The sequence below is a fragment of the Oncorhynchus keta genome, chromosome 17 (assembly GCF_023373465.1).
Source record: "Oncorhynchus keta strain PuntledgeMale-10-30-2019 chromosome 17, Oket_V2, whole genome shotgun sequence".
NCBI lineage: Eukaryota > Metazoa > Chordata > Actinopteri > Salmoniformes > Salmonidae > Oncorhynchus > Oncorhynchus keta.
In genome coordinates this window covers 44,088,546-44,160,634 of record NC_068437.1, presented here as the reverse complement: position 1 = coordinate 44,160,634, position 72,089 = coordinate 44,088,546, and the positions used below count along the sequence as shown (strand labels likewise).

General features: G+C 43.4%; 1 protein-coding gene across 16 annotated transcripts; it reads right to left on the bottom strand.

Annotated features, from left to right (window-relative positions):
- Positions 1–27,685: 27,685 nt before the first annotated feature.
- Positions 27,686–47,908, bottom strand: LOC118395897 (paired box protein Pax-6-like). Of its 16 annotated transcripts, XM_035789966.2 has the most exons (15): positions 47,748–47,908; positions 43,592–43,740; positions 41,042–41,119; positions 40,742–40,795; positions 39,929–39,949; positions 37,436–37,566; positions 37,068–37,109; positions 36,748–36,978; positions 36,303–36,468; positions 32,847–33,005; positions 32,462–32,544; positions 32,182–32,338; positions 31,818–31,930; positions 29,705–29,852; positions 27,686–28,452 (listed from the first exon to the last, which is right to left on the bottom strand). In XM_035789966.2, the coding sequence occupies exons 4-15, from the start codon at positions 40,752–40,754 to the stop codon at positions 28,367–28,369; spliced, it is 1,350 nt and encodes a 449-aa protein (XP_035645859.1). In that variant the 5' UTR covers positions 40,755–40,795; positions 41,042–41,119; positions 43,592–43,740; positions 47,748–47,908; the 3' UTR covers positions 27,686–28,366. The 16 variants fall into 16 exon arrangements, with proteins under 16 accessions (XP_035645859.1, XP_035645862.1, XP_035645849.1 ...); XM_035789969.2 differs by lacking the exon at positions 39,929–39,949; XM_035789956.2 differs by lacking the exon at positions 41,042–41,119.
- Positions 47,909–72,089: the final 24,181 nt, after the last annotated feature.

Below are 72,089 nucleotides of genomic sequence, written 5' to 3'. Positions count from 1 at the left end.
CCTAGAGCACTTGGAGCTGACAGGGCTGGCCCCAGGGCCACTCTCTCTCCCCTCCACTCTCCTCACACACACAGAGATGAGAGGAGAAGTGGGGATTCTCAGGGTTAAATATAAAGTCACATTGGTTTATCTGAAGTGCAGGAGAAGTATCTGTGGTGTTTTCATACAGTCATGATGAGACATTGATAACGACTGGTAGATTTTATAGTGTTTTCTTACAGTGGTTTGTGTGTTTTACAATCTTTATTATTCAGAATGTATAGCCTGTGTGTCCTTTGTTTTCTGTTTTTAGATAAGTCAAAAGTAATACTTATATTTGATGATTCTATGGTTTTCTATGGTTAATTGCTGTTTCTGCTGAATTATTTTATGTTCACACTTCAAACTTTTGCTGTAGAGTAACATAAAGTAAAATCTTCATCTCAATCATTATTTTCCCATCAACATACCCAAATATCTTGTGCTGTTTTGATATGATACATGGAAGAGGAGGTTTCTTTCTCTCTGGAATACCGTGTGCAGTATGTGGATCCACAGTGGCTTTTCCCCCTCCGTCTACACCCCTCCCCAGCCCCTCAGAGCTGCTGTTGACTAACAAGTTGTGGCTCTTTTCTCTTTCGGCGGAGGGTGCAAGACAACTACTTGAGACGAGAGAGGGAGATTTATCCTGCAGACCTCTTGGAGCTACTCAAGCAGAAAGATGCTGTGTGGAGAGAGATGCTCTCTCACCCCCCTCTCTCTGTCCCTCTCTCTGTCTCCCTCTTACTCACTCCCCCCGCCCCTCCCTCCCTCACTCTCTCTCCCCCTCCCCCCTCTCTCCCTCTCCCTCTCCCCTTTCTCCCTCACTCCCCTCTCCCCCTCTCCCCTCTCTCTACCCTCCTCTCTCTCTCCCGCCCCTCTCCCTCCCTCCCTCCCTCCCCCCCCCCTCTCTCTCTCTCTCTCTCTCTCTCTCTCTCTCTCTCTCTCTCGCTCTCGCTCTCGCTCTCGCTCTCTCTCTCTGCAGCATTTTGTATTTTTAATGAGCTTCCTTACAAACACTGTGGGCTTGCCTATTCTCTCTTCTCTCCTCAGAGTAGGCTCAAAGGAGACTTGTCCTAATTAAGTAGGCTAGGGCTGTATGTGATAGCCTACAGTGCAGCTCACATGACTTTTTAATCATTTTTTGGGAGCTTCACTTCACAAGATCAAACTTGACAACTTATGTTGCATTATTAGCACATTTTTTTGTTTAAAAGTTTCCTTCCTTGTATAGTTACAACAAAATAGTTGCATTTTGTATCACTTGGAATTTAGATTTTTGTTTGTTAGTGAGACAGATCTCAATTCTATGTGGTTTGAGGAGTTTATGTGAAGATGTTATGCAGCATTGTACAGTGTTATAAGACTGATATTCAAGCCTGGATAAAACGGTCACTCTTTGTGGATGAAGCACCCACTTTTCTGAACTGGGGTCAGTTATTTTCTTCTTTGATCTTCTCTTCCTTTTGAAGGAAACAGTGAATGAAAAGCTCCAGCTCCTCCGCTGTGTCCTTCTCTCCCTGCAATTACCCAACAGTACTTTTATATGCATGCCAATGGTTTTAAAATGGTCTTTTCTTCCCTTTCAAGCTATATTTCATTGTTGGTGCCAGTGGGCTGTGTCTATTTATTTAGGGGTAATTGGTGAGAGAAACAAGGAACTAGTGAAGTACATCCACTTATCTCACTTCCCTTCAGAGCAAGCTGGAGCATCTTGGTTGGCAGGACAATATGCCCATAATGTCTATTTTATACCTAGATAGACAAACACAATCAAGGCCGGGTTCCTCATTGTCCCAGTGCCGTTTGAAATGGTCTCCGACTACACGGTTTGTAGCAGAGCTGGCTGTAGGCCCTCGAAGACAACCTTTGAAAAGCCTCCCTCCCCCCCAACCGGCATTATCTAATGATTTCACTTACACCTCCCTTATTTAACACTGTCATGGAAAGCAAGGAATCCGCCATTCATAATTTACATGTCATTTGCTGCCTCATATTGTGTGAAATTTAATTACAGCGTTCAGATTGTGGCCAGTGCTCGTTTGTCTCAGGCAGAGCTCACAATGCCGCATTGATGTGAGCTGAGCGGCGCTCTCAGTCTCCTTTTTATCACATCACCTTCTGCTGCAGCCATCAAGTCCGCTCAGTCCCCTCTTTCACTCCTTTGTCAGGAAAATGAGAGAAGTTGACCCCCATTTTCATTTAAAAATCCAGGCCATCATATAAAAGATTCCGTTTGAAAAGATTTAATTCAGTGCTCCGTCACAATAGAATATACGGATATATTTTTGGGGGAGGAAAGTGATTACTCCTCTTAACAACTCTCAAAGAGGTTTTTATAACTTCCACTGAGTTGGAAAGATAAATTAAAATGGTTGCTCAACTCCCAGGTGTTTAGCCTAGTCGGTGGATAAATGAATACAAATAGAAATAAAACATTGTTAGATTTTCATGTTGTTTCCAGCCGGTAGCTAATTGTATGGCGGTCTTTGCAACAAACAGTTTGGAGTGTATACTAAAAGAGGGGGACTCTTTTCTGTACTGGACTGGGAGTCGCTAATGGCATATTATTCAACGTTTTAGCCATTTTCTGAAAGTTTCCTCTAAATCAAAGGCGCCGCGCAGGGCTGGGTAATTGCGGGCTGCTCGGCCTCCTGCTGAGTGCTGCGTATGACTGTAATCCTCCTGACAACTCTAACTCTGCCCCAGCCTGGCAGACAGCCCAGTCAGCCCAGTCCACAGCCAAACACACTGAAGACTGAATTAAGAGGATGAAGAGGATAATTATTAGATTCAGAAACAGTTTCCCAGAAAGAGGACTGTTGGTATTCGGGGCTGTGAAGAAGTGTTTATGGTGCTGGCGATGCTGGGCTTGAACAATGAAGCATCAGAGGCATCAGAGTTGGTGGATCAGTTCAGTAAGAAGATGAAGGGTGGTGTTGGAGAGAGAAATGGACTGGTGCAACTGACCTCACTGTTCAGTGATGGTCTTGTAAAGAAAAAATCATGATTTTGTAGGTTGACTCCTGATTTCTTGTACTGCTAAATGTAGAATATCAAGTTGAGTCATATTCATGTATTTGCAGCACATTCAGTAGATGTTAGGGAATTATCTACAAGTATTTATTACTTATCTTTAACTCCTTGGTTGATCTAGCTGTGGTCTTTTTTAAAGCTTTTAGTTGAAGACGGGGTGAAGCCAGAGGGGTTTTAATGAGGCTAGACAGAGCAGACAGACAGAGGAGAGGTGTATTTGTGTGTGAGACTGGTCACAGAACCGACACAGGGAGGTGAATGAGATAACTTTCTGTCTGCTGAAAGCTGCACTGATGATCACCTCTCTCCTTTATACATGGTTACATTTCCCTTTGGATCAGCATCTATCTATATGTACTTACTATGTATTAAAGGGGACACTACACTACATAATTGGTACCCCTATGTGAGGGAAACCCTCAACATTACCGTTAGCCGGTAATTGGCAGCTTTTGGCAGATAAAAAAAATGAAAAGCCGATAAATGAAATTGTTGCAGGCTAAATTAACCGGGAGAAAAAAAACATTGCCAAACAATACTTTCTGTTAGTCGATGGAAATACATTTGACCGTCATGCTTATCAGTCTATAGGTTCATTTGCACATTTTCACAGAATTGAATTGGTGCGTGTGTATTCTCTTTAGTCATCATGTGTCTTATTTATCACACTCACACTGCATACAGGGCCTGTATTGAGCGGAATATCAGTGCTCGAGATACTGAAGATCCTCTGCTTGTTGCGGCTGGAGTGAAACGTGCACTTTTATGCAGTAAACCCATTCATTGTGAAACAATTCTAGATGCAGTCGCGTGTTAAAAACTGTTATGATGGCCACGATTTAAAAGAGCAACTTTCTCAACTGGTAATTGAAGAGCGCCTCCATTTTACAATGTCAGCTGGAGGCAGTATGCATTTTGAAAACATGTACTTAATTGTTTGAAACCTGAACATTTGACTTCATATTATGAGGCATGTCTTAACTTCCTTCAAAGGAACCTAGCCAAAATCCCACCATTGAAACGTGGAGAAAAGTATTTTATAAAGACTTTCATGTATGCCACTGAAACCAGCATTTCTCTCCTGTTCTAATGGTTTTCATATCAACTTTGTGGTGGTATCAGAGGAAGGCCTTAAGAATTGTCAGAATGGACTTCCTCTGACACCGCCTGGTGTAGAGGTCCTGGATGGCAGGCAGCTTTGCCCCAGTGATGTACTGGGCCGTACGCACTACCCTCTGTAGTGTCTTGCGGTCTGAGGCTGAGCAATTGCCGTACCAGGTAGTGATGCAACCATGCTCTCGATGTTGCAGGTGAAGAACCTTTTGAGGATCTCAGGACCCATGCCAAATCTTTTTAGTTTCCTGAGGGGGAATAGGCTTTGACGTGCCCTCTTCATGACTGTCATGGTGTGTTTGGACCATTCTAGTTTGTTGTTGATGTGGACACCAAGGAACTTGAAGCTCTCAACCTGCTCCACTACAGCCCCGTCGATGAGAATGGGGACAAGCTCGGTGCTCCTTTCCTGGAGTCCACAATCATCTCCTTCATCTTGGTTACGTTGAGGGATAGGTTGTTATTCTGACACCACCAGGCCAGGTCTCTGACCTCCTCCCTATAGGCTGTCTCGTCGTTGTCGGTGATCAGGCCTGCCACTGTTGTGTCGTCTGGAAACTTAATGGTGGTGTTGGAGTCGTGCCTGGCCATGCAGTCGTGGGTGAACAAGGAGTACAGGAGGGGACTGAGCACACACCCCTGAGGAGCCGAGCACACACCCCTCAGCATGACGGATGTGTTGCTACCCAGCCTCACCATCTGGGGCGGCCTGTCAGGAAGTCCAGGATCCAATTGCAGAGAGAGGTGTTTAGTCCCAGGTTCCTTAGCTTAGTGATGAGCTTTGAGGGTACAATGGTGTTGAACGCTGAGCTGTAGTCAATGAATAACATTCTCACATAGGTGTTCCTTTTGTCCAGGTGGGAATTGGCAGTGTGGAGTGCAATAGAGATTGCATCATCTGTTGAACTGTTTGGGCGGTATGCAAGTGGGTCTAGGGTTTCTGGGATAATGGTGTTGATGTGAGCCATTACCAACCTTTCAAAGCACTTCATGGCTACGGACGTGAGTGCTACAGGTCTGTAGTCATGTAGGCAGGTTGCCTTTGTGTTCTTGGGCACAGGGACTATGGTGGTCTGCTTGAAACATGTTGGTATTACAGACTCAATCAGGGACATGTTGAAAATGTCAGTGAAGACACCTGCCAGTTGGTCAGCACATGCCCGGAGCACACGTCCTGGTAATCCGTCTGGCCCCGCAGCCTTGTGTATGTTGACCTGTTTAAAGGTCTTACTCATGTCGGCTATGGAGAGCGTGATCACACAGTCGTCCGGAACAGCTGATGCTCTCATGCATGCCTCAGTGTTGCTTGCCTCGAAGCGAGCATAGAAGTGATTTAGCTCGTCTGGTAGGCTCGTGTCACTAGGCAGCTCGCGGCTATGCTTCCCTTAGAAGTCTGTAATAGTTTGCAAGCCCTGCCACATCCGACGAGCGTCGGAGCCGGTGTAGTATGATTCAATCTTAGCCCTGTATTGACTCTTTGCCTGTTTGATGGTTCGTCGCAGGGCATAGTGGGATTTCTTGTAAGCTTCCGGGTTAGAGTGGGTCTAGGGTTTTGATACACACAGGAAACTGTTGCGCATGAAAAACCCAGCAGAGTTGCAGTTCTTGACACACTCAAACAGGTGCGCCTGGCTCCTACTACCATACCACGTTCAAAGGCACTTAAATATTTTGTCTTGACAATTCACCCTATGAATGGCACACATAAACAGTCCATGTCTGAAATGTCGCAAGGCTTAAAAAGCATTCTTTAACCTGTCTCCTCACCTTCATCTACACTGATTGAAGTGGATTTAACAAGTGACATCAATAAGGGATGATAGCTTTCACCTGGATTCACCTGGTCAGCCTATGTCATGGAGAGAGCTAGTGTTCCTAATGTTTTGTACACTCATGGTATGTACATATTTACCTCAATTACCTCTTACCCCTGTACATAAGTAAGCATTTCTACACCTGTGACAAATATTTGATTTGAATTGTGTTTTCCTGTAAATTGTATTTTGGCAAATTATGTTTTGTTGGCTGTTTCATTACAGGAGTTGCATGTTCTGTTAAGTTGAATTTCCATACGTCTGTCATTCTGAGCACCGTGGGTGGACAACCTAATGGATTACTCACCCAATGAATATGGGTCCGGTACATTTCTCAAATTAAAATCTTCCTGATCACATTGTCCATTTTCTGAATGGAAACCCTGACATACACACAAGCACACACACCCCCTTACAAACATTTGTTTTCTGTGTGGACCCCAGGAAGAGTTGCCTTGGCAACAGCTGATGGGGATCCTAATAAAACTCTAAATACAGAGCAATGTTTTCTGTCCAGTGAAATGACCACGATTCTGTCATTTTGACTAAATAGACTGGGCATTGTCGTCCTCATCAGCAGTGTCCCGCTCTAGCAGTCCTTACCCAGAGTGAGATCCCATCTGACAGGCACAGTGCATCGGAACAGTGCCCTTCTCTCCAGCACCACCACACCATACCGACACCAGGGACCACTCCACTGACTCATAGTGCGTCACACTACATACATGTCCAATGTACCTAAAGTCTGTCAGAGGCCTGGCTTGGGGTCTCAGGGCAACTACTGTAATACTCCCAGGACTAATGATAGGCAGCAGTTCTCCCTCACCATTAACACCCAGTACTCCATACGTAGAATAAGGATTTAATCTAGCATTATGGGGCAATCAAGTCTGAGTTTAATTTTATTGAGACAGAGAGTCAACCTGTTTAACACACATAATATAAGAAAATGCATCAAACTCAACAGATTCCAAACAACAACAGCATGGCAAAAGACCATGCAACAGGCAACTGCATGAGGAGAGACCTTGGGAATGTGAAAAAAGAGCAGGCTGTGAATTTTTGACAGGCTGGTTGGGTTGATGTCTTGTTTGCTGTGACACCCTGTAAACCCTAAAGGTGTCTGAATGAATGGACCCAGGACTCACCTACTGGTGGATAAACAGAAGAGCTAGCCCACAGGGACAGCAACACAGGGAGGACTAACTCAGGCTAAACAGAAGAGCTAGCCCACAGGGACAGCAACACAGGGAGGACTAACTCAGGCTAAACAGAAGAGCTAGCCCACAGGGACAGCAACACAGGGAGGATTAACTCAGGCTAAACAGAAGAGCTAGCCCACAGGGACAGCAACACAGGGAGGACTAACTCAGGCTAAACAGAAGAGCTAGCCCACAGGGACAGCAACACAGGGAGGATTAACTCAGGCTAAACAGAAGAGCTAGCCCACAGGGACAGCAACACAGGGAGGATTAACTCAGGCTAAACAGAAGAGCTAGCCCACAGGGACAGAAACACAGGGAGGATTAACTCAGGCTAAACAGAAGAGCTAGCCCACAGGGACAGCAACACAGGGAGGATTAACTCAGGCTAAACAGAAGAGCTAGCCCACAGGGACAGCAACACAGGGAGGATTAACTCAGGCTAAACAGAAGAGCTAGCCCACAGGGACAGCAACACAGGGAGGATTAACTCAGGCTAAACAGAAGAGCTAGCCCACAGGGACAGAAACACAGGGAGGATTAACTCAGGCTAAACAGAAGAGCTAGCCCACAGGGACAGCAACACAGGGAGGATTAACTCAGGCTAAACAGAGGAGCTAGCCCACAGGGACAGCAACACAGGGAGGATTAACTCAGGCTAAACAGAAGAGCTAGCCCACAGGGACAGCAACACAGGGAGGATTAACTCAGGCTCAACAGAGGAGCTAGCCCACAGGGACAGCAACACAGGGAGGACTAACTCAGACTAAACAGAAGAGCTAGCCCACAGGGACAGCAACACAGGGAGGACTAACTCAGGCTAAACATAAGAGCTAGCCCACAGGGCCAGCAACACAGGGAGGACTAACTCAGCCTAAACAGAAGAGCTAGCCCACAGGGACAGAAACACAGGGAGGACTAACTCAGACTAAACAGAAGAGCTAGCCCACAGGGGCAGCAACACAGGGGGGACTAACTCAGGCTAAACATAAGAGCTAGCCCACAGGGCCAGCAACACAGGGAGGACTAACTCAGCCTAAACAGAAGAGCTAGCCCACAGGGACAGAAACACAGAGAGGACTAACTCAGCCTAAACAGAAGAGCTAGCCCACAGGGCCAGAAACACAGGGAGGACTAACTCAGCCTAAACAGAAGAGCGAGCCCACAGGGCCAGAAACACAGGGAGGACTAACTCAGCCTAAACAGAAGAGCGAGCCCACAGGGACAGAGACACAGGGAGGACTAACTCAGCCTAAACAGAAGAGCGAGCCCACAGGGCCAGAAACACAGGGAGGACTAACTCAGCCTAAACAGAAGAGCGAGCCCACAGGGCCAGAAACACAGGGAGGACTAACTCAGCCTAAACAGAAGAGCGAGCCCACAGGGACAGAGACACAGGGAGGACTAACTCAGCCTAAACAGAAGAGCGAGCCCACAGGGCCAGAAACACAGGGAGGACTAACTCAGCCAAAACAGAACAGCGAGCCCACAGGGCCAGAAACACAGGGAGGACTAACTCAGCCTAAACAGAAGAGCGAGCCCACAGGGCCAGAAACACAGGGAGGACTAACTCAGCCTAAACAGAAGAGCGAGCCCACAGGGCCAGAAACACAGGGAGGACTATAACTCAGACTGAGGCAAAAGCCTAATTCTTCCCACCATTGATTTGTCAGTTCAGTCTGACTATAGCAATGGGAAAGTAATAGATTGCAACGTACTCAATGAATTTCAGTACTGGAAAGTGTAAAGTTTTCCAAGAGGAAACCATTTGAGTCCTGAGAGAAAAACATAAACACTTCTAAATGACAGAGTAGATGAGTAGGATTTTTTGAAACCAGAGTCATGAAGGTGCTGTGTGCTAATGTGAGGCCCAGACCAGGATGGTTAAATTGGGGGGGGACAATAGGCACAAGTGTCCAGCATGCCTGCTATAGTATGGAAGGTTACTATAGGCAACACCTTTTCAGTGCAGGCCTGCAAAATCCCTAGTGTGGTGGGGTTTTCTCTCAGGAGTGATGTCATCTTGGAACAAGCTTTCTTTTGAAAGGTCACCAGTGGCTTATGATGGGTTATTCCCAGTGGTCCTCTCTCCTGGACCCCACACCCTCCCTAGCCCAGTGGTCCTCTCTCCTGGACCCCACACCCTCCCTATCCCAGTGGTCCTCTCTCCTGGACCCCACACCCTCCCTAGCCCAGTGGTCCTCTCTCCTGGACCCCACACCCTCCCTATCCCAGTGGTCCTCTCTCCTGGACCCCACTCCCTCCCTATCCCAGTGGTCCTCTCTCCTGGACCCCACACCCTCCCTAGCCCAGTGGTCCTCTCTCCTGGACCCCACACCCTCCCTAGCCCAGTGGTCCTCTCTCCTGGACCCCACACCCTCCCTATCCCAGTGGTCCTCTCTCCTGGATTCCACTCCCTCCCTATCCCAGTGGTCCTCTCTCCTGGACCCCACACCCTCCCTAGCCCAGTGGTCCTCTCTCCTGGACCCCACACCCTCCCTATCCCAGTGGTCCTCTCTCCTGGACCCCACACCCTCCCTAGCCCAGTGGTCGTCTCTCCTGGACCCACACCCTCCCTATCCCAGTGGTCCTCTCTCCTGGACCCCACACCCTCCCTAGCCCAGTGGTCCTCTCTCCTGGACCCCACACCCTCCCTATCCCAGTGGTCCTCTCTCCTGGACCCCACACCCTCCCTAGCCCAGTGGTCGTCTCTCCTGGACCCACACCCTCCCTATCCCAGTGGTCCTCTCTCCTGGACCCCACACCCTCCCTATCCCAGTGGTCCTCTCTCCTGGACCCCACACCCTCCCTTTCCCAGTGGTCCTCTCTCCTGGATTCCACACCCTCCCTATCCCAGTGGTCCTCTCTCCTGGACCCCACACCCTCCCTATCCCAGTGGTCCTCTCTCCTGGACCCCACACCCTCCCTATCCCAGTGGTCCTCTCTCCTGGACCCCACACCCTCCCTATCCCAGTGGTCCTCTCTCCTGGACCCCACACCCTCCCTATCCCAGTGGTCCTCTCTCCTGGATTCCACTCCCTCCCTATCCCAGTGGTCCTCTCTCCTGGACCCCACACCCTCCCTATCCCAGTGGTCCTCTCTCCTGGACCCCACACCATCCCTATCCCAGTGGTCCTCTCTCCTGGACCCCACACCCTCCATATCCCAGTGGTCCTCTCTCCTGGACCCCACACCCTCCCTAGCCCAGTGGTCCTCTCTCCTGGACCCTCCCTAGCCCAGTGGTCCTCTCTCCTGGACCCCTCCCTCCCTATCCCAGTGGTCCTCTCTCCTGGATTCCACTCCCTCCCTATCCCAGTGGTCCTCTCTCCTGGATTCCACTCCCTCCCTATCCCAGTGGTCCTCTCTCCTGGACCCCACACCCTCCCTAGCCCAGTGGTCCTCTCTCCTGGACCCCACACCCTCCCTATCCCAGTGGTCCTCTCTCCTGGACCCCACACCCTCCCTATCCCAGTGGTCGTCTCTCCTGGACCCACACCCTCCCTATCCCAGTGGTCCTCTCTCCTGGACCCCACACCCTCCCTATCCCAGTGGTCCTCTCTCCTGGACCCCACACCCTCCCTATCCCAGTGGTCCTCTCTCCTGGATTCCACTCCCTCCCTATCCCAGTGGTCCTCTCTCCTGGACCCCACACCCTCCCTATCCCAGTGGTCCTCTCTCCTGGACCCCACACCCTCCCTATCCCAGTGGTCCTCTCTCCTGGACCCCACACCCTCCCTATCCCAGTGGTCCTCTCTCCTGGACCCCACACCCTCCCTATCCCAGTGGTCCTCTCTCCTGGACCCCACACCCTCCCTATCCCAGTGGTCCTCTCTCCTGGACCCCACACCCTCCCTATCCCAGTGGTCCTCTCTCCTGGACCCCACACCCTCCCTATCCCAGTGGTCCTCTCTCCTGGACCCCACACCCTCCATATCCCAGTGGTCCTCTCTCCTGGATCCCACACCCTCCCTAGCCCAGTGGTCCTCTCTCCTGGACCCCACACCCTCCCTAGCCCAGTGGTCCTCTCTCCTGGACCCCACACCCTCCCTATCCCAGTGGTCCTCTCTCCTGGATTCCACTCCCTCCCTATCCCAGTGGTCCTCTCTCCTGGATTCCACTCCCTCCCTATCCCAGTGGTCCTCTCTCCTGGACCCCACACCCTCCCTATCCCAGTGGTCCTCTCTCCTTGACCCCACTCCCTCCCTATCCCAGTGGTCCTCTCTCCTGGACCCCACTCCCTCCCTATCCCAGTGGTCCTCTCTCCTGGATTCCACTCCCTCCCTATCCCAGTGGTCCTCTCTCCTGGATTCCACTCCCTTCCTATCCCAGTGGTCCTCTCTCCTGGATTCCACTCCCTTCCTATCCCAGTGGTCCTCTCTCCTGGATTCCACTCCCTCCCTATCCCAGTGGTCCTCTCTCCTGGATTCCACTCCCTCCCTATCCCAGTGGTCCTCTCTCCTGGATTCCACTCCCTCCCTATCCCAGTGGTCCTCTCTCCTGGATCCCTCCTATCCCAGTGGTCCCTCTCCTGGATTCCACTCCCTCCCTATCCCAGTGGTCCTCTCTCCTGGATTCCACTCCCTCCCTATCCCAGTGGTCCTCTCTCCTGGATTCCACTCCCTCCCTATCCCAGTGGTCCTCTCTCCTGGATTCCACTCCCTCCCTATCCCAGTGGTCCTCTCTCCTGGATTCCACTCCCTCCCTATCCCAGTGGTCCTCTCTCCTGGATTCCACTCCCTCCCTATCCCAGTGGTCCTCTCTCCTGGACCCCACTCCCTCCCTATCCCAGTGGTCCTCTCTCCTGGATTCCACTCCCTCCCTATCCCAGTGGTCCTCTCTCCTGGACTCCACTCCCTCCCTATCCCAGTGGTCCTCTCTCCTGGATTCCACTCCCTCCCTATCCCAGTGGTCCTCTCTCCTGGATTCCACTCCCTCCCTATCCCAGTGGTCCTCTCTCTTGGATTCCACTCCCTTCCTATCCCAGTGGTCCTCTCACCCGGACCTGACTCGTTCCATCATGACCCACCCTCTCTAAGTGTGATTCATGGCTCCTTCCACCTCCCTGGTGCACACCAAAAGGCCTAGTTAACATTACAGCTCCTTTATGTTGGAGGGTCTTAGAAAAGAGGTCCTCTTCTCAGCACATGGACACACAAATAGACCTACATAATTTTGTATTACATAATGGGGATTGTTTTTCATTTCTTTATTGATGCATTGTTTGGCTGTATCCCTTAACAAACCTGCGCCCAAATTTGAAATCATTTTTGTGAGTATGGAAAATTGCCGGGATTCCCCACTTCAGCTCATGAAACATGGGACCAACACTACATGATGTGTCTGCAAGTGTATCCCCCACCAGCTGGGGCACTCCCCCCACCAAGGCTCTGCCAGATAGTGCCCCTCTTTTTGGAGCTGCCTGACACAGTAACACCTGGGTGGCCTTTCAGCTGTGAAACGCAGCTCATTTAAACTGTGCTTGAACTTCATGTTGTGTGCTTGGAAATGTCTCGTCAGAGGACAGAGTTCCAGCCATCTCCATGCAGAGCTCTGCTTGTAAATAGTGTCACTTCCAGGCCCAGTCAGGCCCTGTCTGAGAAACCTGATGAATGAAATATTGTCCCAATGCTCCACATGTATTAACATACAGTACAGAGCTACTGTAACAGGGAAGTAATGGGTAGAACCAACTCCAGACCTGGGATATTGTTACTGTTGATATTATTAAGGGGTATTATTATAGTCACTTTACCCCTACCTGCATGTACAAATAGAGGTGTCACTACAGCAAAGAGCTGGAGGTGTCACTAGAGGTGTCACTACAGCAAACAGCTGGAGGCAGGGCTTTCTCCTATAGAGTTCCATTTTTATGGAATGGTCTGCCTATGCGGGTGAGAGATGCAGACTCAACCTTTAAGTCTTTATTGAAGACTCATCTCTTCAGCAGGTCCTATGATTGAGTGTAGTCTGGCCCAGGAGTGTGAAGGTGAATTGAAAGGCTCTGGAGCAACGAACCTTCCTTGCTGACTCTGCCTGGCCGGTTCCCTTCTCTCCACTAGGATTCTCTGCCTCTAACCCTATTACAGGGGCTGAGTCACTGGCTTAATGGTGCTCTTCCATGCCGTCCCTAGGAGGGGTGCGTCGCTTGAGTGGGTTGAGTCACTGACATGATCTTCCTGTCCGGGTTGACGCCCCCCATTGGGTTGTACCGTGGCGGAGATCTTTGTGGGCTATACTCTGCCTTGTCTCAGGATGGTAAGTTGGTGGTTGAAGATATCCCTCTCGTGGTGTGGGGGCTGTGGGTGAGTGGGTGGGGTTATATCCTGCCTGTTTGGCCCTGTCCGAGGGTATCGTCGGATGGGGCCTCAGTGTTTTCCGACCCCTCCTGTCTCAGCCTCCAGTATTTATGGTGCAGAAGTTTATGTGTTTGGGGGCTAGGGTCAATCTGTTATATCTAGAGTATTTCTCCTGTTATCCGGTGTCCTGTGTGAATTTAAGTACGCTCTCTCTAATTCTCTCTCTCTTTCTCTCTTTTTATCTCTTTCTTTCTCTCTTTCTCTCTTTCTATATTTATTTATTTCTCTCGAAGGACCTGAGCCCTAGGACCATGCCTCAGGACTACCTGGCCTGATGACTCCTTGCTGTCCCCAGTCCACCTGGCCGTGCTGCTGCTCCAGTTTCAACTGTTCTGCCTGTGGCTATGGAACCCTGTCCTGTTCACCGGACGTGCTACCTGTCCCAGACCTGCTGTTTTCAACTCTCTAGAGACAGCAGGAGCAGTAGAGATACTCTGAATGATCGGCTATGAAAAGCCAACTGACATTTACTCCTGAGGTGCTGACCTGTTGCACCCTCGACAACCACTGTGATTATTATTATTTGACCCTGCTGGTTATCTATGAACATCTGAACATCTTGGCCATGTTCTGTTATAATCTCCACCCGGCACAGCCAGAAGAGGACTGGCCACCCCACATAGCCTGGTTCCTCTCTAGGTGTCTTCCTAGGTTCTGGCCTTTCTAGGGAGTTATTCCTAGCCACTGTGCTTCTACACCTGCATTGCTTGCTGTTTGGGGTTTTAGGCTGGGTTTCTGTACAGCACTTTGTGACTTCAGCTGATGTAAGAAGGGCTTTATAAATACATTTGATTGATACAAATGACCTTGATTAACACACTGACTCGGTACCAGTACCCCCTTGTATATAGCCTCGTTATTGTTACTTTATTGTATTACTTTTCATTTTATTTTTGACTTTAGTTTATTTAGTAAATATTTTCTTAACTCTATTAAGGGCTTATGCCATTTAAGGCACACCGATTGGTGCAGTGGTCTAAGACACTACATCTCAGTGTTAGAGGCGGCACTACAGACAACTAGGTTCAAATCCAGGCTGTATCACAACTGGCTGTGATTAGGAGTCCCATAGGACAGTGTGCAATTGGGCCAGTGTAGGCTGTCATTGTAAATAAGATGTTTTTCTTAACTGACTTGCCTAGTTTTAAAAAAGCATTTCAGGGTAAGTTGTATTTGGCGCATGTGACAAATAAATAACATTTGATTTGATTATTTGGATATCCTTTCAATACCTGACATATTTGATGCTATTATAGCATAATAGTGACAAATGATCTAAGTGATTGGGTTGCAATGAAATGATTACAGTAACTAATAACCGTATTGATGAACACGCTGGACCACTCCTCCCCAAGCTGTCCTGTCACCATCCTGTCATCTGTATAGTGGCTGTCAGACCACTCCAGCAGATCCAATACAAGGTGCATCTCAATTGTGCGGCTGGGCTCCACACTCCTCTTTAAACCTGAGAAATATTTGCTTTTGCTCATTTTACGGCTAATTAAGCTGACGTCTCCAGGCAAGAGCTACACGTAGAGGCGACAGCCAATCAGAGGATCTGTTCTGCACAAGGCTGTGCATGTTCTCTACTAAAATGAACAAGAACATTTAAGCACAGAAAAATGTATATCGATGATTTCTGGAGAGAAAAATATAGCTAAGTGGCCTGAGAATATTTGTAGATTTTTAGTATATCACAAATCCTAACAAATCCTAAAAAATCTTAACAATTGTAGGTGAGATAAGAACATTCCAGTGTTTTTTGTTTTGTTAAAGAAAATTATTTACAAAAAACATAAACGCTTTTTCAAACCTGATAGAATGATACGCCTGCTGATTGTACTGAAATAATTATTTAATGAGAGACATTGTTTGTAGCGCTATTATATGGAGTGAATCCATACTAATAAATGACTAGTTGAGATTAATCAAAGGGAATGGGTAGATGAGGAGGAGACTATTCACCTCTCAGAGACCGTAGCCTGTTATAATACATAAGGCTACATGTTTTTACAGACAGTGTATTTAATGTGAAGACAGCGCTTACATGAATTTTCCCCCTACACACTGTGCTGTCTTCATTCCTCCCCCCAGCCCCTCGGCGAGTGCTCGCTATGATCAAATATTGAACACTCACTGTCCTGTCGTGCCCAGCTTGCCTCACACCCCCTCAGGTCTGTACCAGGCCTACATCCCAACCTACAGACAATGGACTGGACTAGGCAGACTACCAGCTAAGTAGAACATATAGACCTTTAAACAGAATATGGATTTGCTTATTTGGACTTGTGTGGAATATATATTTTTTTACCACATACATTTGCACCATAAATACCGACAGTGTATTTAGACCAGGAAAAACATTTATGTGAAAATAATTACATCAGATTTACACATTGCTTTTTGGTTCATAAAATCATCATCAAATCTCTCTCGTGTGCTATAGTTTTTTTTATTAGAATGAAAAGTGGAAAAGCCCTTGAATAGCCCCAGAACAACACCTTGAATAGCCCCAGAACAACACCCTGAATAGACCCAGAACAACACCCTGAATAGACCCAGAACAACACCCTGAATAGCCCCAGAACAACACCTTGAATAGCCCCAGAACAACACCTTGAATAGCCCCAGAACAACACCTTGAATAGACCCAGAACAACACCTTGAATAGACCCAGAACAACACCTTGAATAGACCCAGAACAACACCTTGAATAGACCCAGAACAACACCTTGAATAGACCCAGAACAACACCTTGAATAGCCCCAGAACAACACCTTGAATAGACCCAGAACAACACCTTGAATAGACCCAGAACAACACCTTGAATAGCCCCAGAACAACACCTTGAATAGCCCCAGAACAACACCTTGAATAGACCCAGAACAACACCTTGAATAGCCCCAGAACAACACCTTGAATAGCCCCAGAACAACACCTTGAATAGACCCAGAACAACACCTTGAATAGACCCAGAACAAAACCTTGAATAGACCCAGAACAACACCTTGAATAGCCCCAGAACAACACCTTGAATAGCCCCAGAACAACACCTTGAATAGCCCCAGAACAACACCTTGAATAGCCCCAGAACAACACCTTGAATAGCCCCAGAACAACACCTTGAATAGCCCCAGAACAACACCTTGAATAGCCCCAGAACAACACCTTGAATAGCCCCAGAACAACACCTTGAATAGCCCCAGAACAACACCTTGAATAGCCCCAGAACAACACCTTGAATAGACCCAGAACAAAACCTTGAATAGCCCCAGAACAACACATTGAATAGACCCAGAACAAAACCTTGAATAGACCCAGAACAACACCTTGAATAGCCCCAGAACAACACCTTGAATAGACCCAGAACAACACCTTGAATAGCCCCAGAACAACACCTTGAATAGACCCAGAACAACACCTTGAATAGACCCAGAACAACACCCTGAATAGACCCAGAACAACACCTTGAATAGCCCCAGAACAACACCTTGAATAGCCCCAGAACAACACCTTGAATAGCCCCAGAACAACACCTTGAATAGCCCCAGAACAACACCTTGAATAGACCCCCAGAACAACACCTTGAATAGCCCCAGAACAACACCTTGAATAGACCCAGAACAACACCTTGAATAGACCCAGAACAACACCTTGAATAGACCCAGAATAGCCCCAGAACAACACCTTGAATAGACCCAGAACAACACCTTGAATAGCCCCAGAACAACGCCTTGAATAGCCCCAGAACAACACCTTGAATAGACCCAGAACAAAACCTTGAATAGCCCCAGAACAAAACCTTGAATAGACCCAGAACAACACCTTGAATAGACCCAGAACAAAACCTTGAATAGACCCAGAACAAAACCTTGAATAGACCCAGAACAACACCTTGAATAGACCCAGAACAACACCTTGAATAGACCCAAAACAACACCTGAATAGCCCCAGAACAACACCTTGAATAGACCCAGAACAACACCTTGAATAGCCCCAGAACAACACCTTGAATAGCCCCAGAACAACACCTTGAATAGACACAGAACAAAACCTTGAATAGACCCAGAACAACACCTTGAATAGACCCAGAACAACACCTTGAATAGCCCCAGAACAACACCTTGAATAGACCCAGAACAACACCTTGAATAGACCCAGAACAACACCCTGAATAGACCCAGAACAACACCTTGAATAGCCCCAGAACAACACCTTGAATAGCCCCAGAACAACACCTTGAATAGCCCCAGAACAACACCTTGAATAGCCCCAGAACAACACCTTGAATAGCCCCAGAACAACACCTTGAATAGCCCCAGAACAACACCTTGAATAGACCCAGAACAACACCTTGAATAGACCCAGAACAACACCTTGAATAGCCCCAGAACAACACCTTGAATAGACCCAGAACAACACCTTGAATAGCCCCAGAACAACGCCTTGAATAGCCCCAGAACAACACCTTGAATAGACCCAGAACAAAACCTTGAATAGCCCCAGAACAAAACCTTGAATAGATCCAGAACAACACCTTGAATAGACCCAGAACAAAACCTTGAATAGACCCAGAACAAAACCTTGAATAGACCCAGAACAACACCTTGAATAGACCCAGAACAACACCTTGAATAGACCCAGAACAACACCCTGAATAGCCCCAGAACACCTTGAATAGACCCAGAACAACACCTTGAATAGCCCCAGAACAACACCTTGAATAGCCCCAGAACAACACCTTGAATAGCCCCAGAACTTGAATAGCCCCAGAACAACACCTTGAATAGACACAGAACAAAACCTTGAATAGACCCAGAACAACACCTTGAATAGACCCAGAACAAAACCTTGAATAGCCCCAGAACAAAACCTTGAATAGACCCAGAACAACACCCTGAATAGACCCAGAACAACACCTTGAATAGCCCCAGAACAACACCTTGAATAGACCCAGAACAACACCCTGAATAGACCCAGAACAAAACCTTGAATAGACCCAGAACAACACCTTGAATAGCCACAGAACAACACCTTGAATAGACCCAGAACAACACCCTGAATAGACCCAGAAAAAAACCGTGAATAGCCCCAGAACAACACCTTGTAATTCTGTATGTGTGACCGACTGTAGAGTTGAGTTCCATCTCAAGATGATTTAAGAAGCAGACATCTTTGAGTAGACAGCAGGGTAGAATTACTGTGGAACAAGTTTTGATGGCAATCTTACCCCTGGTTTACAGTGAGGTATGTGTTAGGGGTTTAGGTTCAAGCTAATGTTAGGGTAGGAGTTGCATCTTTCGCTGGAGTCAAAGAGGTTCGGATTGCACGTAGGGCTTGGATTAATGAAGTTTGAGTTTTGTTCTCTAAGCTCCCTTAGTATAGCTCTATTTCTCCCTCCCTCCCTCCCTCCCTCCCTCCCTCCCTCCCTCCCTCCCTCCCTCCCTCCCTCCCTCCCCCCCCCTCTCTCTCTCTCTCTCTCTCTCTCTCTCTCTCTCCTCCCTCCCTCCCTCCCTCCCTCCCTCTCTCTCTCTCTCTTTCTCTCTCTCTCTCTGTCTCTCTCTGTCTCTCTCTGTCTCTCTGTCTCTCTCTCTCTGTCTGTCTCTCTCTCTTTTTCTACATCTCTCTCTTTCTCCCTCCCTCCCTCCCGCTCTCTCTCTCTCTCTCTCTCTCTCTCTCTCTCTCTCTCTCTCTCTCTCTCTCTCTCTCTCTCTCTCTCTCTCTGTCTCTCTCTCTCTCTTTCTACATCTCTCTCTTTCTCCCTCCCTTTCTCGCTCTCTCACTTCCTTTCTTTCACTATATTCCTCCATCTCTGTAGAAACACTGTCTCCAGACTTGTTATATACATTGAGTCATTTGAGCAGAAACCTGTATTTGGCAGAATCCAACAGGCTGCAGTCAGAGCAAAGGCCCATAGACATCATGTAGACACAGGTAGAAGCCACTTCTGTGTTCTTTCTTTTGTTTGAAGAGACAAAAACACACACACATATATATATACGTATACAGTTGAAGTCGGAAGTTTACATACACTTACGTTGGAGTCATTACAACTCGTTTTTCAAATTTTCCAACAATTGTTGACAGATTATTTCACTTATAATTCACTGTATCACAATTCCAATGGTGTCATGGATTTAGGAGCTTCTGATAGGCTAATTGACATCATTTGAGTCAATTGGAGGTGTACCTGTGGATGTATTTCAAGGCCTACCTTTAAACTCAGTGCCTCTTTGCTTGACATCATGGGAAAATCAGTCAAGACCTCAGAAAAAAAATTGTAGACCTCCACAAGTCTGGTTCATCCTTGGGAGCAATTTCCAAACACCTGACGGTACAACGTTCATCTGTACAAACAATAGTATGCAGGTATAAACACCATGGGACCACGCAGCCGTCATACCGCTCAGGAAGGAAACACGAGAAATTGACAAGAAGCTGAAGATCTCGTACAACGTTGTGTAATACTCCCTTCACAGAACCACGCAAACTGGCTCTAACCAGAATATAAAGAGGAGTGGGAGGCCCCAGTGCACAACTGAGCAAGAGGACAAGTACATTAGAAACTTTAGTTTGAGAAACAGATTCCTCACAAGTCCTCAACTGACAGCTTCATTAAATAGTGCCCACAAACTAAGTGTATGTAAACATCCGACTTCAACTGTATAGATGATGTATTTTGCCTCTTCAAACATTTCTAGTATGGTTTTAGAATTGGAGATAAAACCCCAGGAAAGATATACTTATTGAATTAGCACCTAATACTTCAGTTATTAGCCATAAAACCCAGCCAACGGAATTACAATGATGCTATAGTGAGGTTATTTTCCTAATCTCCATTTATTTAGGTCACAAATTATTCACTGGTGTAAGTCACATAAACACATTTAAACCTCACTTGAGCTCTATTCAATTAGACCCACTTTAGCCACCATCCGCATAGTGGTTGTTTTGGCGGTGTCTGAGGTGGAACTGCATTAGAGCTGTCAAATCTACAAGTGGCTCCTGGCATTATACCTAAAGTGGACGTTGCCATTGGCTATACGGAGTCTGTAATCCCATGCAGCCTTTTTCCAAAGACTGGAATGTGAGATGTAATCTACACCTCCATTATGATGATAGAAACCCTCATTATTTATTTGAATAATTTTCAATTATTTCTATATAACCTCCTTCTGAACTTCTAACGCGAGTGGGTCGGGTCTTAGTGACAATGATCGCAAAATCAGCTGATCACCGATTTGACGGCTCCAATGCAGTTCCACCTCCAACACTTCCAAAACATCCGCTATGCGGTTGTCTGCTATCGCCGGTTAACGCTTCATCTGATTTAATCTGATTTAAATCTTTATATTGGATCCGTCCTGATCCTGGCTTCGCTTACACATAATCCACATCGCTTCCACTCCCACTTGTATGTAGATGGAGATTTTCATCATGACGAGAACACATGCTCTAATACTTTACATTGACCACAGGGCACATGTTAAACCAACAGTGGCAGTACAACGTGGTAAAGCATTGCAGAAAAATATGAACCTGGAGAAAAAAAAGGAAAATGAATGTCCCTCAGATATGAAATGGACATATACTGTATGGTTGAACAGAAAGCTCCATGTATATGCCTTAAGTATTTAATCACGTTTTACTTAGTTAGACTTGTTTATCACATCAACTTAGAACTGCTTAAGGTGCACATCTGTTTACGCAGGTTCCTGCCTACTCCTCCTCCATCCACAGGTGGGAAGAATGGAACAAAGGAGGGCAACTGCCATCCCGCCACCTCCCAGAGGCCCCTTGGCTGGGACAGCTGTGACAGTGGGACTCTTCCCTCAGTCCCCCCTGCCCACCTCTGCCAGGATCTGCCAGGCCCGGCCAGGCTCCAGAGAGATGCTCGCTCTCTGTCTGTCTCTCTGGGCCCCGAGTCAAAAGGCTCATGAAAGCAGGAGTGGGTAAAGAGTGGAGATCTCGAGACAATCGTTCCCCCCCACAGCCCCTCCCCCGCTCCATCTGCTACAAATGTGTCTGTCCCCCCTCTCTCTCCCTCCATCCATCCCTCCTCTGGTCTGTCCCTGACCTTGCTCCCCAGCTGGCCGCCATCATCTGATGTCACCTCACTCTTACACTACTGTCACTTACCTAGCTGGAATGATACACAGCCTAGACCACAACTGCACTCAAATCAACCCTTGATGTACAGTATTCAAATTCCAGTAAGTTAAGCATTCCAGAAGTGGTTTGTCATCCAATTTGACAAATCTCCACTTAGTCTTGTGTTAACAAAACCTGTAAATCAGACCCACCATTCAACCAGCCAGTGTAGTGTGTAGAGGAGTCTTGGAGAAGAAAGGGATCAGGGACTGAAGAGTCACTTCAGTTACAATCTAGTGGCTGCGGTTCTATCCGGAGCTCCATTCTTCACTTGTGTCCCTGTAAACACCCACAAAAGAGATGGTCATCAGGCACTTTCATTAGCCAGGAGATAAGTATGCCTGTGTGGACAGGACAGGAGCTGTCCTTTATCTGCACGGCTGGAGGGCTGAGGTGGTGTTGGGTAAGGGGGCGGATGAAGTGGCTCTTACTGCAAATTACAAGTCCTCTTATGAAAACCCTTCAGCAGGGAGAAAAGCACCCTTCTCATCCCCTCCTCATCCCACAGCATTGTTCATCAAGTGCCACTCTTAACCCCTTTTAACACGTTCTACGTTACCTTATGTGGATTTACACACAGAGCAGTGCTTAAACGGCCCTTTGTTAGGACTGTTGGCACACTGGCCTGCTCGGGGGAGGATTAGAGCTGCTGGTGTGGAGTTAGCATGGAACACCACCTCTACACCCCAATGACTCTCAGTCTGAGTGTGGTTTCACTTAGGATTATCAATGTAAGTGTTTGGCGTATGTCCACACACACATAGAGCACATGCAACAGAATGTGTACCAAGCTTAATCACTTGTGTTGGCATCTTATTCTGATGTGTTTTGTTGAGCTATGCTTGGTACAAAACTTTTTCAGAATATTGAAATGAGCTTATGTTTATACTTTGAGAGACTTGGTCCATTGCTGTATTCAACAGAAAGGCCTCTGCCACATTACAATGTTATTCCAACCTGTGTATGTAAACACTGAAAGCTGCAGCATGTATAAGATGGGTAACCTACGTGTGTTTCCCTCCTCTTGCCAATTCCAGGGAATAGGTTGCTTTCCTCTTGGTCTGTTAAGTAGAAACCTTGTTGGAAAATTACCTGTTTAGCATAAACACAGTCGCATAATGAAACGCTGGAGCACGCCTTGCCTGCCTTCACGGGATGTTAGTGGCAGTGAAATCAGACATTCTGATCTCTATGTTTGTGCTGAATTCCAAATGATCTTATTTTTGTTTATTATGTTAGACACAGCTGCATAAACACGACGGAACGGGTTGACATTTGTTTCTCTGATGAGTTAGCTCGCACGCCTCGCTGAAAGGAACAGTGTGGAATTATTTCAGCGAGCACATCTGCAGCGGATGACATCGCCGAGGATAATTGTGTCCTGTCATATTTAAATACTCCTTAAAAGCTCAATCTGTGACAAAGTGTCTCTCTCTATCCTTCTCCCTCTTCCTCTACAGATGTAGGATCTTAATTTGATCACCCTGTTGCGGGAGAACTTTCCTGCAATGCAAGACATTTTTAAATAGTAGTGTATTTGAGGTTTAAAAAGGTTTCTGAAGTTTGTAATTTCCACTTTGAAATTTCAGACTTGATTTCCCCTTACGAATAATGTATTAACCACAAAAGAAGTCCATTAATTATAATTATTCACATTTCCTGTTGCTGCAGAATTATTTTCCTGCTGCAGCAAGCTGGTTCAAATTAAGATCCTACATCTGTAACCTCCTCACGTCCTGCCTAATGTGTTTGGACCCCAGGAATGGTAGCTGCCTAAATACAAATGCAATAGCTCTCTCAATCTCTCTGTCCCCCTCTCGCTCTTGCCCCCTCTTGCTCTCTCTCTCCCTGGCATGCTCTCTTTCTCCCTCTCTTGCTCTCTCGCTCTCTCCTTCTACCTCTCTCTCCTGCTCTCTTTCTCCCTCCTTCCCTCTCTCTCTATCTCTCTCTCTCGCTTCCTCTCTTCCACTATTTCCCTCCTTCTCTGTAGAAACATTGCCCCCAGACTAGTCATTTGAGCAGAAAACTCTATTTGGCAGAATCCAACAGGCTGCAATCAGAGCAGAGGCCTATAGGCATCATGTAGACACAGGTAGAAGCCACCTGGATTACCTCTGCCTTCTCTCTTTAACCGATTCTGTCACTAGACCACCAAACTACCATTCCATGCTCTCACAATCAATATGGCTCTCTGCAAGAGTACAGCAATGGATCTACACAAAACCTATAACACATCGTCCAAGTCTTTGGAAGTTCTAGGAAGGGTTGACCAGCACAAAAACAAGCCCATTCAGGGCATTAAGAAAAGGCCTTATTTCAGGTGACTTGCTTCAGTTTTCATCAGAGATGTTCGGCAACAAAAACAAAACACTTCTGTGACGGCACAAGAACAATCAGATCAAACTCTGGCAGACGTATACAGCAGTGCAGCATTTCCTGTTTAATTTCAATATTTTGTGATGGGAGTGCTAGCGGCTCAACATGAATATTATCAGCTCTGTGTTCCATTGAGCAGAAACATTGGTCCTGTCCTGACACAGCCATATCTGACTGAATCGCACGCACAGCTAGGTGATACGTGTCACATTGTGTGCTCTACAAATGCAAAAGTCTACCAATGTAAGTCTGGTAGGTGTGAAACTATCATGTTCTAGGTTGCCCCTTGTTTCACACCTTTAACTGGTTACCACTTGTCCATGGCTTATGATTGGCTGATTGGCTCCACTGTTGATTACATACTAATAAATGGCATTATGGTATTTATGCCAGTGCTGTCAATCAGATATTTTAAGCCTCATTGGATAGCTACCACCAACAGTGCCTTAGGAAATATGATTTATTCTGTTAGTCAAAAAGAGATAAAGAACATGTTCATTGAACATTGAATGTTCCCAGCATTGTTGTTTTTATAATAATGACTGTCGGTGTGTGTTGATGCCTCACTGGTTCCAGCCTAGTGTTGTCAATGTCATTTACATCTTATGTAGAATAAATACAAATCAGTTGACATTGTGCTTCCGAGCATTACCTGTGTCTCTTTGGGGTCTCCTCTCCTCTCTACTCTGTCTCATATATCAGACAGCTGAAAGGAACAGTCTCTCTCCTTCCTGACCACAAACTGGCTCACTTTTATAAATGTCACCAATAAAAGTATGAAAGAGATACATTCCCATTTCTGTCAATGTCCAGTAGCTCCTAGTTGACTGCTGAACAGCAGCTACGATCGGTGACACATCAACCCCTCTCTGTATCCACAGATCTGCTCTACCTAGAACACTGTAGAAGAGAAGAGATTCTTAAGCAGAGACTCAACGAACGCAACCATTGAAATGGGTGAAGTGCGTTGTTTCTGTTATGTTAGAGAGCCCAATGGCTGACAATCCTTCTGTAGAGCGTCACAACTGAGATTGAGGCCAGGCACCAATACTTCCAGGAGAATAATGCTTGCTATGTACCAATGGATGACTGGCAAAAGAGACCACAGAGAAGGTGCCCTAGACAGTCCCTGGTTATTTGGTGCTGATTGCATTCCAATTGTGAAGCCAGTCCCCCTTTCCCCCCTTAGGAAAGAAGAAGCCTCTCCCTGTCTACTGTCTGTTTTGGGCCTGCTTCCTGAAGGCTGCTCTCCAAACAGGCATGTTCCCCTGCCAGCCCCCTGTCTGTCCCTCCCTCTTTATCATCTTTGTCCCACTCTAAACCTCACCTCCTCATACAGGTGTAGGGTCGTAGTTTAATCACCCTGTTCCAGAAGAGCTTTCCCACATAAAATGTGTAGTGTATTTGAGATTTCAAAAGGCCTCTGAAGTTTGTAATTTCCACTTTGAGATTTCAGACTTCTGATCTTCCCTCACAAAAATGTTTTACCAATCCCCTACAAAAGAAATGTATGAATTATACGACCCTCCCAACTCCGCCCACCGGCATCCTAATAAGGAAACAAGAACACAAGAGAGAGTACAGCAGACAGAGTGGGAGGGTCGTCACAATTGACATGATCATTCACATTTCCTGATGCTGCAGGATTATTTTCCTGCTGTAGCAAACTGTCTCAAATAAATATCCTACATGTGTAATCTCCTCAACTCCTACACTAGCTAGAGCTAGAGGGGAACACAATCGCAAATGTATACCTGCTCTTTGGAACAGACAGAAGGTAAATCGATAGGAAAAGAGGTGTGTTTCAGTGTTAGATGTACTTGAGGAAAGTCCATGGTCCAGAAACTTGGCCTCATTACTGAGAGTTTGGCATCATTTTATGGATTCTTGATTGCAGCTATCTTAAGTCAAGTGATCTAGATAATAAAGCTAGGCCTGAAGATTATGATGGAGAGAACCCCGGAGAGAACCCTGGAGAGAACCATGGAGAGAACCCTGGAGAGAACCATGGAGAGAACCCTGGAGAGAACCCTCATAATTGTTTGAAATAGCATCTATTCTGAAAGATGATAGCTGTTATAAGTATCTATTCTGTAAGATGATAGCTGTTATAAGTATCTATTCTGTAAGATGATAGCTGTTATAAGTATCTATTCTGTAAGATGATAGCTGTTATAAGTATCTATTCTGAAAGATGATAGCTGTTATAAGTATCTATTCTGAAAGATGATATCTGTTATTAGTATCTATTCTGAAAGATGATATCTGTTATAAGTATCTATTCTGAAAGATGATAGCTGTTATAAGTGTATATTCTGAAATATGATATGTGTGCACTAAATCATAGTTTGAGTAAACTTACTAGTTATTAAACCAAGAACTACATAATGAGTGGATCAAGCTTGGAAACATATAATTGTCATGATATTGTAATGTACATATGAAGGCGTGGGAGCATAATTGTCTTTAAAATAGACAATGTAAAGCTCTATGCACAGCTTAGCAGGCATTGTAACATGGGCTCTCTCCCTCTAAATGGTTTCTTTCTCTAAACGTTTCCCAACGTGGATATCTTACTCAGGTTTCATTACTACAGGTGGCTTGTTTGGACTGAAATACCCACAAACGTGTAGGAAGAGCAGGACAATCGTTAGCCTGAACCCAGACCTGTTTGTGCTGTATATCCTACTCTTGGTGGTTTAGCATTGGAGTGTGATTGTTCACAATTTAGCATTCATAGGGCCCACTAGTTATCCAGGTACTGTTGACCTTTGGGTAATATAAAATATTTTCCAAACTATAACAGCTACATTTTCACAAGGTTATTGTTGTATATAAGTAATACTACAGTCTTCAAATAGTCTTCATGTAAGATAAGCGTATTTTGCCCTCATATGAGATGAATGATGTCTACTTGCATGAAATAATTCTGGCTGTATGATGATCTTATGACGTTTTGTTTACCAATGTTATAGGTCCTGAATGTTGCAGCAACATACACTCATTACCATCATCAATAGCATGTTGTTTTGATAGAATTAGTTAGCAACATAAAGCTCCCACTTAGACACTATAATACTGTACAAAATTACTTTTATATTTTGACAAAATACAAGAATGCTTAAATAAATGTATACGGAAATATTTTAAATACAATTGAATTTGACTCCCCATCCATACAATAGTCTAGGCTAGCATGGAACTGAGAGAGAGAAATGAGCTCAGGTCATCGACTGTAAGGAAAGAGTGTTGCTCATAAGTGAAAGACCAACTGATAGACTAACATTTAAAACTCTGTACCTATCTAGAAGTTACCAAAATCTTTACAAAATTGGCAACAGAAGACTACAAAAGGAAATTGAGGTTGTGTAATAAATTATATACAAAGGCTTTGGTCTGTTTGTACAATCAACAATGGTTAATTTGGATATGTATAGATGCAAACCTCAAAAGGCTTTAAACTCTGGCAGGCCTTGTATTTCTATGCATTGTTGCAATGAGAGTATTCTAGTAGCACAAAGTCAAGTAAAACACTTAAGTACAACTATAACAAATAACTTGTACCCGATTGATTAAAATGAAATTAAAATGTGTAAAACATATAGAATATTCTGAGAAATATAAATGAAATTAACTTTATTATAGAAATTGTTCCGGGAGACTGCTAGGGAAGACAAATACTTACATTTCGACATAACAAACTGAATTATATCGAAGACACAATCTACCGTTTTTAGCTACCAAAACTCCATTTCAGCGTTTAATGCTTTCCATTTACAATGTTTCTGCCAGCAAGCTTTTGAAAAGAAAAGAATAGAGAAACAGGTGTCTCATACCCAACTGGTACCTGGAATGATACAAACTTGTTTCACCAGAGTCCACATTCTGCACACAGACTGGGAGAGCTTCTTGATATACATTGATAAAAATTATTCATGGAAGAAAATTCTTCACAAATGATCTTCTTTTCAGCAGAAGCAAGGACCAACTCAGTTTCACTGTCCATCCACGTTGTTATTTTTTCATCATGACATACAACTGGCCATATACAAATACACCAAAAATGACATAAGTTGGAAACTGATGAAAACAGCTAGTTTTTTCCCCCCATTTACGATGTTACACCGGGCACTTTACAGAAGTCCTTTCTCTTTTTTTCTTCTTCAAGTCTTTGTGGCCAAAGGATGATAGAGAATGGCCCAATCCCAGTACAAAATAGTCTCTTTTAGAGTATTTTCTCAGGTCTGTAATAAAATACTGCCGGACAGACAATATCCAAGGAGTCACACGTTGAAAGTCTTTACTGTAGCCTGGGCCAGTACTGGGACATGTCTGCATCACTGCCTGGGACTTGAACAGGAACAGATACTCCAGGAGAGATGAGACCTGACACAACAAACACAGAGCGACGGATCAGTTCTGGCACCAAGGTACTGACCTTCTAGTGTCTGCTCAGTAACATTCATTGAAATTTAGCAAACACGCCAGTATTCTCATAACAGAATTATTGTAAACAAGAATCTCCATATAATTGACATGTTCAATATTCATTACAAAAATGTTTCTTAATTATTTTTTTTTACATGTGAACATCAATATTACCTATCTATCAACATACAGTGCCTTCAGAAAGCATTCACACCCCTTGAGTTTTTCCACATTTTGTTGTTTTAGAAAGTGGAATTAAAATGGATTTTATTGTATTTTTTTGTCAACGATCTACACAAAATACTCTGTCAAAGTAGATGTTTTTTTAACATTTGTAAAACATTTATGAAAAATAAAACACTATCTATCTCGATAACACAAGTATTCAAGCCACTGAGTCAATACATGTTAGAATCATCTTTTGCAGCGATTACAGCTATGAGTCTTTCTGGGTAAGCCTCTACGTGCTTTCCACACCTGGATTGTGCAACATTTGCCATTATTCTTTTCAAGATTCTTCAAGCTCTGTCAAATTGGTTGTTGATTATTGCCAGACAACCATTTTCAGGTCTTTCCATAGATTTTCAAGCAGATTTAAGTCAAAACTTTAACTCGGCCACTGAGGAACATTCACTGTCTTCTTGGTAAGCAGCTCCAGTGTAGATTTGGCCTTGTGTTTAAGGTTATTGTCCTGCTGAAAAGTGAATTAATCTCACAGTGTCTGGTGGAAAGCAGACTGAACCAGGTTTTCCTCTAGGATTTTGCCTGTGCTTAGCTCCATTCCATTTATTTTTTATCCTGAAAATCTCCCCAGACCTTAATGATTACAAGCATACCCATAACATGATGCAGCCACCACTATGCTTGAAATGTGGAGATTGGTACACAGTAATGTGTTGTATTGGATTTTCCCCAAATATAACACTTTGTATTCAGGACAAAAAGTGAATTGCTTTACCACATTTATTGCAGTATTACTTTGGTGCCTTGCTGCGGATATTTTTTATTCTGTACATTCCACTTTGACATTATGGGGTAATGTGTGTAGGTCTGTGAAATTTAATAAATGTTTAATTCAGGTTTTAATGCATAAAAAGGTGGAAAAAGTCAAGGGGTGTGAATACCTTCTGAAGGCCTACTAACATTTGTAAATGGTGTTTTGTAATTTCTTGGATTTTGTTTATTTTGTCATGCATTTTTCTCTGCTTACCTGTTGAGTTGCCTCCTGAACCAGCCATTGATTGGCTGTTCATATGTGCCTGCATATGAGGAGGGGTGTATGTGTCGTAGCTCCGTCCGTTGACTGAGGGACTGGTGGGCAGCATGCAGGAATAGGAGGTCTGGCTGGACACAGGGGCCTAAGGGGACAACACACAGGCCAGTCAGATTCACCTGCTTCTCTGTCACCTAGCAACATCTCCTACTGTATCTACTAAGGGATGGGCCATGTCAAGCATGGGAACACAAATATTGTCTATCATATTTCAGCTAGAAATTCATCATAGTATTTAATACAGCATTGCAGGTTTCAGCATAAACTTGTGTGACAAGTATGTATTTTTATTTATTTATTTATTTAACAAGGCAAGTCAGTTAACTTCTTGGTGACAGGGGGGCAGTATTGAGTAGCTTGGATGAATAAGGTGCCCAGAGTAAACTGCCTGCTACTCTGTCCCAGATGCTAATATATGCATAGTATTGGTAGTATTGGATAGAAAACACTCTGAAGTTTCTAAAACTGTTTGAATTATGTCTGTGAGTATAACAGAACTCATATGGCAGGCGAAAACCTGAGAAATATCCAATCCGGAAGTGGGAAATCTGAGGTTTGTAGTTTTTCAACTCTTTGCCATTCCAATATACAGAGTAAATGGGGTAATATTGCACTTCCTAAGGATTCCACTAGATGCCAACAGTCTTTAGAACTTTGTTTCAGGCTTCTACTGTGAAGTGGGGGTGACTGAGAGCTGATTGAGACAGGTGTCTGGCAAAGTGCCACAGGCTCTAAGGCGCAGTCACGAGAGTGTTAGCTCTCGTTCCATTGCTTTTCTATAGACATAGGAATTCTCCGGTTGGAACATTATTGAACATTTATGATAAAAACATCCTAAATATTGATTCTATACTTAGGTTGACAAGTTTCTATGACCTGTAATAGAACTTTTTGAACTTTTCGTCAGATGTTCGTCTGGACCTGAACGTGCGTTTGTATTTGTTTACCAAACACGCTAACAAAAGAAGCTATTTGGACATAAATGATGGACATTATCGAACGAATCAAACATTTATCGTGGAACTGGGATTCCTGGGAGTGCATTCTGATGAAGATCATCAAAGGTAAGTAAATATTTATAATGCTATTTCTGACTAACGTTGACTACACAATATGGCGGATATATTTTTGGCTGCTTTGTTGTCTGAATGCTGTACTCAGATTATTGCATGGTTTGCTTTTTCCGTAAAGTTTTTTTGAAATCTGACACAGTGGTTGCATTAAGGAGAAGTATATCTCTAATTCCATGTATAACACTTGTATTTTCATCAACATTTATGATGAGTATTTCTGTAAATAGATGTGGCTCTCTGCACAATTACCGCATGTTTTAGAACTACTGAACGTAACGCTCCAATGTAAAGTGAGATTTTTAAAATATAAATATGCACTTTATCGAACAAAACTTAAATGTATTGTGTAACATGAAGTCCTATGAGTGTCATCTGATGAAGATCATCAAAGGTTATTGATTAATTTTATCTCTATTTGTGCTTTTTGTGACTCCTCTTTTTGGCTGGAAAAATGGCTGTGAGTTGGTGGTGACCTAACATAATTGTTTGTGGTGCTTTCGCTGTAAAGCATTTTTGAAATCAGACACTGTTGCTGGATTAATGAGAATTGTATATTCAAAATGGTGTAAAATACATGTATGCTTGAGGAATTTTAATTGAGATTTTTGTTGTTTTGAATTTGGCACCCTGCACTTTCACTGGATGTTGGCGAGGTGGGACGCTACCGTCCCACATATCCCAGAGAGGTTTTAAGAACACATTCTTATTTACAATGATGGCCTAGGAGCAGTGGGTTAACTGCCTTGTTCAGGGGCAGAACGACAGCTTTTTACCTTGTCAGCTCAAGAATTCAATCTAGCAACCTTTCGGGTTACTACTCCAACACTCTAATCACTAGGCTACCTGCCGCTGTATACTTTTTATAGGTTTACAACATATCTTTATCATGGTCATTCATTTAGATGCTATGCTAAGTAATTACAAAAACAACAGCAAAATACTGCTTTAATTATTGGATCTGACAGTGATGTACTTACTTGCATAGGCAGGTTGTTGGCCATGGTGAAGCTTGGCATAGGTGGCAGGGCACTGTATGTGTTTGTAAGGGCTGTGTCTGGTCTTCCCAACATGGATCCTGATGAGAACGACACTGCAGGGGGAGGATATAGAAAGGTATTTTAGATACCATTCTACACCTGATTGCCAATTGTATCATTGACATGCAGGAACATAGAATGGATTGTGTGGCTCTCCTGACTCTCACACATATTTGTACACTAAATGTTTGTTCTCCATTCTGATTAGGCTACAATACTAAAATCACAAAAATAGACCCTATAGGCAATACATGACGGTGGAATGTATCTGTTGTAACATAAGGTTTTGATAAAAATCACTGACTCCAACCTGGTGCTGTGGTCTGTGGGATGGGCTGGTAGACACTGGTGCTGAAACTGCTGCTGATAGGGATGTGACTGGAAGAGTTACTGGCTTGTCGTCTTTGATTCCGTAGTTTCTCCTCCCTCCTCCACTTTGCCCTTCTATTTGAAAACCACACCTGAAACCACAGTCATGTTTCAAAGGTTAGTGTTGGATTTGTCTGCTGTCACTTCTGTGAATGTGGTTATCACGTCCCTACATTCAAGGTGATGTTAATGGGCACAAGGAGCGGTTGCTGTACCTGTATTCTGGCCTCTGGGAGGTCAATTTTTGCAGCAAGTCTTTCCCTTGCGAAAACATCTGGATAGTGAGTTCTTTCAAACTCTGAAACAAAAACAACATTAGTATGAAGTACAAAGGAAGTCATTAAATGTGCTATACATAACATATGCCTAAAAAAATCATTCAGACTAATGTAGTTGTTGAAAAACTGATCATTTATGGTGAATAAATTATTCTGAAAACAGTATTCTGTGGTGATATTCAAAATAAATAGACCCAGTTATGAGTCAGCCATGATGCTTTACTTTTGTGTAAAAGAGATTAATTTAGTTTCACCAGCTCTTAATGAGATGACTTTGGCCGACAGTTGGACGAGAACCTGTGACAGTGGTGGAATAATGTACCTTTCTCAAGCGCTTCTATCTGTTCTTGTGTAAACGAAGTGCGGTTCCTCTGCAATTTTCTTTTGAGCTGAAGTCTCATTTGGGTCTCATCCGAGTCTTCTCCATTCGAACTTATTGAGTTAGTGTTCTCACCTCCACCGTCTGACTGTGGACAACCATCTGAAACATACAGAATCAATCAATCAATACAAGCTATCACTCCTTCTTCAGCTTCCATGCATAGCATGAGGTGCACCTGTTGGGAAGTAAATGTGATCATGTTAGAGTTTTGCCCAAAACCCATCTGTGTGTAAAATTGTATCTTAAAATAAGTGAAATGTTAAGACAGCTGGAAGAAGACTGATATTGACTTGTTTTGACAATTCATTGCATTATTTTGACCAGATATTATTAGTTACGTCAGGCTATAGAAAAGGCTATACAATTTAATGGGAAATTGTTTATTTTGGCTTATATCTTTTATGACCATGTAACAATGTCTGTCATGCTGAAATACAACAAAATGCGGTAGAACCTATTCAGATCCCCTGAAATGCTTTAAAATCCAAACGTTCCCTTTATAAATGTTAACTTTTTCCACATGGATGTTTGTGCACCCTTTGAAATAACCCCCAACACTTGAATAAAAGCTATTTTTCACGACCACACAAAACCAAGAGCATAAGGGAAACTATTCAATTCACGGTCTATGGAGGGGTTGGCAAACTTTCGTGGGCAGAATTTTGAGGACACAATTGGAGAAGGCAACAAAGGGATTCTCTCGAGGCACTCAGTACCCTTCATTGTAGCTGGAGGATTCCAGTCAACAGACTTTTCAGCTTAGTATGTTAACCTTTATGCACTGCTATCATTAATCACTGTCTCCTAGGATGCCCTGTTCAACACCAGTTCGGATTTATACCTTCTTTAGGCCATAGAAGAAAATCACCCAGCACATACTGAATGAGACATCAGTTGCTCAGGCCCTGTTTGTTAGACGTACATAAAGGGGAAAGGAAACCATCAGTGAGTTAGGGGGGACTCAGTGAGTGGCGTTGTTAAACACTTTATTCAGCATCCCTTTGCTCCATTACATTATGTCTATGTAGCAAGATGATATAGACTGGTTATGTCGGCCTAGATACATCTGCTTTGACAGTTTATTGTGCGATTACCATTTTACGTTTCGTGTGATTTTTTTCTACATGCCCGGGCAGGTTGCTCAGTATAGTCATAAACTGTATTCTTAAGGAATATAAGGAATATAATCTTGATATATTTGAAAAACACATCAGCAGTGACCCATCATCATATGTGGGTATCTTATTCACTCTGCGTTGACGTTATGTGTATGTCTTTCTGACAGATTTGTACTTTCAAAACCAAATGCATTATTCAGAACCAGGTGTAAACATATGCAACGATTAAGTTATCCCCTTTATGTCTCTCCAATGTCTCTCCAAAAAGAAAGTTTATCAGTGGCCAGTGCGCTGTAGTTTTGTAGCTAATCTGTCAAAAGGAGTGAATGTGCGTCCTATTATCCCTCAGCCAGATCAACTGCCGCTAGATTTGGGATTTGTTTTCATTAATGAAAGACACTGGGAAATGTACCGTTCCATAGTATCACGTGTCGCAATAATAAGTGAGGCGTAAAACAAGACAAAATATAGAGAACCTTAAATAGAAACTTAAAACATTCTGGGTACCCCTGAAAGAGAAAGTGCTTAAACCCTATAGACAGCTTTAGTCCTCTAGAAAGAAAAAGAAGATCAGAAAAACTGTCACGTTGATCCCTAAAAAAACGAAATAGCTAGGGAGTGCTTTTACCCTCTCCTTATGAAAGACTTCTCTCTTTTTAGGCCCTGTCACTCTGATGAATTCGTTATTTTATTCACTGTTGCATGGCGTTTATCAGATTGAGACCATATTTGTCCCCCTCTGAGACCTCACCCAACCGCAATGCTTCCAGAGTAATGGATTCTTAATGCCCTTGAAATCGCACTCCACGCAAGTATAGACACTTATGGCAGAACACAAGTGAACATATGATGTTGGTATAGCTGGTTGTGTTGTTTACACACACATTTTGAATAGACAGGATAAAAGAGATACATTTGAAGTATAAACAACAACAGCGTTAATATTCATATATAATAATATTAGCCTATATCATTGTGATAAGATTATATAGGTTTAGATTATATACGTAATACTATTAAGATATTATTATAATAACAGTAGTGCCTAGTTAATAATTATAATTATAATAATAACAAAAAATAGAATAAAATCAATAAATATATATATTATTGCGAATAAAAAATAGGCTACCATTTGTTACTCATAACACTTGGTCACCTGTCATCATCGCCTGTCATCATCGCCTGTCATCATCACCTTTCATCGTCAACTTTCATCCACCTTAATGTAATTGTTGGGGTTACTTCATTCTACCAAGAGCTCCAAAGCCAACAGGACTTTAAGAGTTGGGGAAAAAATACAAATGTAGGCCCATCAAAGCAACAACAAAAAACTGCAGATATTATGAGGGAGAAAACACGATTATTTGTATATCCATAGTGTCCATACTTTATTGTTTAGTTCTCTTAAAACTGACGTGTCTAATTGGTAAGTGATGCCATATCGTGTCCAGAGGTCTCCAGTGGAACATTTCTACAGCTGTCTCCTCAAACTAGACGCTTATTCATGTCGCCTTAATGAGAAACAAAACGTTCTCTAATGAGCAATTACATAGCGACAAAACTGTTCCCATAACAAATCCTTGCGTGTGACAGAAACATCCCTTGTACAGATATTCCGCACACAGCTTCAGATATTTTTCATCCTCGGTCAATGCAAAATATAGTAGGCCTACAGGCCTAGGAATGGATCAATCGTGCAGACTAAATCGTGCAGACTAAATCGTGCAGACTAAATTGTGAAGTTTACAACCATATTGTAAAAAAAAGTTGATAGAAAAACATGTCAAGAATTTGCAATGTAATAACTAGTCGAATCAACCAAGTAATCTGTGAATCTCAATCACATCAGAATAAGACGTTCATCTATGCTTCCCAAAAGTGTTTGGTTACTTCTCTGCATATAGACCAGCAAATTAATTATAGTTCCATGCATAAGTCAGATAAGTCGAATGAACCAGATGCGTTAGTGATAAACAATATCAGCTGAACTCAAAGATTTTCGAATTTCTCAAAGATGTTCGATATTCCCAGGTTACTTTAAACAATGTAACAATAATGAACCTAATAATGTTGTAACAGGATAAAATAAAAAATAAAAATATTATTGTTTATTTTGGTATTAACACTATTGTAATAATATAGACATAATATAATCATACAGCCTACGATACTACGATAATAATAATAATAACAATAATAATAATAATTAATCGTTATAAAAACAACATAATAAAGACACCCGCACTTCACTCGTCCAATCCAGTGATTATCTTACCTGGGTTGGGCTGTCCTGGCACTGAGGTTCCGGGGTACCAGCCCGGGCGGGTCCCCCACGTCCCAGTCTGACCGTTCAGCATTCTCAACTTCTCATACATGCCATCTGCGCCCATCTGTTGCTTCTCGCTAGCCAGGTTGCGCAGTACTCTGTTTATCGACGACACCTGAAAGACAAATCCAAAATCCTTCACATTAATTCAACGTGCTTGGCGCTTGTTTCCCTTGTTGTGACGGCACATTGGCTTGCATGTGACCTGTCACATAAGTGCATGCATACCCTCACATTCACAATATGTATTTGGATAAGAAAATCGCTATCGAAATGGGAGATGCATTTTCAATTTGTGTAATTATTCTGAAACAGGTGCATAATCATAACCAATATGGAGGTCAGTTGTTCATGGTAATTTTTTAAGCGTATTATGGTATGACTAATAACTTACACTCAATGAACTTACACTGGGTATATTATCGTTTGTGCAGACCCCCTCGGATAGCAGTCTGTCACGAATTTCCCACGCGAAGATTGACGGGCACTCCCTCTTGTATACTGCGATTTTTCCGACCACCTCGGGAGTTGCTACTCTTGGTTTGCTACCCCCGATCGCCCTTGGTCTGATGGAGCCGGTTTCATAGTATCTGCCCAGAATCTTACTCACACAGCCGTTTGACACCTAAATAGAAAACAATAGACACAAATCACATACATTATTTAAGACTAATGTGAAATATATGTTTATACTACAAACATTGTTACGCTTACGTTTTCATTGTCCAGCACTTGAACTTTTGCATCACCATGGGTCTATAACACAAGAAATATACCTTGAATGGTACGGTAATTTAATTTGCACTGGATCACGGCATCTACTTTGGATGGTTGTGTTTGCAGGTTGTATCCTAACATATCCTGGTATCACCACAAACCATAATTCATTGCTACAATGAAGTAGCCTATTTATTCGTGCGTAATATTATATTTTCAAAACTGCAACTTAAAAAATGGTTTCAACTGACAATAGTTGGACGTGCATTGAATTGGTCTATATTCTCAATAAAAATCACGCATTAGGAATCTTATTCTAAAGCGTTTTACTGATGCAGGCAGAGAGAAGAATGCAGTGTTATCACCTGCAGAATCCTGGATATATCGCACGGCCGCGCGCCACTGTGAGCAAGCTCGACTATTTTCTGTCTGGTGGTGTCGGGCAGGGGTCTGCCGTTGACGAACACTCCGCCAAGCTGATTCACTCCGCTGTGACCTGGGCAGAGACAGGGGATGCACTCTCTTTAGTTAAGCCATTAATCAAGAGATGTGATTTTAAAAAACAGCATCCTCTTCAATACAGATGTCTCTGATGCAAGCGTTTAGATGTTAACTATGCAAAATAAAAGTTATCAAACAGAACAGGAGACAAGAAACTAAACTGGACGTTCAGCACCAAACATCGGGAAATCACGCTGGAATTTGAAGTCTGTAATGATTGCCATTGTTCATCTGTCATATGTTCTAAATGCTTTCCGATGTAATTATTTTCTACATTCTTGTTCTAATCACACGAGCAGAACATTGATTGGCGGTGTGGTATGATCTCGACCAAAACATCTCCAGCCCACTGATCCGAGATTTGTGCATCTTTGCAAAGCTTTAAGATCAAATAGCGTAATGGCATTTGCGGCACAGCATTTTATTAAGGTAGTAATTACAGTATAATTTCAAGACTTAAAAACAAATCCTCACCTAATCCAACTTTACATCAACTTGATATTACACCAGGTAAAACACCATAAACGCTAATTTAAACAGGTTTAATGCGAGTTCATTAGCAATATCCAGTTTAGGATAGCCCAGAAAACCAAACCAAACCTGAAGTCCAATAGAAAAGCAGCCTCCTTGTATCCGCCTACGTTTGCTCTAGTTGTCCGCTCCCTTCCCTTCAAAGCCTCCCGTTAAATTGACTCCAAGAGCACAAGCTCCTTAGCAATAAATAAGCTCCAAATATAGAAGAGGGGGAAAATATGATGAGCCTGGCTGACATTTGTCTTTAGAGTAAAGCTAGCTACACGTCAAGTTTGATGTTAATTTCTGGAAATAGGCGGAAGTCGCCCTGGATCATGCATGGAAGGCTAATTGAAAAGATCAGTTGGAGCACTTGTGGCAGGCATGTCACTTTATGACACTGCTCTGCTTTTGAAAATGGCATCGTCACGACAAATAGTAGCATGATAAAACGACCCTTTCTGTCTGCATTTGGATATCACTCAGACTAAATTGGACTCTACTCATTTACCCTTCAAGGGAAGCTTCATTTTATGGTAGCCAAGGGGCTGTGCGCGGGCATGAGGATGGGAGCGCGCGTCGCTCTTAATATATCAAAAGTGACATCCTTTTTTTTTCAAGCGACAAACCATATTTGTTATTATGAGTCTGCTGTAGATGTTTGCACTCTCTCTTGCTTTATATATGTTCTGTTATTGTTTTCAAATAATAATTAAATAAGCCCGACATCAATTATAATATTACATAAGGCCTTGAAAAATAAAATTACACCTGCTTGTGAATTTGTTGTGTACTGCCATTGTGACAAATTCACAAATTCTAGCCCAAACCAGGGCGTAAATACAGGCTATTCGCCCAGGAGAAGACTGCTTGCTGTAAGAGCAAATCCATCGCTATGTTGAGGTTAATTCCAGGATTAGATAAAATCAATTGTGTTTGTGCATTTGATAGGCCAGCAGGGAAAAGCATATTGAAGATTTATTGGCTTTGAACGCGCCTCCCGTATAGGCCTAGTGCTCATATAAATTCACTTGATCACTGCCACACAGAGATAAGAATATCCAATCTAACTTTCACTCGAAAGGTTAAATCTCAATCATTAAATAATTCCCCACGGCGAGTGGTGTCGATCTCGCCTGGTGGCAATGATTATGCGCCTTGTATTCTATTGCAAGTCAATTAATAGGAAAACATATGGCGTCAATTTGGACGCTCAGTTCCATATACACCCAGGAGTTATTAGCACAAAGCCTGCAGAGCCAACCGCGACCTTTAGACAAACTGAAGGCCTCACCCGAATCATATCTGCTCAGTATTTCGCTCAAGAGATCACCACAGCCATCACAATGTAAAAATGTAACAAGAGATAAATGAAGGCATAGTTCTATACAATCTTGATTACAGGATAATACATAGCCCTAATATTTTGGTAGCCAGTAGGTCCATTTAAAAAGTAAGGACAGACACAATGTACATTTTGATGCGGTATTTTTTTTTTCATGCAACTCGTATATTGCAATTATTTGAAGACCTCAGTTTTCTTTTCAAACCTGAGAGGGAATATGGGACTTCACATCACCGTTCAATTATTGAATATGGCCTACTTAAACTGACCTAGATTCAAATGCTTTGTTTGGTTGGAGCTCTTTCAAATGTATGCGTCACATCTTCCCTCTGATCCTACGTCTATAACTTGTTACATTTAGGTCTTATATAAAAGAAAATATACATGAAGTGCAAGGCTAAGCCAAGACAATATAATGTATTGGCATAAATATGAAAGCACACTGCAGCACAAACGTGTCGTTGATTTTAAGAGAATGAGAGTAAGCCAATCCACACACCTTCGTTATAGTCATACACCTCTTGTCCAGCAGTAAAAAAGAACATTTATGTATTTTATTGTCACTCTGTCAACGATACAAAATGATGAATTATGAATTACTGAATAGCATCTCAAATATGTAAATACTGCTCTAACGTTTATAGTCCCAATGTGTTCATAAAAAAATACTCTGAAAGTCTCATCAAAGCATTTACCCCTCACACTGTGGTTATACAGAACGAATAACATTTTCATAAACATTAAATATTCTCCACGAGATGCATGCAATGTCCATTAGTGCATATATAATGGGCAATGTGAATTGGCACACCCCAACTGGCGTTTCTGAAATGTTATTTTATCATATCAAGAATACACTTTTCCTTCTTTCTTTCTTTCTTTCTTTCTTTCTTTCTTTCTTTCTATTAGTGTTGTATTATTATTGTGTAGGCCTATACGTGACAACACAGCTTATTTGGAAGTTGTATGGAATTAGACAATAAATACAACCATCGAGGCCTTCTACTTCCTGCTAGCCTCTTCTCTGATAGTTCGTGATAGTGCAGGTGCAGATATTGGGTATATTTCAGTTGTTACACGTACAGGTTAATAGAAGCAAAGTCCACTGATACAAATACAACTGTGTGGATCAAAACAATGAGAATGAGCATATATAAAACATTCCTAATTCAGAAAATGTAAACATGTCGAAAAATCTTGGCCTTATTCTACACAAACATGCAAACTAATATATGCAGCATAAATGTTATGTGCACACATGTTTCTTTACAGCTCAGTGTATATAGGTACTCTGAAAAAAACATTCACTTACTGTTTTGCATCATGGACGCGACGCCAGATTCCCACGTGGCCCGGTTATAGTATTCTATTGGTCATGGGAAAGAATAGCAATGATTAGTATTGCTAATAATATTACAATACTCAGGATACATACACATCGCAGACATTGATTTGGTGCAATTAGACAATTACGGTGGGAACAATATCACTCATGAATACCTCAGGGTGCATTAGGCTATTATTCATTGATATTTCATAATATGAGAGCATAATATCGTTTGTTGTTCTATAGATTTTTGAATATATATATATATTCAGTGTTTAAACTTGCCTGGAAACAGTGTGGACTGTCCGCTTAAAACAATTTAAAGAATCTCTCATCTGCTTCTCACTAGTTAATATATTCTCCCTATGGACAAAGCAAAACATTTTATTAGTAGGCACCTGAGCTTTCGTTTTTATTAAGTCACACTTACTGCAATATTTTCTAACTCATTTCATGAGATAAATAGCATTGCAGTAATTTTAGAAAACGTTAAATAGTTTATTATCAGCTTTTGAGTGTGTTTTAGGTGTATTGAGAGTAAGCTGGCTACCTTTAGGAAATAATGTTAAGGAATTTTGAATTAATTTGCATATTAAGATCCAAAATATTACTGTTATTATATTGTCCGTGAAAACTTTAGTCAGTAATATAGATTTAAGATGTTTTTATATGTCGTCGTCTAGTGACACACGCTGTCTACCTCGCTTGGCTGCTTTGGAAAGTGACATCGGGAGGGGGTGAAGGCTCTCCAACAAAGCCTGCAGAATTTCAACAATGGCGTCCTTTCTGCTTCTACACCAGAACCCAGAGAGCATAACTCAAGCTCACTAACTAGCTACACAGCCTCGAACTAAACGTACCAACAACTCTCAGGAATACAAAGAGCTGTAGGGAGCAACCCCCTCCCACTGCAACCATGCCCAGCACAACACCCTCTCATACCGCCACAGTTACACTGCTGCTTGCCGTGACCCGGTGCCCGTATCCCTCTGCTTTTTTGTTTGTCTCGATTTGGAAAATAGAAACGCAATTTCTTGTTTTAAATATCTGGAGGTAATTCTGTTGCTGGTGTGTGTCGTTAGGATTGTAAAAAATATACAACAGCTCAGTGGGGTGCTCAATTGGAAAAAGACAATTGCCATAAAGAGCCTATTCAAAACATTTGCCGAAAAGGAGGCCACTAAGGAAATAGTCCACGCTTTGATTTTCTCCCTTTTTATCTTCTCCTTTTTAAACAGGCAATGGACTGACCGTGTGTGTATTTACAGTGTGCAGCCACAAATAAATAGCCTATAGCTTACATCCAAGCATAGAGCCAAGCTGCTATTCATGTGTATGAAGATATTCTAAAGAAGCTGTAAATTCAACTAACTCATCATCATAACTCATCATTTATAATCATTTTCTAAAATAAAGTTAGGAAAATTAAATGCACTATTGGTTCACTGATTATATACGTTTATAATTAGACAGGTGTAGCTACAAAGCATGTATTTGATTTTTCTCATTTTCTCTTGTAATTATTTTCAAATAATGCAATGGGAAAATGGGGAAGAGCAAAGTAAAGGGTCTCGAGTTTATTTTGATTATATGTGTAAAATAATCCATTAGCCTTTAATCATTCAACTCATTTGATATAGAAATTAATTAAGCATAAACTTAACCCGGAAGCAGTCTACTTGTAAACCACACTTTTTCATGTCATGAGGTGCCAATAATTATCTTATTGTGCAAGTCTAACTAGAATTGTATAATTTATTTGATGCCGTGTGTAAAAGAGGAAGGCCTCATCTGCATTTTGCCCGTTTGAATTCACAACTACAACCATTTTAATTGAACATGCATCTTCAGACTTGTAAGGCTTATATTATTCCTGATTATTCCCTTCATTTATATGCAGAAAAACTGCATAAATGAACAATGTCCTGGCAGGAAGTTGAACACAGTAACATTTGATATATCTACCACTATATATAGCTTCCATATATTTTGCTAATAGACTACAGCAATATCGTACTGGGAGAGTCAAATGCATAATGCACAGCCTAATGTTATAAATCATATTAGGTAACTAACCACTAATATAAACAATGGTTTTGAAGTTGTGATTTTTCTGTATTGTCTTATATTTGTAGTACGTAAAACGTAACTATGCACTTATTCTAATCATTATTACTTTGTGTGGAGAAATAGCTATAATAGACTAATCTATTCGAGTTTATTTCTGAATTATTTTCACATATATATCCTGCATGTTAAAAACATTACTATTTGAGTTCAGGAAGTATAATACTTAAATTGTCATTGAATAAAGGAAAATGTATCCTGAAAATGATTAAGCATTTGCCAAAATTAGGAAAAAGTTAAAAGAACATTTTTTGTGATGGCGCCCGGGTGAGGCCGACTGTATGATTCAACTTGACACCCTTGATCATCGCATCATCACGTCCCCATTCGTTGGACTGATCATTGTCTTGGCCTGACTTTTTACTCTTCCCTGTCATAAGCATTAAGATAACTGCAAGCACCGACGGAATAAATGCAAAAGCACAGCATAAATACATAAGGAGGAACCTAAATGTTCAAATTAGGCTGCCACTAGTCTGCGTACCAAAGTTCCTTTGTTAAATGACCAGCACTAAAAACTTTTGAACCGTTCGGACTCTTCCTAAATTACAAAAACTTAAACGTTATTAACTTGGAGTTTAATTAGCATTTCCAACACTTAACCTACTTTTTGATGGTGTAATGTGTACGCTGTAGGCTATACGAGTGAATAATGTGTGCTGTCTGAAATGTAGGCTAGGTACAAAGTGCCAAGAAATCAGAGCTTACCTTTTTGAGGCATCCTGTGTACACTGCAGCCAAAGCCCTAGTTGATAAGTCTGAGCACAAATGAGACGGAGCCACAGTGCTGTATAGCCCCTGCGAAGAGTTTGTCTTGTATATATGTTCCAAGTGATCTTGAATGGAGATGGAAATCCCTGCGAAGGAAGCAGAGATTGACAATAAAATGGGTTGTCAGGGCAGCGCGAGACTGAAACTGTGCGCTCGTGAGTTGGTGAGAGAGAGAGAGAGAGAGAGAGAGAGGGTAGCGCAGAGCAGCGCACCTATGCTGATTGGTGATGGTACAAGTGTATTAATGTATGTGTTCCTGTTCTGTGCCTCGCCTCCACTCCTCTTCAGTGCCGATTAGCAGTGCCTGACCTCTGTCATCATCTTCCAGCGAAACACTTCCTCCTACTCCGCCGTGCAGAGCGGGAAACGGGGCAGAGCCAGTGCTAGCTTTTCAAACCTACTAATAACTCTGCACATGCAAATTCACTTCTCCCTCTCTAACATACACACACACGCACGCATACACGCACGCACGCACGCACGCACACACACACACACACACACACACACACACACACACACACACACACACACACACACACACACACACACACACACACACACACACACACACACACACACACACACACACACACACAGAAAATGTCCTTTAGAAATGCTATTGGATGCTATTGAAGGCTAACCATTGGATAAGGAACGGCAAGTGCAACTCACAGGGCTCCACCATCGTGGAACGCAAACAAGCTTTCCTACACTAACGATGAACCTGAAGTTATACATGGACATACATGGTGCGCGCCGACCTCAAAATGATCAACATTAACAATTTGCAGTCCATCTTTATCGTTTACACTGATAATCCACTGATAAAGACCAACAAAGCACCACTTTACTAATTTAGCCTACATAAGTTGATAGCTTATCTATTTGTAATATTAAAATTTATATATATATATATATATATATATATATATATATATATTTATCTAAAGGCTGAATTGAAATATTCAGTTTAGGAATTATCTGGCTATCACTTCTGAAAGCGATCTTTACGCAGCAGCCAGAAGTGCAAACTTTCTGCACTTGTCGCTGTTGATTATGACATCACATGGTAGATTTGGTTGTTAAGACCTAAATTACAAACAATATCTATGGACTAAATTAATATAATAGCGAGAACGATAATCTTACTTCATTTTCAATGGATCAAATGATAGCCAAGACGCAGCGTCCAAGCTTCTATAGGACAGATAACACAGGACGTAAATATAAGCAAATGACTTTGCAGTCATGACCACACAGCAGACCTACATTTGTTGAATGCCTGGCCATTAACGCACACCATACACTCCAAATCAACCCCTCCGTGCCTGAATTTGACTTTACACTTGGAGCACCAGTCTCGGCTATGGGTGTTCCCATCATTTATTCAAATGGAATAGATTCCGGGTCGTGGGATAAGAAACAGGGGGGCTGTGGCATGGTTGGGTAACCTACAAGAGGGGAGAAAAGTGTCGGGAGACGCAGAGCATAAAATGAAGTCGTGGATGCATACACTTGACTTCCTTTGACATGTGAAAAGTGCTAAAAGTCAGAGCTCATCAATAAACTGAATAAGTCCTGACAACCATTGCATTCCCAACTAAAGTACAATGAGAAGACAAACGACACTGCCAAAGAGTTTGCATCGCAATGAAAGGGCGGCTAGGATAATGAGCTGCCGCGACCGTCATGCACTGTCATCTCGAGTCCCGTGGTGAAACTCTTGTCACTTCCTAATATTTGCACAAACCTTTCATTCCACTCCTCTACAATCCTTGCTGCAAATTCTTATGACGTGGACGGTTTACTGTTGCCTACACACTGTCTTTGCAGTGCGCAGAAGTGCTAACGAAGTTAGGCTACCTTTGTGGCAATTTTTCTATTCCAAGGAACTCTGCTGTCATACTATACAGTTAGACGCAGTAAAGTAGGCTATATGTGTCTTAGAAACAGGAATAAATAGCAAATGATTCTAATTACATTATTTGTATAAGAGCAAGATTATATTTATCTGTAGGCTGCATAAACTATATGACACCCTTACAATGGGGTTGTATTGCTTTTAAGGTTTCTGTGTAGTAAAATATTGGTTAATAGTATGTCAAAACCAAAGATTTTTACGATGTCATTTTTTTTACTTGGGCTCCCGAGTGGCACAGCGGTCTAAGGCCCTGCATCGCAGTGCTAGAGGTGTCACTACAGACCCTGCCTGGTACGATTCCAGGCTGTATCACATCCGGCCGTGATTGGGATACCTATAGTGCGGCGCACAATTGACCCAGTGTCGTCCGGGTTAGGGTTTGTTCGGGGTAGGCCGTCATTGTAAATAAGATTTTTTTCTAAACTGACTTGCCTGGTTAAATAAATACTAACGTTTGAATATGATATTTGATTAAACTTTTTGAGCATGCACAGCATAGGCCAAACATTTTATGCATGCAAATAAACAAAACATGAATGACACTGTCAACGCATGTTGAAAATGCAGTTATACTTGCTTTGATGCACATCAATGCGCGAAATACATCATTACAAGTTTACCCTAAAACCAGGCTACCAAAAACTCCGTCTTTCATGTCCATAAACCCACTGAAGAACCATGCAGTGCACTGCTAACAACATTTGTTATATTGTAATGTACAAACCACAATTCCTTCTGCTTCAATCCATTCAATGGGAAGATCCCAGATCAAGCTGTTGAAACAATGCTCAACAATAGCACCTATGGATCATTTCATTCTTTGGAAAGATGTAATCCGCCTTGTTGTTTTCTTGTGGTTGAGTTATCGTGTTACTTGACTCCAGAATACATTTCTCGAAATCAACAAGTGAAAAACAACAACATTTAAATGTAAATCCATTCAGTGGAACAACTCAGGAAACATTCACGAGTTGCAATTGCTATGTGGAAAACTATCAATTAGCGCAGTTTTGGATTAGCACAAAGTACTTTCTCAGACCATGGGAAAATACTGTAATCTTCTCGCTCTTTTTCCCTCGGGCAAAGAGTGGTTTTTGAGCACCCCCTTAAAGTTTTTACCCCCCCCCCCCCCCCAACAAAACATCATAAGAGGAGGTGGCACTGAATGTGGCTGACGTCATCATTGAAAACAGGACAGAGAGACAGAGAGAGAGAGAGAGAGAAAAGTATCAGCCGAAGCGAATAAAGTGGGTTGATACAGCCATTGATTTATAAGAAGTTATGGTGAGGATGGTTGTGGGGAACGTGAGGTTTATTATTATATTCAACAGCTAACTAGTAGTCTAGCACTTGATCTTGGAGTATCACAGCTAACAAATTATAAATTGCAGCGAGGCTATACTTGACATAAATTATCTACTGCTGAATTAATACATGTTTTGTCATATAGGTCTAACCATTAACTCCTGTATGGAGGGGGTAGTAACATGTTTTGTTATGGCTATACCTGCAGGCCTATGTGTTTATTAATTGTGATGCAGGCCCATATTCCGAATGTAAAGTGCAACTAAAGATCTTGTCATATTTCATGAAATGGTTCATTGCCAGATGATTTACTTCCTGACAGCAGCATAAACATATTGCTCTATAAATGCCCCTAAATAGGAAGGTGTGGAAATTGTTCAATTTAGTCACGAGGTAAACTGCAGTGTACATACAGTACACTCACGGACGTGTTGTCATACTCACATGCTAGAAAAATAGCCTACGGTTATATAAACTCTAAAACCTAATAACACACGAAACACAACAATAATTATTATCATTTGTCTTGTTTACATTATTAGCCTAAGCATTAAACATGCTTACGTAAAACTGTAGTTGGATTAAATACATCAAAGGCTATGTTTACATTTCTTAAGTCCATTGTCTAGCTTGTTTAACTTTTTAAGCAATCTGGACAACATTCCCCCACTTACTATCACGTGAAGACTTATCTCGGGTTCAATAAACATGTTTCCTCGAAGCTCAATGGGAACACTTATGCAAAGGAAAAATATGTTTGCAGACGGCTTTACTGAATAGTAAGGATTCATATATCCTAGGCACCAAGCCAGGAACGCAATATAAAGCGTAATGGCTGACAGATAAATATTTTTAAAGTCATACCTGGAAGAACGTAAAGATCCGCTTCACTTGTGTTTCCAGTCAGTGTTGATCATCATAAAACAGAAGAAAGAATGTATAGAATGTGACATTTAGAGTCCATGGTTTTCATGTATTGAATTGCAGGTCTGTTTCCAAGTCGATGATCATATAAAATGACCCTGTCGCTTCTACCACCAACTTTCCCATAATATCATCCACAACTTGGCAGTGATTGGCCGCAGTGACGCTACACGTCACTTTGGACACCACTTATCACTCTGCTAACTAGGAAGTCGCGGGAGATGTCCAAACCCACTTGTGCATTACGCGTATGCTCATGCAATATATGCCAGTCTATACAATTTCTTATGAGAATAACCACTAATGTCCTATTTATCTCCGATTTTCATCTATTTAGTCACTTTCTAGCTGATTTGGTTGATGTAGCCTAAGTCGTGTGTATTGTGATCGGTGTCAAGTTCGATAGTCATAATTTCTGATGCATTGTGTTCAGTGTCAAGTTAGAATAGTCATAATTTCTGCCTAGCGGTTAGAGCGTTGGGTCAATAACTGAACGTTTGCTGGCTCGAATCCCTGAGCTGACAAGGTACAATAATTATGTCTTTCTGCTCCTGAGCAAAGCAGTTAACGCCGTGGATGTCGATTAAAGCAGCCCCCGCACCTCTCTGATTCAGAGGGTTTGGGTTAAATGTAGAAGACACATTTTAGTTGTACAACTGACTAGGCTTTCCCCTAATGTCTGATGCGTTGTGTTCAGTGTCAAGTTAAAATAGTCGTACTTTCTGATGCATTGTGTTCAGAGTGTCGAGTTATTTTTGGATGTAAGTTACACAGCCCTCTGCAGCCTAAACAAGAGCAGTACAGAAAATAGGATATTATAGGATATAGTAGGATATTGACACCAATTAAGCCTAAACGTTTGACTGACTGGTTCATTATTTGGTAAACTAGGTCTTAGCCTGGACTAATGTTGTGCTCTTTGAAATAGTATGTCTCATTCAGCTAACGGAGGCCATGTCAAGAAAACATGAACATATTCAACGGAAGTGGGCTATTGCTTCTTAACATCTAGCCTACAGGACATTTTGCTACCTCTAATAATGTAATGCAGCTTAGTTTGTCTTGTCTCGACAAACCTAACGAAATGAACATAGGTCAAATAATTGTCTTTCTGACCTCTTGGAGATATGGGGACCACAAGTCATCAATGTTATTAACCCAACACAATAAGGTTCGCGTGCACAATACACAAATAGCCTAAAGCGCGAAAAAGACATACAAAATGATATATTTCTTTAAAATCATGAAATAGCGGTGAGGTATATGGTAGAGTTTGGTTGATTGTTTAGTGGCGACACCATTAAGGTACTGTGTGAAATTCTGCAACTGCAGGGTTTTCTAGCTCACCGCTGGAAACCACACGGCTTCGGCCCGCTTATCAGGTTGTCAATAAAAGGAGATGGGACGCTAAAGCCGGTCCAGGTGCTGTCTTTCCCTCTCTCTGCTAGCCCCCTTTCCAGAACTCGATCAGGCGGAAACTTAAATCTGGCCAGCCAGCCTTCCTTACTCATCTTGGCCCTCTGTTTGTGTGTGTGTGTGTGTGTGTGTGTGTGTGTGTGTGTGTGTGTGTGTGTGTGTGTGTGTGTGTGTGTGTGTGTGTGTGTGTGTGTGTGTGTGTGTGTGTGTGTGTGTGTGTGTGTGTGCTCGTGCGTGTGATGTAGGCAACAGCATATATGAACATTTAAAAATGTAAGTATTTTCTGCGAAACATAAAATAATAATAATAATAATAATGTTAATACAAAGAATAATATTTTGTAATCATATGTTATAATATTTTTTATATTATAAATACACATATTTATATAACAAAATCCATTAAAGAGGGTTTGGAAACTTTTGTACATGCAATGGCATTAATTTACAAGAGATCCAATCTTGTGCTCACTCAAACTGAGAAAATGAAAAACAAATACATGAATGATCTGCCTTGATTCCCTAGCCAGAGCAGAGCGGTGGTAGCAATAACACGTGTCCTACATCCCGAAGCATTTGTTTGCGGCGAGTCTGATTGTAAAAGTCCAGGGACTGACCATGTTACCACAGTACAGCTGTGAGTTGATTATACCCACGGCTCGACTGGAATAACTGTTGGATGTTTTAAGTGAGTGAGGTATGCTTAAAAATCATATTGTGTTCAATTTGGTTTTATGTTTCTTCTGGTAGGCCTAGACGTTTTTGTGCAGCAAGTCTGTCCATATGGTTTGGGAGGCCTAATATACTTGTAATAATATTAGTTTGTTATCAGATTGTTGGAAGTAGCATTCAAAATAGCAGGGGAGTTCATCTTTGAGGATATAAATTATAAAATATTAATTTGGCAATCAACTCTCTTTTACAGTCTACTGGAAAGCCTATTCAGTTATGACATTTAACTTAACCTTTAACCAACCAAACATATAAAGCAAATTACTTGTGAAATACTGGTCCAGAAAATAGCATAATCTAAATAAAGTTATTAGTAGTTATTTTAAGGCCAATTGTACTTTTATATTTGTTATTTTTCTTTGTTTCTATTTATTATTTTTCTCTTTTTCTCTTCTCTGTTAAATATTCTAATAAATCTACAGCTGAGTGTTTCATTTGTTGTTCTGCCCCGAGTCCAGGCCTTGACTGGGACATTAGCTGCATACCCTCGGGGTGATTGGATGAAATTTGTTCGAAGTCGACAGCCACGTCCTGCATGCTAGAAATACACTTTTTCTCGACGTGACAAGACTGAGTTCGATCTCAATGTATTTGGAAGTACATCGGGCGGAAAGAGCCTCCATCAGTAAACCTACCCTCTTCTCTAACAGGACAACAATATTATTCCTTCATTCGCACAAAAACATTCTCAGGACATGTATTTGAGTATTCCTACAACAAAACCCTTGATAACATTCATAGACATGTATTTGCTGCTGATCCCGTCAGCGTCCATGCTCGATGCTTTTTTAACTTGAGAATATAACAGAAGGATTGGCTCTTACTCCTTGGCCCTGGTAATAAGATTAACTATAGACAGGGAAGAAGGAAAATACTGAGATTGACACCTTCCGACTACTCTCCACTCACAATGACTTTGATGCAAAGTCCTGGCTGCAATAATGAACCCAATTGTATAGGGGAAAAAAAGTAACATATTTGTCATTTCCACGTCACAAAAGTGGGGAGTTAGTGAAGACGTATATGGCACCTACGATGACAAGGGGAACATGCACGCTAACGAGAATACCAGCCATGTTGACAAGACAAATGAGGACACATCTCCTCTAACAAACGAATCACTCTCAACGCTGACGTCCAACACCGTTCTAAGTGCCAGAGTGTTTAAACATGTGATTACACCCCTCTCTCCACAGTCCGAAATTAATGGCCATAACGCACATAATTAATCAAATACAACTGTATTTTCAAACGCCTTTTACCGATAATTATTTGTATTGTTCGATCAGATTTGACAAACGGTATCCCATACGTGTCAGATAACACTTTGACCTGCTTTTAAATACACCTATGGAGTATAATGAGGCATGAGGGCTATGCTCATGCAGAGGCAAGAATTGTGTCGGTGGAATGTTCTCTTCCAGCACGCTGAATTAGAGAGATGGAATTATTTACTTAATTAAACCATGAGGATTTCAGTTTACCTCGGTTGGTTCCCTTCTGCCACTATAGTGAAAATTAGATTGCGATTTTGAATAGGGTCGTGATATGTTATAATAGGTTATATTTGCTACAGAAACTAGGAACACTATTGATCTGATCACCATGTGCTGAATCCAAAACTTGTTTGCACCCCACGCCATAGTTCTAAAGTATCAAGTCCAGACTCCACTCCATACATGGTTATTTCCTTTCTCATTTGAACAGTAACATCAGGCAGGCTGACCTTGATCTCGACGTCTGATCATAAATCCATAAAAAGTGCAGCATTCCACTATGCCCCCCCACCTATGAGACAGACCAAGCTCGAGGCCAAGGCTGTCTCTCTCTCTCTCTCTCTCTCTCTCTCTCTCTCTCTCTCTCTCTCTCTCTCTCTCTCTCTCACTCTCCACCTCCACATAGGGTGACATTATCTACCAGGTATGTTTTGTATTTGCCTTAACTTGATTTATCACCTGTGGCATTATGCTAATATATCTTCTGAGTGTGGAACATAGCTGTAGAATTTAGTTTAGCCAGGAAAAAGATTGGATTTGGAACTTACAGGATGGGGATCTATAAGTTAAGTTTCAAGCTGATATTATATAAGCCTACTACAATGTTGCTCAGCAAAATGGCTTGCTAGCCTTGTATATAAAGTGACTGTAATATGTTTTCTAGCTGACTAGGAACAAATCACCTGTTCTCATGTATAATGGACACAAAGCAAATCCTCAAGCCTAGTATCTCATCCTCTCCTTTGCAGTGATCACGAGTCCATTCCCCTAAATTAGACTCAGTGATAATATAAAGCAGACCAAATTCAGCCTAGATGCTTTGAGCATTGAATTAGTTTTTGCCTGATACACCCCCACCCATCCCCATTCCCCAGCGACGTCTTCCATTAACACTGCAATCTCAGCCGGTGCTTTGCTCCATGTACACTCTATTGTGAGGGAATCAGCATGTTGGGTCCACGGCGACAGTGACCCCTGGCAATTTGCTGAAAGTGTAATTATTTTTCTCCCTCTCGCAAAGATTTAAAAGATTGCATTTCAACTAAATCCATATCAATGCTAATTTTCCTGTCGAGGCAGCTCCAGGTGCTACAGTCCAGTAGACTGCAGTGAAAGCGAAGTGTGCCTGCTGTGTGCCACAGAAAGGGGTACAGCATGGCTCAAATGAAATGACACCAATATCTCTCCCAAGAAAACCGTTTTATTCTCAGCTACTACATAGTAAACAAAGGAGTCATGCTACATTAGAGTTAAACAACCGTTTCTTCATCTCCTTTCTCCTTTTAGTTACCAAATAATACTATGTTTATATGAGAAAATACATTTATAAGTGCGTAATTAGAATAAACAGAGGTAAGCATGGTATTTAAAACAGCAACACACTAGACTTACATGGAGAATGACCATTTCTTTAGAATAGACATTTTGATAAAAAGTAGATACTTTGAAGATAATTGAAGAATATATAGATTATATCCTATATAGAATGTAATTCCCGTTAATGCATAGGAAAATCAGACTCCCTTTATTTGGTTATGATCGAGCCCATGGAGTGTTAACTGTAGTTCATAGGCAGGTAAACACACACACACACACACACACACACACACACACACACACACACACACACACACACACACACACACACACACACACACACACACACACACACACACACACACACACACACACACACACACACACACACACACCCTTGGTTGGGGGACATTTTTGAATCAGTTGATTTAATTTATTAATGAAATCCAATAACTACTTTTTTTTCTTGTTTCATTTTAAGTTCAGAGGCTTTTTTCTCACTTTGAATGAGCATGAATGGCCGCCTAGTGACAAGTCAGCATAAGTCCTCACTTTGTCCAAGCTATTGTAGTTATGGTATTGCTTAAGATCCTTAATTATGTTTTTAATTCAAGATGGTTCAAATGAAGAACAAATTACACTACAACCCCAACATATGTGACTGACTGCCATTATCTGCGGGATGAAACAATGTATACTAAATACAATTCGACCAAAATTTGAGTTGAATTAATCTGTTGTCTTGAGAATAGGGGCACGTTTTTCGTTAGTCATGCAGGTTTGTCATGATAGTTTTCACATTTCTTTGACATCTATTGATTTCGAAGCAGCTGTAAGACTTTGTCTCAAGAGAGAGGAGCAGTCACAACGCGTTAGTTTAATGGCATAACTCGAACGTTGGGAGATTGCGGACCACGTGAGCAGTGGCATATTTTCTTCTTTATAATAACGCTCAGTAATGATTTATTTATTATAAAATGTAACAAGCAAATACAAACAATGTTTTAATAATACATTTCAACATTTGTCATAAAATGAATGTTCCAAGTTGTTTAGAAATGCTGTAAATGCTGTTCCTCCAATTCTGAATTTTCTTAATCACGCCGTTTTTTCTCCTTATAAGTGTGTGCAAATATATACATTTTTTAAGGGAACCAAGATTGTATAGTAGGCTAATTATTACTATTCTATGCACCCCTCAGTGGCCTATACACTGCCAATAAACATTCATGTATGATACACACTTGTATTTTTATTTTACCTTCATTGCCTTCCAGGCAAGTCAGTTAAAGAACAAATTCTTATTTTCAATGACGGCCTGGGGACAGTGGGTTAACTACCGGTTCAGGGGCAGAACGACAGATTTGTACCTTGTCAGCTCGGGGGTTTTAACTTGCATCCTTCCGGTTAGAAGTCCAATGCTCTAACCACTAGGCTACCCTGCCGCCCAGGTATAAGCTTTCTGTAGCCCCATATTCAACCATCAGAAAATACTATCTAACGCATTGGGGTCAGGTGACGACATATGTCATTCTCTATTTTGGATCATATCATCCAGCATCGGATCCTGGCCTCACCTCTGACTGCAGCACATGATAACATGGTCATTGACCCATGTTCATGTTATCAACACATCTCCCCATACTCAATGCAAATACTGACATTTATTCTATGATACAAATAGAATCCAAAATGGTGACCACTGTGCCATAACTGTGTCCGCCTTTTTACAGCTACACTAAATCAGCTTGTTGCTAATGTATGGTAGAGGCCAAACGATTAAACAGGAATGACGTTAAACTGGTTTGAATAAATGTTAACTGCTTTACTCCATGACAGTGGTTGTCTATAGACACAAAAAAGTAAAACGTGCGCGCGTAATTACGCATAACTCATGTGTCAACGAGAGATTTCCGCGTATGTTTGGGTTGCCCGCATGTTTCTCAAACTAGGATCAGCCATTAGTTTGCAAGATTAACATGTCAATTGTCTGTCATGAATTATGGCTACTTTGGTTTAACTTTTGGGGAAACAATTTCATTCTACGTGGTGGAAATATATTCTGGACATACGTACTTTTGTTAATGATCTGTGCGTGCACTTTGACTGAAAACACAAATTATTCCACACAACTCTAAAATAAGAAACATTTTGTGGCTGGATGCTCCATTGCCACATACAATCAACACAGTGTTTACAGATGTTAAGAGACTCCTCTCTCTCTGTCCCATAATTCATGCATATATTCAGGGGATTTTGGGTCCAAGCTCTCACATGCACAAAAAAGACAGGATAAACATGTCACTGCTTATTAAGGAATAGTAATTGTAAATAAAAGTTATTGTTATTTTTGTATTGTCTGCAGGAATAGTGGACTAGCCTACTTGTGCCAGGCCTAAGGACTTTGATTAGCTAATATAGACAACAGATGGAAAGTTAGGACACTCAACAGTCCTTAACGCTTACACAACACTTCAGGAAATTCTCCACAAATGAAGGGCTACAATCAGGTGCTAAAAACACACAACGGAGTTCTGCATAGAACAAAATCAGCATTTAAAAAAATAATAGGCTCGCTCAGTTGATTGTCCTGTAGGCCCACTAAAGCAGTTTACCGAAGTACAGAGATCAATTGAACTAACTCTTTCAGAAAACAAATAGCTTTGTGGATAAAAACTTTGCTTATTGCTTCACTTAAGCTCTCTGCTTAGTCTACTTGGCATAGCAATAGTTTCTGTGCATTCCCTGTGCATTTTTCTGAGGCTCACCAAAGTATCATTCTTAGTAAGGTAATTAGTAAGGTTAACGTTTGTGGTCCAATGATTTTGAAAATTCACTTGAGAGTCCGTGGCAGTATGGTAAACAGTTGCCTCCGTCGTACGCAGGGTTCGTCCACCACTGCTACTTCCTCACACTCACGCTGCAGCGGTTGCCTGGTGCATAATGTTGGAATGCCCTCTAGCGGTAGAAAATAGCATACATCCATGGGATGGCTTCAGTTGCCTACGATTCAAATAGTCTGACATCACTTTCTTTGTGGTTTTTAGTTTTTAATAGTTACGTTTTGATGGAACTGAGAAACGACACAATGATTTTGAAAACCTTTTTTGGCACAGGTTCAAACTTGTGAGTAACCTATTGGCACAATTTTATATTTCTTTAGAATCAGACTACCACTTGCATTTCACAAAAACCTTTTAATTACTTGAGTTGTGGACTGAAAGACACTATGTGGTGTTGAAAGGACAGCTCATTTTAGGTCGCGGCCTCAAAGCCATCATTGTTTAGTAGCCTAATGGTTTACTGCAATGCACTAGGCTACTATTCTATATTATATTATGTAACATAATATTATTTCTCCGTTTGTATCTTTGGAACTGTTACGTAATGAGTAATGGACTGAGGGGTCAAAACCATGGTTGTATTTGGTCAAACACTTTCTTTCTTCATACGCAAGCAGTTGATGTTGAGTTGATCAGCCAACGCTCCAGAAATATGTACGGTACACATCGTGTGCTGGGAGGCCATTTGGATGGTAATGCACAGTCAATTACATTTCTTTCGAGATCATTAAGCGCAAATATGGCTTGTATTTTAACAAGACTGGCCGTGTATTTAATGAGGGTCAGGGAAGGGTGGGAGATGTTTTAATGGACTTGTTTTTTTCCTCACCACATTACTGTCCAGAGTATTAAGCAACCGGGTCCTCAGCAAGGTCTCTGTTTGCGAGTGATGCGCGCGCGTCCGAGGATCGAAACACTTTAAAAACATATCAAATACTTTTAACTCCAATAGTTTATTGGATTGTGAATATTGATATGAACAAGTAAAGGCCTACCTGAATAGCCTGGCGGAGATGCCCCTTGTGGCCACAGACATATTTAGAACAGTTACACAGGGTAGGGATAGCCTACATTTCTGGGCTCGACTGCCCTTTCATTATGAGCGTTGTAATTGTGCTTGAGAGAGATGGCATGATTAGGAAGACCTCCTCTGAGAACATATGCAGGCAGATGTGCAACCAGCCTGAAAATGACTTACTCTATGGTTGTTATTCAATGCAACTTGCAGATGAAATTAAGCTGTTTTCATGCAGAGAGATTGTTAGGCAGTAGGTTAATAAGAATAACCTATTATCACCCTATCACTTTGAAGAATCTGACTCTTGTTTTGCTCTGTCTAAACCATGCCTAGCTGTTCTCCGCTTAATTTAATCCTCTATCTCTCCTCCCAACATGCCAATCCTGGGTTATCTGATTGCTGCAAGTATATTTCTAAATTGCAGATTTTCTGGACTGATACAAACTTTGATTGCCTGTCAGGCACACATAAGGAAAGAATGCTCTGCTAAATGAGGTGCTGCACGCTTGGCTAAAAATTCTTAATGATTTTTTTTTGAATAGTCTCCATGAAGGAGGCAAACAATCTGAAGGGTTGTAACATCCATAACAGTTCAACAGACAAAAGAACCAAAGTATCATCCTGAAAATTCAACTAATGATTTTAAAATGTACATTAATTCTGCATTTGGAGGAAAAAGGGAAATGTCAGTCCCATTTGAAAGGTTAATCATTATTCACCCATAATAAACACATTTGGTTCAAAGAAAATGTAATTAAAAGATTTATCTTTCACTGGACACACTTAAACAATATTTTTCCAATTAGGTTTGTCATATTCCTACTGATGGACTCTGTTAATGAAATTTGTGAAATCATTGCAGCAGAAAGATTTCATTTAGACTCTGTAGAAGTCAGTAGTCGAAAATAAAACTGCATATAATAAAAATGCACATTCATGTTACCAGTGAACCCAAGGTCATACATTAGCAAGGTTAAAACTCCTAATGACACAACGATATAACACATTGAATACTAACTTAATTGCTAGGATTTACTGTGACAACAAATAACATCATCATGATTATATTTACCTGTGGTGAAATCTGTGTGAAGAGACATAAAGCGCATTTATCTGTGTCAAATGAAAGTCAAATATGAGTCAGAGGACATGTTTTTCTCATCAGTAAAATGCTAGCTACATCTGACATCTGTGAGAGGACTGGATCTGTGAGAGGACCGTCTGTGAGAGGACTGGATCTGTGAGAGGACCGTCTGTGAGAGGCCTGGCAGTGGCAGCCACTGACATCCCTTTACTCCTTCCTGTCTGTTTTTTACTGCAGCTACAACTAGCTGACACAAGGGACACTTTAACAGGCAATTGCAATCTCTTAATGTCACCCATCCAAGTTGCTCTTAAAGTCCTTTCCCAAAACTCCAGTGAAACGTCATACCATAATTGATGCCCATCTTGATAGTCAGCGTAATTTGCTCCAGTTCTCTAGGATGCCATATGGAAATGTAGAAGACGGAGCTTTGGTCCGGGCTTTGTTACAGACAGGGCTTTTTAACGGGTGAATCAATGTGTGATGCCATCTCTATTCTCACCTGCTATACCTATTGTCTTTACATTAGGAATATGAGCACACCACTGTAGATGTAATTTCTGCTTAATACTGAATTGTTTCAGTGGAAAAGAATGCATCATTTGTAGGTAAATGACTGTACGAGTATTTGTATTGACATAAAAACAGAACAAATGTGTCAGTCTAACTGACTCACCTTGTGGCACAGGGTTGTGCTAGATGGGACTGACATCTCATAGCAGCCAGTGCTGACCAGAAGACTTACCCAACCTCCTAACCTAACCCCCCCCCCCATCCCCTCCACCTGCCATCCCGTGCCCCTCCCATCCCCAGTGCCCCAGTGCCCCAGGGGACTGCACCCTCCTCCTCCCTTTCTGTCTTCTACCCTGTCTCTCTGATGTCACAAACGAGGTTGATGAACACATGCTAATTTCCACAACCAAACACTGCTGGGGGCGAGACGTTTCGCAGCAGATTTGACCATAACAGCCCAGTCCAAATGGTTCCCGCCGTCACACACATGGTTTTGACCTGCAAGCCACATCATCAGAGTTGCATCCCTCTCTGTCTCTGACAGTACTCTCACTACCTCCCTTGATCAGCTTGCCCTAATGTGGCCATCCTGCATTGATTGCATTGCTCTTAAGTGCTTGTAAATGCAGAATCGTCATCACTGATGAATTGAATGCAGCATCCAAAGTGAAGGCTTAGCAACCCAACGATCCTCGGCTTCAGGATCAGGAATAATCTGGTTCAGAAATAAAAGAGTGAACAAAGTGAGACACATTCTGATTAAATTAGATTGCAGTATTTATTCCATTAACTTGGACCTAATTATCCACTCATTAGGCTGACAAGGTGATATCACTACTCTATCATCCATCCACTCGTGTTGAAGATATGTTTTCTCATGTCTAATCAGTCCTCTGTGATCTATTGGTCCTGAAGTTTCCTCCAGGTCTTCCTAAGGTCACAGTAATGTGCCAGAGATGTATACAGCCAGGGAGTGAGAGAAAGTCTTGGAACAAAAGCAGATTCCCCTGCCAGGCAGCATATGCCTCACCACCGACAACCCCAACATTCCTGGTGCAGGAGAGAAGACACAGGCACATGGATGTGCAGCCAGCCTAAAGCCATGTCTCCCTCCAGAACCACTCTCCTCTACTCAACTTCTTAACCTACCTGTCAACTCTGAACAAAAAGCTACTTCCCTTGCACCATATCATGCTGTTCCAGTTTTTGTTTTATATTTTAGACGGCTATCTGAGATGCAATTGCAGGTGCCTGTGAAAACAAGGTATTTCTGAGTGTACATGTAGTCTATGTTGTGTGTGTGTGTGTGTGTGTGCGTGTGCGTGTGCGTGTGTGTGACGGATGGGAGAGGTTGCAGGCATGAGGGCAGAGCTGACTGGTACAGAGCCTGCCTGGCATGGTGTGGAGGACTGGTGCAGCTGTGGTTGGGAAGAGCTGTAACTGTGCCTTTTGCCTCGAGCACCCTATACCCACAGTAATGTTGTTACTGATGTGAACGCAACATGTTCTGTAATATCCCTTTTTACCAGGTTTTATTCATGAAATCAAGGTGCATATGCAAAATCATTTGATCTTCTTTTTGTGGATTAATAGGAGTGCTCAAAACATGTATGTACATGTGTGTTCTATGCAATTACTGTGGGTTCTATGCAATTACTGTGGGTTCTATGCAATTACTGTGGGTTCTATGCAATGACTGTGGGTTCTATGCAATTACTGTGGGTTCTATGCAATGACTGTGGGTTATATGCAATTACTGTGGGTTCTATGCAATGGCTGTGGGTTCTATGGCAGTAATGTGCAGTATGGTCTTGTGGCCTCATGAGTCATTTACAGTCAGCACCGCCTGGTGCTATTTAGTTCCCTTTAGTTGAGGGGCATTTTTCTGGGCCCATGCAGTGTGGATAGGTTTGTTTCAGGCACTCTGTTGTGACATGTCTTGGTTCCAGTGCTATGGCTCCTGGGGGGAGAGGAGGAGAGAAAAGGAGCAAAAGCTGCTGAGTGGGTTTTCATTTCAGGCAAGATGGGAAATGTCACAAAGAGCACCCAGCTCAGCATAGCCACAGGGTCTAATGAAGCAGTCAGGCCCCACTGACCAAGCCCACCATACAAACCTGCCTCTCAGCACTAAAGCAAGCAATGCTTTAATGCTGTTGCTGCTGCTTCTGAGGCATGGGTTATACACTGGGGACTGTGGGCTCTGTATTCATCTGCTTTGTTCTCTCTAACATGTATGATTCAGATACTGTACGACTGCTAATAGTAACACTACACAGGCCTCCATAAAAACAATGTTCTGGAACCAAGTGGATATGTTACTTTAACAGTATGGGATGGAGGTGAGAGCTGATCACAGACGGTAGAATTGACTGGCTATGGGACTAATTTAGCAACATTCCCTCCTACCGTCCTCATGATGACACTAACCTGAATACCTGACTGGTAGAAACTAAGTGGGATTGGGCCACTGATGCTGGTCTCTGTGAGAGTGTGCACTCTCCCCAATGAGAGGTGACCTCTGGAGAGGAGGAGAACCACAGGCGCCGAGGAATCCCATTAATAATGACCATTTTTAATTAATCTCGGAGGGTGTTGTGTTGTGGCTCTGGTATAGCTAGCTGAGGAGTGACGATGATGGAGGTTCCTGTCAGGAAAACAGAGAGAACAACTCTGCTCAGGGGAAGAATCCCACGCTTCCATCGATCTGACAGGAAGGTTGACCTCATTAGTCCAATAGCAGTTTCTCTCTGCCTTCATGCTGTCACACGTCCATATGGATCAGTCTGGACTGGACTGGATGCTCCTTTACGCTACGCAAATGACCACAGTTCACCATCTGGAAGTGCATCCAGTACCAAACAGCAGTGACAAACTGTATTTATTATTACATTTCCTTTGGACATTTGTATGCGTTTACAGATGTTTATCCCCCCCCCTCTCTCTATTTTGAATATCATTACATTTTTAGTCATGACTTAAAGGAAAGATTTTCGAGATTGAGACCCAAGGAAGAGATTCACAACAAGGACACTTATACCAATGTGTTCAAGGAATTCCATTAAAACGATCAACTACCGATGTACATATGCATCCAGGCCAAACAACAAAAGGTGAGGACGAACAAAGGTGTGTGTGTTAGAACCTGGGCACGGCATGTTTGATGCAGCCATGCTGAAAGGTGTGTGGCTGCTGAGGGTTGCTGAGGGCCTTCTGGTGCGCCCGGCTACCATGTGCTACCGTGTGCTCATCAGCATACGGGCCTTCTGATCCTATCACTCACGTTTACCTTCAACACCAACAGCACAGCTGCTCCAGGCATGCTGGATCCCAGTTCTGGAGCGCTGCTCACCAACACCCAGATGTGTATGCTAGCCACACACACACAGCAGCCTGTGAGTATCACAGAGCTTTACCCTGGCTGGTCTCAAGGTAGAACAGTCCCACATAGGGAAGAGACTTTACCCTGGCTGGATCTCAGGGTAGAACAGTCCCACATAGGGAAGAGACTTTACCCTGGCTGGATCTCAGGGTAGAACAGTCCCACATAGGGAAGAGACTTTACCCTGGCTGGATCTCAGGGTAGAACAGTCCCACATAGGGAAGAGACTTTACCCTGGCTGGTCTCAGGGTAGAACAGTCCCACATAGGGAATAGACTTTACCCTGGCTGGTCTCAAGGTAGAACAGGGAAGAGACTTTACCCTGGCTGGATCTCAGGGTAGAACAGTCCCACATAGGGAAGAGACTTTACCCTGGCTGGATCTCAGGGTAGAACAGTCCCACATAGGGAAGAGACTTTACCCTGGCTGGATCTCAGGGTAGAACAGGGAAGAGACTTTACCCTGGCTGGATCTCAGGGTAGAACAGTCCCACATAGGGAAGAGACTTTACCCTGGCTGGATCTCAGGGTAGAACAGTCCCACATAGGGAAGAGACTTTACCCTGGCTGGATCTCAGGGTAGAACAGTCCCACATAGGGAAGAGACTTTACCCTGGCTGGATCTCAGGGTAGAACAGTCCCACATAGGGAAGAGACTTTACCCTGGCTGGATCTCAGGGTAGAACAGTCCCACATAGGGAAGAGACTTTACCCTGGCTGGATCTCAGGGTAGAACAGGGAAGAGTACCCTGGCTGGATCTCATAGAACAGGGAAGAGACTTTACCCTGGCTGGATCTCAGGGTAGAACAGGAAAGAGACTTTACCCTGGCTGGATCTCAGGGTAGAACAGGGAAGAGACTTTACCCTGGCTGGATCTCAGGGTAGAACAGGAAAGAGACTTTACCCTGGCTGGATCTCAGGGTAGAACAGGGAAGAGACTTTACCCTGGCTGGATCTCAGGGTAGAACAGGAAAGAGACTTTACCCTGGCTGGATCTCAGGGTAGAACAGGGAAGAGACTTTACCCTGGCTGGATCTCAGGGTAGAACAGGAAAGAGACTTTACCCTGGCTGGATCTCAGGGTAGAACAGGAAGAGACTTTACCCTGGCTGGATCTCAGGGTAGAACAGGAAAGAGACTTTACCCTGGCTGGAACTCAGGGTAGAACAGGAAGAGACTTTACCCTGGCTGGAACTCAGGGTAGAACAGGGAAGAGACTTTACCCTGGCTGGATCTCAGGGTAGAACAGGGAAGAGACTTTACCCTGGCTGGATCTCAGGGTAGAACAGGAAAGAGACTTTACCCTGGCTGGATCTCAGGGTAGAACAGGGAAGAGACTTTACCCTGGCTGGATCTCAGGGTAGAACAGGAAAGAGACTTTACCCTGGCTGGATCTCAGGGTAGAACAGGGAAGAGACTTTACCCTGGCTGGATCTCAGGGTAGAACAGGGAAGAGATGTGTGAATGTGAGGTTGCAGACTATCCCAGATCATGATTTCATGTGTGATGTGGGATGACGCTTCGCTTGTGGGAAATTAATGTTGCTTTTCAGTACTTTTACGTTTGATCTGAGAGTTTTGACAATGAGGATGTTCACCATTGTAGACTTATGGATATAATTTGACTATTTCATTACGGGGTTAATTTGCTCAATCCTTTGAGAATATTAGAATGATCAGTGTTAACTCTCACCCCACAAACACACGCACACATGCAAGCACATGCACACAAGCACACACAGACAAACACACACACACAAACACACACAGACAAGCACACACACACAAACACACACACACAAACACACACACATGCGCTCATGGCGTAACGCTCCATTGATCAGTGATCATGGGAGTTGAGCATCTGAAGACGAACATGATGGTTTTGGGAAGCATATGGTCCCCGCCCGCCCACAGCGCCAGCTGCAGCCCCCTGTCTTGCTGCAAGCAGACAAGCATTTGCAGGTTCTTCTTTCAAGTTTCAACTGTCAGGCTAAAACCTCAGTAGCAGACCGGCTGTGCCGCAAGATGGATTGCCCTTTTACTTGAGCTCCATGGAAAGAGATGTTTGTGTTACTGAGAGATGTGTTCACAGAAGGCACAACAGAACTTAGGTTTCCACTTGAAGCTGACTGGATGTCTTCTTCTCCTGGCTGACTGTCTTTATTGTAAGGCCAGGTTTATATCAGGAGCTGTAGAGCTGAGTGCCCTTTGGGCCTGTCAGTCACGAGACGGAGACGGGACTGTTCAGCAACCATCTGTTATCTGAGTCAGGCACCCTCTCCAACACCACTCCGTACCTACGGCCCACCCCACCTTTCATTGTTTACCATGGTGGACATGGGTTGTTTGGGTGAGTGAGGTTGTCTTGTAGGTTAGAGGTTAAATGTTGTTGGTAGATATTGCAAAATACACATTTTCAGCATGAACACATTTGTAGCTCTATGAATAAATGAGATGTACTTTTTATGTATGAGTCAGGTTGTACCTTTAGCCATGGAGCATAGCCTACAGCTCAGGTTCTTTCTGAAATTCCAAACCTACATTCTTACCAACATTTGTGTATTTGGCCATTTTTATATGTGTAAGAAATGAGAGGTGATACATTTAACTTGATGACACAGTTAAGAATAATTTCCTTGATCCGATCAAGTATTTAATGTTACATACGAGATGTTTGGAGTATGACGTCACCATGGATGAGGACTTGAACAGCAGAGTTAAGTACTGTACTATATCTTCATCACATTTCCTCAGTACAACCCCCACAATTAGCCCAGCCCATCAAAACACTCTTCTTAATCCTCAAATGAAGTGTCTGGCCACTGCCAGCTTTTATTACACACATTTGAACTGGATACATATTTATGTGGCCTAATGAATGTCATGTTCCCAGAGGCCACCAAAATGTTGAATTAACACCCTTCCTTCCAAATGGACAATTATGCATCCTTTTAAAGGATGCAACATTCAGGGGTTCATAAAGCCTGGGGAACACTTTCAAAATGAGCATTTCCTAAGCAACCCCACAGTTGTATAATCAATGTTCTCTGGGAATCAAAGAGTAGTATTAATAAATCCAAAGTCCTGTCCAAAACTGTATTTAATATTATTTTTATGAGCTTCATAACTAAACGAGAGGGAATAAATGACAGCTGAAACGCCACCATATGTTTATAAATACACTAACATTAGCATTCTCCATAAATCCTCAGCCAACAACAGTTAGGGTTCGATTCAGTCCATGGTGCTGAAGACCTGCACTGCAGCGTGATAGAAATGTAAAGGCACCGTTCTAGTTCGTGGAGACGGCATTCACTGTAAACTCTGCATATGTCGGCTCAATCAGAAAGTACCTTTACATTTCAGTCGCTCTACAGCGCTGATCTTCAGCGCAAGGGATTGATTCAAGCCCTTAAGCACCAGAAATATAACCCTCTGTAGAACAATGATATATTCACCTGCTGTCCCAGGGGCCATTCATCCCACATACACAGACACAAGTGCACACACACACATGCACACACAAGATGAGCATGCATACACACACATCTAGCCACGCATATTTCCTCAAACATTATTCCCTCCGTTGATGCTCCTCATTTTGAAATCCATTTTAATTTAAAGATGCTTGACACTGCCGCGGCGATACAATCATAGAGCGTGAGGAGCAAGCGTGCGTGTGTGTGTGTGTGTGTGTGAGTGTAAGTGTGTGTGTGTGTGTGTGTGTGTGTGGTGGGGGACTGTAAATGTAGAGGCTCAGGTTCAGTGTGGTCACTGTGGAACAGCAGAGTAATTACCAGATCAACTCCACTAAAAAAGCAGTCGGGGTGTTCTGTGACCTATCAGCCACTAATCTGCATAGTGAAGTATGGCTTCATAACTATAAATGGCTGACTTAATTAAAAGCGGGGACCTTTCTGTCATGTAATTACAGGGAGAAAAGGTTATTGCTTAAATGCAATTTTCCAAATGTGATTTCTTAACAGTTATTAACTGCTTCGCCATCATTTATTGTTTCCGATTTTTCAATTTGGAAATGGGCGCCGGTGACAGAAGTAATGACTTGGTGAAAAAACTCAATCTGGCCCATCCCGTCATTTGTTTCTCACAAGTGGAGCAGACAGAGGGAAGCTTGAAAATGTCACAAGGAGGATCTTGTGATTACCTCCATTTTACTGTAGTGATTAAAAAAAAGCCGAGTTTTGATGAGATAAACATTTCTGAAATGGCTGGGCTGAAGCAGTGCGCTATTCATTAGAGGCAACATTACAGAGGGGAGGCAGTGATGGAGGGAGGTGGAGAAGAGGGAGGAGGGAAGGAGGAATAAAGGTGAGAGAGAGAATACCAGAGAGAGGAGAGGAAAAAGAGAGGTGGCTGAGCAGGAAGGTGGCAGCAATGGAAAGAAGAAAAAAGAGAGTGCAAACAGTGTGATGAAAAAAGAGAATGTGAAGGTAGTGGGAGCAGCCATGCCTGTGTCCTCTTCTCCTGGTCTGAGGGGAATGCCTGCCCTGCATTACCCTCCTGGGTGACCTTAACTTCCTGAGAGGCCTCGTGAACCCCTGAGTAGAAGACATGGCCATGTTACTGGGCCGTTCCTTACTAAAAGGTCAGAGATATAAAATCCGGTGGGCCAGGGAAGCCTTGAACTTCATGTTTGTCCTGGAAGAGGTGATCTGTCTGGAACAGAGGTAAATTTATACCTCGCTATGAATATCCCAGCTCATACTTACCTCTTAACCCTACTGAATTCCTTTAGCAAGCCTTTATAACACTTTTATGGCTCAAATTATATTAAATTCAGTCCATTTAATCACCACATGCCACTGAAAATATTGCGGCCCTAACTCAAATTGGATTACAGTAATCTGGTTAGAGGAATAATTATTTCAAGACATTAGGGCAGGTTTGTTATCCTTTCTGTAGAGCCATATACTCCTTAGGAAACTAGGAGTTGATGAAAGTCTATAATCTATATATTGACAACTGAGACCTTAGGCCTTATTGTGTCTGTTTATTCTTTTAGATTTCATGGTCTCTCATTTCCATATTGTGGAAATGAGAGACACACTCGGCCATATCAAATCATGCATCAATCACAATTACATCTATGTATAGCGGCCGTGTGTTTTGCTCAATAGCGTTTACCTAGCTGTGCTTTACAGCGTGGCCCCTGGGGACCCAGCCCTGTTGTGTCTACATCACAGTGGGTTAATGAGATGAATATTATCACTGTTCGGACAAGGAGTGGTCTCTGGGCCACCATAGACACCCAGGAGATACAGTACAATACTGTACGGTAGAGGATGGGTTCAGATGGGGAACTGGGGTCCGCTCAACCAAACGTGACTTTCTCTGAAGAACACATCGTTTGCCCCAACGTATGGCAGAGGAGAATACGGTCTCACTGTCATGTTAAATGCAAGCACACATACAGTATATGTCCATAGGTATGCATATGCGTGATGTGTATGCCGAGGAACTTAAAACTTGCTACCCTCTCCACTACTGTTCCATCGATGTGGATAGGGGGGTGTTCCCTCTGCTGTTTCCTGAAGTCCACAATCATCTCCTTAGTTTTGTTGACGTTGAGTGTGAGGTTATTTTCCTGACACCACACTCCGAGGGCCCTCACCTCCTCCCTGTAGGCCGTCTCGTCGTTGTTGGTAATCAAGCCTACCACTGTTGTGTCGTCCGCAAACTTGATGATTGAGTTGGAGGCGTGCGTGGCCACGCAGTCGTGGGTGAACAGGGAGTACAGGAGAGGGCTCAGAACGCACCCTTGTGGGGCCCCCGTGTTGAGGATCAGCGGGGAGGAGATGTTGTTGCCTACCCTCACCACCTGGGGGCGGCCCGTCAGGAAGTCCAGTACCCAGTTGCACAGGGCGGGGTCGAGACCCAGGGTCTCGAGCTTGATGACGAGCTTGGATGGTACTATGGTGTTGAATGCCGAGCTGTAGTCGATGAACAGCATTCTCACATAGGTATCCCTCTTGTCCAGGTGGGTTAGGGCAGTGTGCAGTGTGGTTGAGATTGCATTGTCTGTGGACCTATTTGGGCGGTAAGCAAATTGGAGTGGGTCTAGGGTGTCAGGTAGGGTGGAGGTGATATGGTCCTTGACTAGTCTCTCAAAGCACTTCATGATGACGGAAGTGAGTGCTACGGGGCGGTAGTCGTTTAGCTCAGTTACCTTAGCGTTCTTGGGAACAGGAACAATGGTGGCCCTCTTGAAGCATGTGGGAACAGCATACTGGTATAGGGATTGATTGAATATGTCCGTAAACACACCGGCCAGCTGGTCTGCGCATGCTCTGAGGGCGCGGCTGGGGATGCCGTCTGGGCCTGCAGCCTTGCGAGGGTTAACACGTTTAAATGTTTTACTCACCTCGGCTGCAGTGAAGGAGAGACCGCATGTTTTCGTTGCAGGCCGTGTCAGTGGCACTGTATTGTCCTCAAAGCGGGCAAAAAGTTATTTAGTCTGCCTGGGAGCAAGACATCCTGGTCCGTGACTGGGCTGGGTTTCTTCTTGTAGTCCGTGATTGACTGTAGACCCTGCCACATGCCTCTTGTGTCTGAGCCATTGAATTGAGATTCCACTTTGTCTCTGTACTGACGCTTAGCTTGTTTAATAGCCTTGCGGAGGGAATAGCTGCATTGTTTATATTCGGACATGTTACCAGACACCTTGCCCTGATTAAAAGCAGTGGTTTGCGCTTTCAGTTTCACGCGAATGCTGCCATCAATCCACGGTTTCTGGTTTGGGAATGTTTTTATCGTTGCTGTGGGAACGACATCTTCGACGCACGTTCTAATGAACTCGCACACCGAATCAGCGTATTCGTCAATATTTTCATCTGACGCAATACGAAACATGTCCCAGTCCACGTGATGGAAGCAGTCTTGGAGTGTGGAGTCAGCTTGGTCTGACCAGCGTTGGACAGACCTCAGCGTGGGAGCCTCTTGTTTTAGTTTCTGCCTGTAGGCAGGGATCAGCAAAATGGAGTCGTGGTCAGCTTTTCCGAAAGGGGGGCGGGGCAGGGCCTTATATGCGTCGCGGAAGTTAGAGTAACAATGATCCAAGGTTTTACCACCCCTGGTTGCGCAATCAATATGCTGATAAAATTTAGGGAGTCTTGTTTTCAGATTAGCTTTGTTAAAATCCCCAGCTACAATGAATGCAGCCTCCGGATAAATGGTTTCCAGTTTGCAAAGAGTTAAATAAAGTTCGTTCAGAGCCATCGATGTGTCTGCTTGGGGGGGGATATATACGGCTGTGATTATAACATTTACATTTACATTTAAGTCATTTAGCAGACGCTCTTATCCAGAGCGACTTACAAATTGGTGCATTCACCTTATGACATCCAGTAGAATAGTCGCTTTACAATAGTGCATCTAAATCTTAAAGGGGGGTGAGAGGGATTACTTATCCTATCCTAGGTATTCCTTAAAGAGGTGGGGTTTCAGGAGTCTCCGGAAGGTGGTGATTGACTCCGCTGTCCTGGCGTCGTGAGGGAGTTTGTTCCACCATTGGGGGCCAGAGCAGCGAACAGTTTTGACTGGGCTGAGCGGGAACTGTACTTCCTCAGTGGTAGGGAGGCGAGCAGGCCAGAGGTGGATGAACGCAGTGCCCTTGTTTGGGTGTAGGGCCTGATCAGAGCCTGGAGGTACTGAGGTGCCGTTCCCCTCACAGCTCCGTAGGCAAGCACCATGGTCTTGTAGCGGATGCGAGCTTCAACTGGAAGCCAGTGGAGAGAGCGGAGGAGCGGGGTGACGTGAGAGAACTTGGGAAGGTTGAACACCAGACGGGCTGCGGCGTTCTGGATGAGTTGTAGGGGTTTAATGGCACAGGCAGGGAGCCCAGCCAACAGCGAGTTGCAGTAGTCCAGACGGGAGATGACAAGTGCCTGGATTAGGACCTGCGCCGCTTCCTGTGTGAGGCAGGGTCGTACTGCGGATGTTGTAGAGCATGAACCTACAGGAACGGGCCACCGCCTTGATGTTAGTTGAGAACGACAGGGTGTTGTCCAGGGTCACGCCAAGGTTCTTAGCGCTCTGGGAGGAGGACACAATGGAGTTGTCAACCGTGATGGCGAGATCATGGAACGGGCAGTCCTTCCCCGGGAGGAAGAGCAGCTCCGTCTTGCCGAGGTTCAGCTTGAGGTGGTGATCCGTCATCCACACTGATATGTCTGCCAGACATGCAGAGATGCGATTCGCCACCTGGTCATCAGAAGGGGGAAAGGAGAAGATTAATTGTGTGTCGTCTGCATAGCAATGATAGGAGAGACCATGTGAGGTTATGACAGAGCCAAGTGACTTGGTGTATAGCGAGAATAGGAGAGGGCCTAGAACAGAGCCCTGGGGGACACCAGTGGTGAGAGCGCGTGGTGAGGAGACAGATTCTCGCCACGCCACCTGGTAGGAGCGACCTGTCAGGTAGGACGCAACCAAGCGTGGGCCGCGCCGGAGATGCCCAACTCGGAGAGGGTGGAGAGGAGGATCTGATGGTTCACAGTATCGAAGGCAGCCGATAGGTCTAGAAGGATGAGAGCAGAGGAGAGAGAGTTAGCTTTAGCGGTGCGGAGCGCCTCCGTGATACAGAGAAGAGCAGTCTCAGTTGAATGACTAGTCTTGAAACCTGACTGATTTGGATCAAGAAGGTCATTCAGAGAGAGATAGCGGGAGAGCTGGCCAAGGACGGCACGTTCAAGAGTTTTGGAGAGAAAAGAAAGAAGGGATACTGGTCTGTAGTTGTTGACATCGGAGGGATTGAGTGTAGGTTTTTTCAGAAGGGGTGCAACTCTCGCTCTCTTGAGGACGGAAGGGACGTAGCCAGCGGTCAGGGATGAGTTGATGAGCGAGGTGAGGTAAGGGAGGAGGTCTCCGGAAATGGTCTGGAGAAGAGAGGAGGGGATAGGGTCAAGCGGGCAGGTTGTTGGGCGGCCGGCCGTCACAAGACGTGAGATTTCATCTGGGGAGAGAGGGGAGAAAGAGGTCAGAGCACAGGGTAGGGCAATGTGAGCAGAACCAGCGGTGCCGTTTGACTTAGCAAACGAGGATCGGATGTCGTCAACCTTCTTTTCAAAATGGTTGACGAAGTCGTCTGCAGAGAGGGAGGAGGGGGGGGGGGAGGAGGATTCAGGAGTGAGGAGAAGGTGGCAAAGAGCTTCCTAGGGTTAGAGGCAGATGCTTGGAATTTAGAGTGGTAGAAAGTGGCTTTAGCAGCAGAGACAGAGGAGGAATATGTAGAGAGGAGGGAGTGAAAGGATGCCAGGTCCGCAGGGAGGCGAGTTTTCCTCCATTTCCGCTCAGCTGCCCGGAGCCCTGTTCTGTGAGCTCGCAATGAGTCGTCGAGCCACGGGGCGGGAGGGGAGGACCGTGCCGGCCTGGAGGATAGGGGACATAGAGAGTCAAAGGATGCAGAAAGGGAGGAGAGGAGGGTTGAGGAGGCAGAATCAGGAGATAGGTTGGAGAAGGTATGAGCAGAGGGAAGAGATGATAGGATGGAAGAGGAGAGAGTAGCGGGGGAGAGGGAGCGAAGGTTGGGATGGCGCGATACCATCCGAGTAGGGGCAGTGTGGGAGGTGTTAGATGAGAGCGAGAGGGAAAAGGATACAAGGTAGTGGTCGGAGACTTGGAGGGGAGTTGCAATGAGGTTAGTGGAAGAACAGCATCTAGTAAAGATGAGGTTGAGCGTATTGCCTGCCTTGTGAGTAGGGGGGGAAGGTGAGAGGGTGAGGTCAAAAGAGGAGAGGAGTGGAAAGAAGGAGGCAGAGAGGAATGAGTCAAAGGTAGACGTGGGGAGGTTAAAGTCGCCCAGCACTGTGAGAGGTGAGCCGTCCTCAGGAAAGGAGCTTATCAAGGTATCAAGCTCATTGATGAACTCTCCGAGGGAACCTGGAGGGCGATAAATGATAAGGATGTTAAGCTTGAAAGGGCTGGTAACTGTGACAGCATGGAATTCAAAGGAGGCGATAGACAGATGGGTGAGGGGAGAAAGAGAGAATGACCACTTGGGAGAGATGAGGATCCCGGTGCCACCACCCCGCTGACCAGAAGCTCTCGGGGTGTGCGAGAACACGTGGGCGGACGAAGAGAGAGCAGTAGGAGTAGCAGTGTCGTCTGTGGTGATCCATGTTTCCGTCAGTGCCAAGAAGTCGAGGGACTGGAGGGAGGCATAGGCTGAGATGAACTCTGCATTGTTGGCCGCAGATCGGCAGTTCCAGAGGCTACCGGAGACCTGGAACTCCACGTGGGTCGTGCACGCTGGGACCACCAGATTAGGGTGGCCGCGGTCACGCGGTGTGGAGCGTATGTATGGTCTGTGCAGAGAGGAGAGAACAGGGATAGACAGACACATAGTTGACAGGCTACAGAAGAGGCTACGCTAATGCAAAGGAGATTGGAATGACAAGTGGACTACACGTCTCGAATGTTCAGAAAGTTAAGCTTACGTAGCAAGAATCTTATTGACTAAAATTAT

Bases quoted from the DNA above. Each gene is read 5' to 3' on its own strand.
- LOC118395897 (XM_035789956.2), bottom strand. The intron at 37,567-39,928 runs GTGTGTGGATTG...GTCTCTGCCCAG, and splicing joins GGTGTATGACTATAACGAAG to GTCACAGCGGAGTGAATCAG. The intron at 36,979-37,067 runs GTAAGCGTAACA...TTTTCTATTTAG, and splicing joins AAGTGCTGGACAATGAAAAC to GTGTCAAACGGCTGTGTGAG.